The sequence below is a fragment of the Neophocaena asiaeorientalis genome, unplaced genomic scaffold (genome assembly GCF_003031525.2).
Source record: "Neophocaena asiaeorientalis asiaeorientalis breed wild unplaced genomic scaffold, Neophocaena_asiaeorientalis_V1.1 scaffold134, whole genome shotgun sequence".
Lineage (NCBI taxonomy): Eukaryota > Metazoa > Chordata > Mammalia > Artiodactyla > Phocoenidae > Neophocaena > Neophocaena asiaeorientalis.
The window spans coordinates 7,255,364-7,323,130 of record NW_020185339.1 but is presented as its reverse complement, the minus strand read 5'-3'; the positions used below and the strand labels follow the sequence as shown (position 1 = coordinate 7,323,130).

Sequence of the window (67,767 nt, the reverse complement as noted above, 5' to 3'; positions counted from 1 at the left end):
CTTGCAAAGTCTTTGCACATCCCTGGTTGAAATCACTGGTTTATCCCAAAAGCCAGTCTATGATGAAGCTTTCCATAAGTCTGATGCCAAATAGGACCGTGGTAGTAGGGGCAGAGGGGGGCATTGTTAAGTTTTCAAAGTGTTAAATTTGCTGACTTTAAATAACTCTTCCTTATTTTGCTGTAATGTCTTCTGCACTGAAAAAAAAAAAAAGAAATATGGTGCTAAGAGATGTCAGTATTGATTTTGAAAGCCCATGCCATGTTGGTGTCTCACTTACAGTGCTTTTTAAATTGTGCCAGTTAGAATAGCCTGAATAGGCTGAGGTAGTAAACAAGCCCAAATCTCAGTGATTTGAGAACAAGTTTTATTTCTGCTCACGCTCTATGTTCATTGCAGGTCGGCTTAAGACCATGACAGAGCAGCCCCTCTCTCGGACAGCTGGATCGTGGCACAGAAAATCATGAGCATTCTCTTAAAACTCCTGCTTCCAGGGACACGCATCACTTCCATCTACATTTCTGGAAAAAGTAAGTTCATGGGCTTCCTTGGTGGCGCAGTTGTTGGGAGTCCACCTGCCGATGCAAGGAACGCGGGTTCGTGCCCTGGTCCGGGAGGATCCCACATGCCGCGGAGCGGCTGGGCCCGTGAGCCATGGCCTCTGAGCCTGCGCGTCCAGAGCCTGTTCTCTGCAACGGGACAGGCCACAACAGTGAGAGGCCCGCGTACCGCAAAAAAAAAAAAGAAAAAAGAAAAGTAAGTTCATGGTCTCTGCTGAGTTCAACACGGTGAGGAAGTACAGACTTGGTCCAGGAAGAGGCAACAGATGTTCTGACAGATAGTACAAGCCCCCCACAGCCATAAAAACCCCAACTCTAGGAACCATTGATTTACAGTCAACAGATGGTAATCATTTTCTAAAATTATTAAATTAAAATAGCTATTTTAATTCTAGAATTATAAAATATTTCCAACATAAAGAAAAGTATAGAGATTAATATCACAAAGATGTGAGTACTTATATCCCCAAATTACCAGCTGTTAACGTTTGCCATATTCCCTCAGATCCCTTTGTCACAAAGAGAAATAAAACATTGTAGGTGCAGGTGAAGCACCTCCAGTAATCCCATCTCATTCCCCTTCTAAACCCCTAACTTTTTAGAATTAACCCTATTCTGATGTTAGTATATTTTCTTTGTGCCTATTCTTTTATATATTTGTTACAAAGTGCTTTAAAAATATACGTGATGTAAAATGTATATATCTTTCTACAACTTTTTCCACTCAACATTATGTTTTAGTTGTATCCGTGTTGATGCATATAGATCTGGTTGTTCATTTAAAGTATTCAGCAGTAGCATGAGATAATGTATAGATCACACTTTATCCATGCTGTTGGAACTTTAGTTCATTTATAGCTTTTTGCTGTTACAATGGAATGATAAACACCTATATATGTATCTCTGTGTATAAGACAAGATTTATGCCCTCTAATTGAAACACTTCACCAGAATGGCCTTGCAGGGTCGAAAAGCTAATTGCTTTTGCATACCAAGTTGAAGTTTCACAAATGGTGGCTCCAAAGGGGCAGACTCGACAAAAAGTGACACTGTGGCCCAGTCTTCCTGAAACTGTCTGGGCAGAGAGAATCAGAGACAGCTTCACAAGACATTCCTGGGCCTCTGAATTGTGCTCAAAGCAGATGAAAGATTATCATCCTAGAAAACTAGGTTTTCCTGGGGGCTGTGAGTGGTGTGGTGAACATGGGATTGAGAACCAGCCGATTTGGAGATGCCTTGGGGTTGGATGAAAATGGCCCAGTGGGGAATGCCGGGGCTGGGAGTGGACTTAGTATCAAAAGGGTAATAAGGACCAAAGATTGGAAGGAAAAATGTACAGCTGAGCTGATGTCAATTTGAACAGATAAGGACTGAGAACCCATATATCCTTCCTGGTGCCCTGATGCCATGGGCTGTAGTGAAATTGCAATTGCTACTTCCTGCTCTTCGCATTCTACTAGAACCCAATTTTGTTCAGGTGTCAACCCTTCCCCTACAGAGCCCATATGTTTCAGTTCCAAATATAGGTGTAAATGGAATAAAGATAATCCTACATCCCTTGCCAGTAATTGGTCTAAAAATGGACTTGTAATAAAATTTGAGCCAATAAGAACTGAGGAGAGATTTTTCTGGGGGAACTCTGAGAAAGTCTTTTCTTACTCCTTTGGAAGAACTTCCCACACGTTGTTTTTCTCTTCCTTTGAACTTGGCTTGAGTGGAAATGTAATTGCTGAAGCCTGTGGATAACACTGGCATGTGGAGTAAGGCAGAACCAAAGGAATTGAAGTGAAACTGAGCTTGAATCATGGTCCTACCTCTGTGCTTTTAATGATGTAAGCAAACCAGGCCCTTTATTGTTTAAGCCTGTTTGAATTATGTTTTTAAATACTTGTCACTACAAGTACTGCTTCTAGAGAGTGGCAGGAAGTGTAAGTTGAGGAATGGGGAGTGTGCTGAATTGAATGATATTATTCCAAATTGACTGAGATTAATTTCTGCCATAAGGTAGATAGAATGAGAGATTAAAATAGAAATTAATTTTTTATTGAAGTATAGTTGATTTACAATGTTGTGTTCATTTTTGCTGTACAACAAAGTGATTCAGTTATACGTGTATACACATTCTTTTTTATATTCTTTTCCATTGTGGTTTATCTCAGGATATTGAATATAGTTCCTTGTGCTATACAGTAGGACCTTGTTGTTTATCCATCCCATATATAATAGTTTGCATCTGCTAACCCCAAACTCCCAGTCCATCCCTGTCACACTCTCCCTCCCCCTTGGCAACCACAAGTCTACTCTATGTCTGTGAGTCTGTTTCTATTTCGTAGATAAGTTCATTTGTATCGTATTTTAGATTCCACATATAAGTGATATCATATGGTATTTGTCTTTCCTTTCTGACTTACTTCACTTAGTGTGATAATCTCTAGTTCCATCCATGTTGCTGCAAATGGCATTATTTCGGTTTATATTTTTAATGGCTGAGTGGTATTCCATTGTATATATATACACCATATCTTTATCCATTCATCTGTTGATGGACATTTAGGTTGTTTCCAGGTCTTGGCTATTGTGAATAGTGCTGCTATGAACATAGGGATGCATGTATCTTTTTGAATTATAGTTTTGTCTAGATATATGCCCAGGAGTGGGATTGCTGGATCATATGGTAATTCTATTTTTAGTTTTTCGAGGAACTGCCATACTGTTTTCCATAGTGGCTGCACCAACTTACATTCCCACCAACAGTGTAGGAGGGTTCCCTTTTCTCCACATCCTCTCCAGCATTTGCTATTTGTAGACTTTTTAATGATGGCCACTCTGACCATTGTGAAGTGATACGTCATTGTTTTGATTTGTGTTTCTCTAATAATTAGTGATGTTGAGCATCTTTTCATATGCCTGTTTGGCCTTCTGTATGTCTACTTTGGAGAAATGTCTGTTTAGGTCTTCTGCCCATTTTTTGATTGGGTTTTTGTTTTTTGTTGTTGCGTTGTATGAGCTGTTTGTGTATTTTGGAAATTAAGCCTTTGTCAGTTGCATCGTTTGCAAATATTTTCTCCCATTCCATAGGTTGTCTCTTTGTTTTGTTTATGGTTTCCTTTGCTGTGCAAAAGATTTTAAGTTTCATTAGGTCCCATTTGTTTATTTTTGTTTTTATGTCTATTGCCTTGGGAGACTGACCTAAGAAAACGTTGGTACAATTTATGTCAGAGAATGTTTTGTCTATGATCTCTTCTAGGAGTTTTATGCTGTGATGTCTTATGTTTAAGTCTTTAAACCTTCAAATAGATATTAATTTTAATCACAGAATATATACAAGCAGTCCTTGCTTTGCACAGTTCTGATATGCACGCATGTCAGTTACCATGGTTTAGTTACATAAACATGGTTCAAATTCCAGTTACTCTGATGTGATATATTAACTGTGTATAACTGGATAAAAATATCAACTTCACTGTTTCAGTCCACAAATCACTACATAAATAACAGATCCTGTTGTGACCAATGACCAATCATGTCAGTTCTTTCAAAGTCTGTTGTTCATGCACAAAGTCTGTTCATGCAGACAGAAAGGCATGTAGTCATGTTGCCTCTGGGTTTCCCAGTGATGCAAACACGTGATATTTTAATAAAATCAATACTGGAAAGAAAGAATTGGCCAAAAAAGATGAAAGTGAAGCAAAGAAAGAAAAAAAGTGATAATGCTGGAGGTGAAATTTGAACTGAATATAAGTGTAGTTAGAAAGAAAAAATTGATAGTGAGGATGTAGACTCTGCCACCATTTGAGAGACTATCGATATACAGTTAGAAGAACTTAATGAAGGTGAATTTATCAGTGTAAGCAAGGAAAGCGATTGGGATGAAAAGGATATAGATGCCCCCAGAGAGAGTGATGCCTGCAAAAACGCCACATTAAATGACCTCATAGAGATATTTCATCAAATTGAAAGTGCAAAGGATAAAATTTGGAAGCTGACTCAAACTTAGGAAGGAGTATAATAATCCGTCAAGACATAGAAAAGATGATCAGTACTCACTGTAATTTATAGGATGAGAAGTTAGGCGCTATTCAAGCTATTCTTTTTGTTTTAAATATAAATTTATTTATTTATTTTTGGCTGTGTTGGGTCTTCATTGCTGCGAGTGGGCTTTCTCTAGTTGCGGCCAGCGGGCGCTACTCTTAGTTGTGGTGCGCGGGCTTCTCATTGTGGTGGCTTCTCTTGTTGCAGAACACGGACTTGAGACACGTGGGCTCAGTAGTTGTGGCACACAGACTTAGTTGCTCCGTGGCATGTGGGATCTTCCCGGACCAGGGCTTGAACCCATGTCCCCTGCATTGGCAGGCGGATTCTTAACCACTGTGCCACCAGGGAAGTCCCCAAACTATTCTTGATAAGTTTTTTTTATAAAGAAATAAAACACTTTAATTCTCAATGTTTCTAATGTTTTAAATTACATACTAAATCAATATTAGTTTTATGACTTTTTCATTTCCCTAAATATTTATAGTCAACAGTAAGAAAGTTTTTAATGTTTTGATTAAAATGTTTAAAGATCACAGAACAATTGTAATTATGCATCCATGCCTTTGCACCAGCCATTCCTTCTGTCCCTCCTCCCACCTCTGTTTGTCTACCTGACAACCTCATATGCATTTCTCAAAACCCAGGTCAGGTGTTAAGGTTGCTTTGCACAGTTTCAGCTTGCTGTGTAAAGAGAGGACTGCCTGGGAAATAAAGTCACAGCTTTCTGCACACCCAAGTTTGTGAGTCTATAAAATTCATACATCTTGAAAATTTGATAGATTTGTATGGATGTCTCCTTCAACATCTTGTTAGAAGGTTTTGCTTTCGCCTGACAACTGGCATGGCATAGGACAAGGGTGCTGGACTAGGTTATTGGGAGGCTTGTGTTCTGGTCCAGCTTTGTGGTTAAGTAGCAGTGTAATCCAGGCCAAGTCACTTAAGCCCCTTCCATTTCCCCTCTGTAAAATACAGTGAATATGAATTTTCAAGGTAATTTTGAACTCTACATTTCTATAATTCTCTACCATTATCAAAGAGAGATAAAGGAAGGGAGAGAAAAATGCACCCCCCCAAAGACTATTGCCATTTTCATAGTAACAATAAATGTTTATGGAGTGAATAAATGATTAGCATGATTTTGGTGAGGTAGGTGGAGCTATGCAAATATTGATGCTGGTAAGAAGCTGCTGTTTACTAGCAGCTATAGCTGCTAGTAGCTATAGCCACCTTGATAACTTAGGGTACCCTATTATGTATTCTTCAGCTTGGTTGACCACTTATTCACATACTCATTGGGCACAGTGCTAGGCACTAGATGAGAAAAGCTCAAGTCCTGCTTTGGAGGATCTCCCACCGTGGTGGGGAAAACAATTCATGCTTCCCAAGGTAGGGGCATTTAAACTGGATTTTGGAAAATGCATATGAGATAGCCCAATAGAGAAAGAGAAATGGGGTTGGGAGGAGGGCATTTTAGGAAGAGAGGATGGCTTGTGCAAAGGCATGGATGCAGAAAATAATATGAAGAGCACTGAGAGTGGAGTGATCAACAGAGGATAGGTGGTGGGAGGATTTAGAAAACACTCTAGGTATTTCTAGTAGGAAGGTTTTAACGGAGAGAATTAGGTGCTTACAGAATTGCTGGAATGGATGGAAATGAAGTAGGGGGTTGTTGTGCAGTGTTTACATCATGTCACCACAGCTGCTACCCAGAGGTTGGGGGATGCTGTTTCCTCACAATGGCTGGGAACAGTGTGAAACCACTGCCAATATCACAGCTGGTACATAGTCTTTGACTGGACAGTAGAATAAAGTATGGCTGGTAAAATACTCAGCCTGATGCCATCTGTTACTATAGTATAAGAGGAAGAACAACTTCAGCTTCCTTTCTCTCCACCAAATCCTGCATGAGTGTATTTAACTGACAGGATCACATCTAGAACCTGGTAGCAAGGGGATCTGGGAAATGTAGTTCCCAGCCTCCCAGACCCTGTGATAAAGAACTCAGGAAGGGATTGGGAATGAATGCTGAGGGTCAATAGACAATATCTAGCATAGCTGGGAAGCCAAGTTGGGACCAGACTGTGAGGGGACTGGAAAGGCATGCTAAAAGTATCAGAAAATGCTGCATGGGATGCCACTGAAAGTTAAAAGCAGGATTTTCACAATTCAATCGGTTTTATAAGCATTGATGGCATAGTAGATGCCATTCTTCTAAACGAAGAAAACCCCAAGCTCTATACCACAATAATTTATTAAATAAATAATATATGTATAACCATGCAATGAAAAACTCCTCTAAAGGTTTTTTAAAAATTATGTACAGTCAACCCTTAACACAGGTTTGAACTGTGCAGATCCACTTTTACAATTTTTTTTTCAAAAATAAATACTAGAGGGCTTCCCTGGTGGCACAGTGGTTGAGAGTCAGCCTGACGATGCGGGGGACACGGGTTCGTGCCCCGGTCCGGGAAGATCCCACATGCCGCTGAGCGGCTGGGCCCGTGAGCCATGGCCACTGAGCCTGCGCGTCCAGAGCCTGTGCTCCGCAACGGGAGAGGCCACAACGGTGAGAGGCCCGCATACCGCAAAAATACATACATACATACATACATACATACTAGAGTACTACAACACAATCTGGGGTTGGTTGAATCTGTGGATGCAGAGCCAGGATGTGGAAGAGCATCAAATATGGAGGGTAAGGGGCAGACTGTAAGTTATACATGGGTTTTCAACTGCATGGAGTGTCAGCGTGCCTAATGCCCACGTCATTCAAGCGTTAACTGTATTTGTGCTAACTCATCACCCATTTATTTATTGGGCGCACATTTTGTGGCAGGCATTGTGAATACAGATATAAAGCACCCATGGTCTCTGACATTAAGAAGCTAATGTCCTTTTTATCTTCGGTTTTTAGAGGGTTATTTGGTAGGTTAATTCATTGATTCTCAAAGTAGCTTCTGCTGAACCTTGTAAGAGGAACATCTTGTAAGATGCTAAGAAAAAAAATGGTCCCGCTATCAAACCAGGTTTAAAGAATTTGTATTTTATTTCCTCTTGCAAATTTCAACCTCTAATAAATCCTGTAGTAAAACATTAACTATTTAATTTTGTTTTACCAAAATTACCCACTGTTGACTCCTAATATGTATCAGCAGTTGAGTTCTTCAGAGCACAGTTGGGGAAAGACCAGCTGCTTGTATAGAAGAGCCAATCAAACTGAAGGCTACCACTGTGCTATTTACAAAAAAAGGGTTTAGATATGAGAGAATGAAAAGAAGAAAACTATTGTAGCTTCAGGTATGATTTCATTTCAGAAGCATTTGCAGGACAGAAAGGACATTGAACTAATCAAACCAATCTTAATACTAAAAACATTAATAGCTATCAAAAATTAATTTCTTAAGGATGAGCTTATTAAGTGCCATAACAATCATCTAGGAAGATGCAAATCTTGGACAGTGGAAGGTTATAACTATTTTAACAGGATGTTAAATGGTGAGCTTGGCCGCAGCAGCAAATTATAGTTGCATTCCAAAAAATTGATCAAGAGGTTTTGCAAACCAGTTACACACTATGGAACCCCTTAACCTACAAGGCCTTGAAAGAGCCTTGAAAGGGTGGAGCAAATGGAAATAGAAGTGGATTTTGTGGAGAGTTATGCTGTGGTCCTTCACCTGTGGCTCTAGGGAGGCCTCCCTAGAGTCACTAAGGGGAGCTGTGGGGTGTTGCTTGCCTCACCTCTTGCCTGCAGTTGAGACACTTTCTCTTGTATGACTCTGGCCTGGGGGATCTGGGTGGGATCGCAGCTTTGGCAGAGAGCGGGGAGGCTGCGTGAGTTTGGCTGGGCCTTCTCTCCAAGAATCAGACAAAGAGCACTGGATGTGGGCTAAGACGGCAGATAGAGGCAGCCTGGGGCTGTTCTAAATCCTGCCCAGTAGGCTATCTGGAGTGGATGCAGGAAAATCAGAGACTGGGGGAGAATATCAGCTGGAGGAAAATGAATTGCCTGCAGCACAGAAAGTTCAGGCAAGTGTTCCCAAGCTGAGGCTTCTGAGGAACTGTCCACACAAAACAGCTCCAACCTCTGCCAGTCCCACCGTATGAGAAGCCTGCTTACGACAGTGCCTGTTAAACCGTTGATATGCTGCGGCCTTTACCTCTCCCACTGCCCCTGCTTTGACCTTGCTGGGCACAGAAATCTAGGCCAGCTCACTGGGAGAGGAGAGATGCCCAGCAGAGAAAAGACAAAGGACCATCATCGGTGACCAGGCTACAGCGAGCCCCAGTGGCAGAAGTTTTAAACGCTCATTCTGCATCGTGAACCGAGACTGTCTTAACTTAATATGACTATAGAACTTCTATTATTTACAGTAACAAGGAGGTCACAGCACCTGACCTCATGTTCCTACAAAGGTTAGTGCATTACCCCCACTGACCAGGCTTAAAGGGACACTGGGAGACAAAACTAACTTGCTTCCACGATTACCCCATGAGTTCTGCTTGTTCAATGTACCCTTTACACCGTTAAAGACAACCGACACAGGCATGTGTGAGAAGATATTGGTAGATGCCTGCAATACAGCAGGGCCTTGTTATAACGTAACATGCCACTAAATATAGGCTGGTAAAATCCTAATCCTGTCGTGTGTGTAGAAGCAAATCTATCCTGGGTTATTTTAGACACATCTGTAAGATGAAGGCTAAAGACTGGGACAAGACGTGATGTGTTGAATCTAACTGAAGGCTGGCAGAGGGGCGAGACCTGTTGCAGCAGGTCCTACGGTCCCTCCTTTCACCATTTTGGGGGTTTCCGGAGTCGCAAGTGCCAGGCTTGACGCTGGGGTTTCAAAGCTGTTTCCCCAGCACCTGACAATTTAGCAGGGGAGACTGACAACAACGCAACCACTAACGGACTCCGGAGATCCTACGAGCTAAGCAAAGTCAGAGTAGGTCAGCGTGGAGGTTCATTTACAAGTGAGGGTTAACAATAGAATTTGGCTTTGAACTACAGGTGGGCATTTGCTAGACTGAGAAGCATTTAACCTTGCAGGTAACATGAGAAATCAGGAGGTAGTCTCACCTGTGATTCTTACATTGGTGAAGCTTCAGAGTCATCTGGAAGCTCCAAACCCCCAGTGATTCTATCTCTGGTAGAAATCAAAAGCTCAACAGTATAGTCCCACAACCCTCCCAAGCTCCCACATGATTCTGATACAGTAAATTTTGGCATTTGGGAACCGCTGGAAGGGCTCAGCAAAAGGATCTGACTTGGGTTTATGAAGGTCTGGTTGGCTGTTCTGCAACGGTGAATGGTTTTACTGAAATCGGTACCCACAGAAAGCCCAACAAACACAACCAACAGCTCTTGTTAAAATGAATGAACTTTTATTGCTATTTTATAAAGCTTAATACTTTGCTAAAGGAAAAAAATTATATAGATAATATAGCCATTAGAAGAAAGAGCAGAGCTGAGTGATACAAAAAAAGCAGTAAGCAGCAATAAAATTAATACCTACACAAAACTAGCAGTGCAACAGATAAAGCAGAAAGCAGCTTTACAATGGGAAAAAAGGTATTTAAATACAGAAGTAGCACCTTACAAAAAGGAACTGAGAAATGTAAACTTGGTAGGTAGATTCAAGTATAAAAGTTATACCCCCAACTCTTGTACCAGAATGAAAGGGTTTCACAAACCCTGGACAGTGTAGGGCACACACACACCTCCCTCAGTGCTGACTCAAAGCTGCATTTCCTTAGCAGGATCACTGACAATCTTTTTTTTTTTTTTTTCTTCTTTTACGAAATTATACAATGATAGACTCAAGATTGCCACGGCTTCTTCACCACCCCTAATATCCAAGTCTAGCTCAGCTGCTCCACTACCATCAGTTGCTCTGTAACAAATTCATATTCCCGACGGAAACAACCACTGCATTATTATTTCTACACGTCACAAAGACACATGAAGAAGTGGGTACTGAAAACAAAAGGAACCTGCTCTTGGTTTTCTACTGCTAAGAATGGTCACAGAATCATAATCTCATTTATGGGTTTGTTTCTTAACACCCCTCAAGAACTGTGAATCCTCTGAGGTTTATGTGGTCATATCATGAACAGACTTACAAAAAAAAAAAAAAAAAAAGGATAGCAGAGAAAGTGGTGGGCATCCAAGAACAGTGAGGGGAAAATCGGTCTGTGTTTTCATCTAAATATAGACCTCTCAAGTGAAAATATTTTGTGGAAGGTCTGAAGCATTGATATATTTAAAATGCATGTATCCTGTGCAGATTTATATGCCACGTGTCTTATAATCTACTTGAAAAAGGCATATTTTTATTTCGATAGGGAACCCATCATATTAGTTCAGGGTAATCGTTACCATGCAATTAGATTAGCTGATGATGAGAATCACATTTTTTACCAGTTTAACTCTAGAGAATTAAACTCTAGAGCGTTCACAGTCTTGTGAACAAGGGGGAAAAAATATCATCTTGTAAACTTTAAAAGTTTAGTGTTGATAAAAATTTTATATAATAGCAAATTTATTTAATCTTGCTACCTACCTCAAGTTTTCAAAAATCTTGTGGGGGTGATAAGGCTAATATTATCCTGTAGTTAATATAAAGCTACTTTATTCAGACTCCCAGAGTCTCTTAAATTAATATCTTTATTCTTTCATATAACATTTTCTTGGGTCCAAAAAATAAAAATAAAATCCTACACCAAGATTCCACATCTAAGAAGTATAAAAAAGGAGAGAGGAATAAAGAAAGGAAGGAATGAAGGAATGGAGGGAAAAATGAAGGGAGGGAGAAGGGAGGGAGGGAGGGAAGGAGGAAGCCATTTACTCTGAAGAGACAATGAGGTAAATAATACATCTAGGCATACAAAGATCTAGTTTGGCTACTTAATGAAACCCTAAAGTAATATGGTTTAACAAAGGGATACTGGTAAGTTTCCAGAATTATATTTATGCTAGAACAACGATCCCCTGCACTCTCTGTTCTTATTTTGCATTTCTAGGAAAAATAACTCTGATTTGAATATTCTTGGATTCTGAACATCAATGTGTCCGTTTTCCCTCTTATTCTTCCCAACATGAAGAAAAAAAAGTAAAAGAAAATAAAATAAAGTATCACCTATTGTCCTACATCAATTTCTACGCTGTCACTCTTCAGAATTCTACTAAAAGGTCCCAACTAGGTTCCAATTTTCCATATAATTCCTTTCTACCATCCTGATTTATTCAATAAACAGCAATTGCTAGAAGACATCCCATACCTGACGTTCTACAGTTAACATTTAAATTAAAACACAAGGGCATGTAGTGAAGGAAACTGAACATAGTAGGATTTTTTTTTTTACAAACGAACAGTAAAACCTCACTGTTCACACAGTTATTGAGAAGCAGCTATCTGGCTGCTAGAGTTCATCCTAATTCTCAGGCCCAGCTCAGGTTAGCACAGTTCATTATAGCAAGGTGTGTCTTCACAGTTATTCTGGTCTTGACATTCCGTCATGTATATACACTTATCCACATTATTACTAGGTTGTAAAGTAAGTGCAGGGCAAATTATAGGAAAAAAGTACAAACATTCAAGTCGTCATACCCTGAAAAACATGTGTTTTGCTCTCGTTGTAAACTTTTTGCACTAAATCCCACTTCAGGAAAAAAATAAATAATACCATAGGATTCAAACTGAAGTTGGCTTCCTGATGAAGCCGAAGGAAGCAGTAGCTTTTTCAAACTGCAGAAAGGAAGTTTCTCTCACCACAGATCTACTCAGGGTGAGTGGGAATACACGTCAAGAACGCTCAACCCAGTTAAGTGCTAGACGGGCCTCCCCCACTTTAGAAAAACCACAAGGCTCCAGGAGGCTGTTCAGATCTCCTTCCAGCAACAAGATGATTCTTGAATGAAAACCACAACAGTCAGTTGGTGCTTCCACTGTGACACCACGAACAGAGTCTGGACTCTAACTGGTAAGAAATGCACAATTAGGAACAATTACTTTCAGGAAAATAGATGCTTCCTGAAGATGGATAGTTAACATTAGAACCAGGGGATGCAGGAGAGAGGAAGGATGCATGCTGAAGACCAGATGGTTTGCATTCTAGTTTCTGTTCACCATTAGGACATGACCTGTAACACAGGGAAATTCAGGCACCTCCATCCCACCCCTGCTGGGCAAAGCGTCAGGTTAGTCGGCCCCGCCGCTGGGGATTTCGAGCCTCCTCTGTGCTGAGCTGGTGTTTCGTGACTGATTCCTTTCTCTTCTCCTAAGGACAGGGTCCCCGAGGCTGCCAGGCGTCTTGAAAAACGTCTCTCGATGTGTGCGTCGGATGCTCTTGGGGGTCACTGGAACTGGTGACTAAAATAGAGAAGGAACAAAAAAGAGTACATAAAAACAGAAGTGAAGTCAAATTGTACCCAGTCTCTGAACTGGAAGCCCCCTCTTTTTTTAATTGAAGTAGAGTTGATTTACAATATTGTGCCAACCTCTGCTGTACAGCAAAGTGACTCAGTTATACACATAGGTGTTCGTTTTTTATATTGTCTTCCATTATGGTTTATCGCAGGATATTGAATATAATTCCCTGTGCTCTACAGTAGGACCTTGTTGTTTATCTATCCTACATATAACAGTTTACATCCGCTGATCCCACACTCCCAGTCCTGCCTCCCCCTTGGCAACCACCAGTCTGTTCTCTATGTCTGTGAGTCTGTTTCTATTTTGTAGATAGGTTCATTTGTGCCATATTTTAGATTCCACATATAAGTGATATCATATGGTATTTGTCTTTCTCTTTCTGACTTACTTCACTTAGTATGGTCATCTCTAGTTAAATCCACGTTGCTGTAAATGGCATTATTTCATTCTTTTTTATGGCTGAGTAGTATTCCACTGTATATATGTACCACATCTTCTTATCCATGGACATTTAGGTTGTTTCCAGGTCTTGGCTACTGTGAATAGTGCTGCTATGAACATAGGGGTGCACGTATCTTTCTGAATTATAGTTTTGTCTGGATATATGCCCAGGAGTGGGATTGCAGGATCCTATGGCAACTCTATTTTTAGTTTTCTGAGGAATCTCCACACTGTCTCCCATAGTGGCTACACCAACTTACATTCCCACTAACAGTGTAGGAGCCCCCTCTTGACCTGTGTCGCTGTGATCCCCACACAGGTGTTCCATCCTCTTTGCTTTTCTGTCACACTCCTCCAATGTATCTCCTTCACAACACTTACCACAGTTGGAAATTAGCTGATTTATTCTGTGTGCAGAAAGGCAGCCTAGCGAAGAGGTCACAAGTGTGGCACTGACACCTGCAGCCAGGGTTTGGGCTCTGCCATAACTAGCTGTGTGACCTCGGGCAAATTACTTAACCAGTCTGTCCCTCAGTTTCTTCATCCATAAATGGGGATGATAAAAGTACCAACTTAGCAGGGTTGCAACAATTAAAGGAGATGAGATTAATAAAGCACTTTAGATCATGCCAGGCAAGTAGTATGTGCATGTGTCTTTGCTCTTTTTGTTTACTTGCTAATATTTATCCTCTCACGTTACATATTTATCCCTTTAATGTGCCCTAAAAGGGCAGGGACCATTATCCTGTTTACTGTTACATCTTTACTGCCTAGGTCAGTGCCTGGCACGTAACTGGTGATCAAGAAGCATATGCTATATTATAATCGCCTTGTTTAAAAACTAACATGTATCTTTCAATGTCTAACAAACTTTTGAGCCCCTGAATTACTTATCTAAAATACTTTTGGTCACAACGTAACTCTTTCTCTGGGAGAGAAATAATTACTCTGAACGATGCCTAATGAATAACAGGAATTCAACAAATGCTCACTGACTGAACTACAGATGGAGTTGGGGGAGGCAAATAAAGTACTGATTAATTTATATCGATTACAGACATTTATCTATGTACATCTGTATCTATTTTGAATATGTATATATATACACATCAAGGAAACAATGGATATATTAACATATAGCCATTGCCTCCTAAACAATGCATTTTATGAAATGATGGATGCTAAAAATCTTTGAGCTAGTATCAAGACTTTCGTTTCCCTTGATTTTTTCTATAGCTGCACAATTAAAATTCAGGATGGTCTCCGTTATTAACCTAATGAAATGAGAGCTTGGAGAAATCATCTGAATATTCAGCATGCGTCACAAATCCCCATGAGCTATGCTTTAAATAAGTTCCTCCTGAGTCTAAGAAACAGATTGACACCTAAAACGAGTTTTGCCTCTAAAGCACAGGATCTCCCACCTTCTGTCTCCATGCTTTATGAAATAAGCAGATACCTCTGGGTCTACAATGGAAGCCAGGTAGAATCTGATGTAGCACCCCTGTCCTACGGTTGTTTGACTAAAATCTGATTAAACGCAGGCAAATGCTATCACGGAGTGATGCTCCTTCTTGTGCGGAGCTGAAATGAACCTTTGGGACTCACCTGTTGTAACTTTACCACAGAGGCTGGATGTCCTCCGTAAACGGGGGACTCGGGCTGGATGATGCTGTGTGATCTTGACATCACCGGACTCAGGTTAAGTGAGTGTGGACCCTGAAGCTGAGCATCTGTGGAGGGGAGTGTCGATGACTTTGGATTAACCAGGGCAGCAGGGCCGATGAGGAGGTGAGCTGTTGATCCAAGGCCAGGCAAGCCGAGATTCACAGGTCCCGTGCTTGGGAGAGCACTGGAAGCAGAGGACACCAGCCCGGGCATCGTGGGTGAATAGAGAACAGGAAAAGGGCCCAGCGTCGGCGATGGCAAGACCATGCATGGAACACTGAGCGGCGGCAGCTGACCTGAAGACGGTCCCACAGCACGGGGGGTCTGATTGCCAGATAAGAGCACACTGAAACCATTTAGTCCTGGAACAGAAGCAGAACAAGGTGAAAGTCAGGGCAATGTGAAGACACCATCTAAGCTCCCACCCCTCAGGGCCCTTTCAAACGGGAGCCCACTGTCAATCAACCCTCATGCCGCAGCCTGGCCACCCGCTCTGTGCTCTCCCAGCCCCGCACCGTCTCCTTGCCACAGTGGCCACCGCTGAATTCCCACAGTTACCTATGTGACAGTTTGGTGGATGCTTGAGTCTCCTGAGAGACTTGATTAACATGAGCTCCACTGAATCCAAACTGAGGAGGAAAGTGAACTTGGTTGGGAACAATGATAGCTTCCTTTTTACAAAACTTCTAACAGAAATTTATATTTCCCTCAATTAAGACCACGGGCAACAAATCACAACAGAATGAACGGTACCTTGAATTTATCACTAGTAAAAAGCACAGATGTATTCATGTAATGTTACCACGATGGCAGATGTCTTAAGAGTCTAACGGTCCCCACAACTGTGAGGTTATGAGAGGCTTGCACTTGCTGTCAGATCTTTTTATTACTATAATTAAAAAAAATTCCTTTTCTAACTGGATTTCAATATAATTGGCTTCCTCTGTAATCCTATGTATTTAATTCTCTGCATTTGTAAACATCCTGAGGAGGAATCCACGGCCTTCACCATAGAGTCCAAGGGCCCATGGCCCAGAAAAAGCTACTGATCCCTATGCTGTGCTGTCATTTTCATTCTGAAGAAGGCGGGTCTGTTTTTTTTATTTATTAAGGTATCAGCAACACTGAGTAGCGTGCTTAGACGAAGCCCTAACAAAATATTTGCTAAAGGAATAAAGAATGTTTTCTAGATAAATGAGAAATAACAAACACCTACCTAACCTGTGACGGGAACAAGGGATTGAAGAAAATCACTTTAAGTCTCTTTGCAAGAAAGCAGCCTCATGTACACAATGCATATTTAAAAAATTAGGTATCTGTTATATTTCAGCTTTATTTCAAGAGTAAGAGCATTTATTGAGTCTTACTAAGCGTCAGGCACTATTATTCTAAGTGCTTTAGATGTATTATCTTATTAAATTTAATCCAATTTTCACAGCACCCCCATGAAGCAGGTGCTCTTATTATTGCTGTTTTACCAATGAGGAGGGCTGAATACTTAAGTTCACGCAGATAGTAAGTGGTTTTAATGTCCAGCCCTCTCGCTCCTGCCCTGCACTCGACCACAAGGACATGTCAGCACTTCTGAATATTGAAGAGATCAGCATGTGAGCTGCACATGGTGGCCAGGACGTCCACATTGTTAAACTGAACCACTGCCAGATTCAGCTGAATTATAAAAACAGAATCACCTTTTGAATACGTTGTGCTTTTTACCAAGTAAAGTTGAATGCGTTAAAAATAAATTACCTGCCCTAACTGTTTTCTCCTTATCTGTGAGGTTGGTGAAAGTGAAAGCAGCCTCTGCCTTCATTTCGTCGATGGAGAAAGCAAGGGGCTAGGACTGAAACGACTCAGAGGCAGCTCATCAATGCACCAGCTTGGTCGGGTGACATGAACAAACATTCAAACATCAAATTTATTACCCGAGTACCCCAAGGGACTCGAAGACATGACACCCCTTACCTGCTGGCGACTGCACGTAAAGATACTGCAGCAAAGAGGGCTCTTTGGTGCTTTCATTTTCTTTCGAAGGCTTTTCTATCTCTGTATTCCTAGAAGGATTTCCCCACTCAGAAGAAATGAAGCAGTCTGCTGTAGCCTTCCCCGAAACCTCCTTTGCAGCAGAAAGTTGTCCATTCATGTGAATGTCTTCATGGGGTGCAGGTCCCCTTTTATCCACAGTCTTGGAAGAGGCAATGTCCGTGGAATCTGAGGGTTTCTAAGCACAACCCAACCAGGAACCAGAAAAGCAAGTCAAAATCCCAGCAGTAAATTATAATAACAGCTTTCTCCAAATAGCTAACATATAAACAAAAAGGTCAGACACAGCTGTGTGCCACCCTGATTTGTGTATGTCAGTTGTTTCTGTCATATTTATAGGAACGGCCTGAAGATCACTGTCACGTCATGCGCTTCTGTAGGCTTACGATTTCTTAAGCACAGAAACGATGGAGATTTTAATAATGGGAAACTGGGTATGGTGTTTAGACTGTGAAATAAATTTCTGAGCTGGAACACATAAAGGGTGTTGATGCTGCAGGCTTTTAGGGCTTGATAAGAATTGCAGGGCTGACCCAAAGCTGTCTTGGTTATCTAAGACACGTATATATAGATATACCAGTCAGTCTTTTCCTTCCGTTTTGCAACCCCAGGCTATATACAAAATTAGAAAAATTCATTCTGGCAGGAGGAAGGCATAGAGGAGGAAGGGTCTTAATTAATGGACTGATTTCCATGAGGTGTGCCTCCCTGACCCTCTACAAACAGCGGCAGGGAGAGTGCTTCTGCTTCCTGAGAGTCTGACCAGTCATATCTCATTAACCTCCGAAAGGCTACTGTGGACAGCTCAGAGTTTTGTTCTTTTCATTTTGTGGCTAGGGAAACGGGCCCTCTGAGCAGTGACCCGAGCACTGACATAGACACTGAGGGCCAAACGGCACCTACATTCTTGACTGTGGACCCCAGGTGCACCCTGGATTAAGATGATTATTTCATCAACATGTTAAAAAAAAAAAAAAGTATAGCAAAAAAGACTGGGAAAGAATATACAAACATGTTGACAGTGATTGCCTCTATGTGGTGGGATCATGGGTAGGTTTTTTTCCCTTTATACTTTTTAGCGTTTTATGCAAAGTGTGATTTTTATAAAAATCACTTTTGTTACAGCACTGCTTCATGGCAAGATTATTTGGGGCGGCCAGTCCTGGGCTTAATTATACAAGTGACACATGCACTGCTTCCTATTCCAGGCTCAGTAGCTTATCTGTGTGTCTCTATTGGGAAGGAACTACGGGTCGACAGGCCAATCAGCTAGCACGTCCACCGGAACCCCTTACCTTGGGCATGACGAGGGAGAGGGGGCCGTCTTCGTAGTCCCTGCTTTGTCTCTTCGTGGCCGGCTCTTCCTCCTCCTGGGGCTTCCTCTCCTCCCCTAGGCGCTTCTGAACTGAGGGCGTGGCTGAGCGCTCTGCTGTGCCTTCCGAGCCCCTGCTGTCCCTCTCTGACCCTGACCCCGGGGACGGCGGCTCTTGCAGGCTCCCACACAGCATGAACAGCGAGGTGGAGGGCACATACACCAGGGGCTGGCCGGCCAGCAGAGCTGGCTTCAGGCTCTCCGCGTCCAAGGCGGCAGAGGCGAGGGAGACACCTCCTTGTCCGTTCAGACCATTCTGGGCAGAGAAGGCCTGCAAGTCCGTTGGAGCCACGGAAAGTACTGGGTGGGCCAAGGCATTAACACAGTATTCTGAGTCAACAGAGAGGCCAGGGAAAGGAGCAGCGGCCTCCAGGCTGCTTGACGGAGGTATCGCTCTCTGATTGGCAAAAGCTTCTGCCCTGGAATAAAAGAAACAGAGTGGGACCCATCCAGTTACCACATTCTACCAACTCCTGACTCTTGCTTTCCTAAAGAGAGATGTACCAAAGCAGGAGTGAGAGAATACTCCTCAGGATGCCATTAAAGCGCACTCTCTGAGCCCGTGAGCTGACTCCAGAGGCAGATGACCATATCACCTGGATGGATGGTTAGGGGTGGGGTAGGGGGATCTCAGGTGAGGGTTAATAGAGGCTCCTCCCCTGCCTCTCCCACAGCCAGCAGCCATCAGCTACCCAGCACGTACCCCTTCCCAGGCACACAGATGCTACGATGACTAGCATAATAGGGTAATAATTTCACATAATTATTATAACACTAGCTACTCTCATCCATCCCCCCTGCCCCTGTTTACTAGGGAGGAAAACAAGCTCAGAGGCTAATCCACCCACTGAAGGTCACCCAGTGGGGCCTCACAGTCACTGTGAGAGCTCCTGGGTAGATAACAGAGTCTAGGCCAGACATTGATTTAAAGGACATACCTAGTTTGTCTCAAATCCTCTGTGAGATAAATGAAGTGGGCAGTGAGTGAGGAAATAAATTTATCTACAAAATTATTTTCTGTCATTCTTGTCCCATTCTGCTCCATATTACTACAGAATTTTTAGGCAGCACACATTCAAAATTAAGTCCCCTCAATCTAGATTATAAACGATGTCTGGGCCTTTTATAAAGAAAAATTTCCAAATACTAGAAAGCATGTTTATATTTTTAGTATTATTTTGCAAGTAGATGAGGAAGACTCTTTCGAGACTCCTTTAAGGACTAGTAAATAGAGAACAGGGATTTCCCTAAACCTCTCTGAGGGAATCACTGAGAGCAATTTTGCCCACGTTCTCGCCCCCTGTGGTGCTGGGAATAAGCGGAGTGCACGGGGCTGCAGAGGTGAGTAAAGCTCTCCAACCACAGCCTCCCGGAACAAGTGATGGCTATCACTCAGCTCCATGAAACAACGTGCCCACGCTGATGGTCGCACCCACTGCCCTACCTCTGGCCGTTCACCTTCAACCTCCCCATCTCCACCAGTAAGATCACCGTCACCTGAGACCCAGGTGTTCTTTGTGATGCCTCTTTTCTACTTCAGTGACTCTTGCCGACTCACTGTCTTATACTGATTTCCATTTCTTTCTATCCCCAGCTGACACGGCTCAGACCAGCACCACAGCAGACCAGAATGACTAGGAATGCTCTATTCTATGATCTCCTAATCTGAAGCCCTTCTCTATTCCAAGCCCACCCGCTTAAAGCAGCCAGAATGGTCTTCTCCAGTGAACCTACAATAACTCTTTACCATCCATCTAATAAATCCAAACTCTTCAATTTGGCTTTCAAAGCTTTCTGCCAACTTGACCTACTTACCTCCAATATCCCAAGCTCTTCTTATAAATACTTCCTTTCATGATCCTATTTGGACAGATCATTAAGGCCAGACTAACCAGTTTATTTCCCCTCCACTCCCTGATCCTGGCTCAACGATCTGTTTCTTCCCATGTCTGGCATTATAAACCCCTCCTGTCTTCGCTTTAGCATTTCCTCTGCTAATACATGATTTCCTTGAAAATCAGATCCCAAATCTGATTCAGCTCTGTCGCTTAATAGCATTGCAACCTTGGGCAAGTTACTTAACCTCTCTGGATTTCAGTTTCCTCTCTGTAAAATGAGGATAATAGTACCAACCTCAAAAGGTTGTTTTTGTGATATTAGATGAGATAATACACATAAAACTTCAGGAATAGTACCTGGTAGTTCATAAACAACGTTAGCTACGATGATGACAAAGTGATTCATGGGACTATGATGTGTCATTTCTCAGTGTCACATTAGCAGTGACTTGTCTTTTCTCATTGTATTTGTCTTTTTATTTATCTTTTTCCTTGTAAGCTTTCATGGCCTAGGGGAATAAATTTTTCATACTTTTGTGTCCCTGATGCCATATCCTGCACAGTGTTGGGCACAAGGGGGAAACTTACATAATTCTTAATAAACAAACGACTGACTTTTGAGCAGGACTGTTAAATTTTACCTTTTGATGGGTGGCATTTCAATTTAGTCAAAGTTAAGACTAGGAAATAGAAAAAAATACACTTGGAGTTTTTAAGACTACTTACTGTGAATTGTCTTCTAGTTTCTGTCTGTAGACAGCTGCCAGACTTCCGATTTCTAAGGAGTAGCCACCTGACCCTAAAAAGGAAAATGAAGGTCTAGTGAATATAGCAGGGGACTTATACACACCAATTATATACAGCAGGATTCATTATTCACAGCTCAGGGATTATAAGACTATCTCAAATGCATTCTGGTTTTGATTCAAATAGAGAAATGTCCAGAAGCTAGCTGTTAATGGTGAATGCAGGTCTCATCAAAGATTAGTAAGAAAACAAAACAAAGCAAGTATTGCTTTGTAAGTCTGATGAATTGCTGAGATGCATCAAACAGGCCAACCATGGCAAACCAAATGATCTTCAATCTTTTAAGGCCGGCTAGAATAATTTCAGGCATGGGGCTATGTTTATAACCTTGAAGTCACCAACTCTTTTACCCGCCCCCCACCCCCAAATCATTTCACTTGAGGTAAGTGAATAAAACAGGCACAGCCTAGAGTCAGCTCACTTTAAAATGACAGTGCATGGGTCGGGCTGCAATTACATGGTGACTGATGGATTCCATGGATTAAGTAAAGGCAGATACCTTGTTTTTCTCTGTAAGGGCTGCTGGGTTCTGAGTTCACTTTCCTCTGGATCCTCTCAGAAGCCTGATCTGAGTTAAAGGAGCCATGTCGAGCAAGCTTCTGTTTTGCACATAATTGAATGTGGCTGTATGTTTCTCTTTTCAATTCTGGTAGGACAGATGCAGAAACATCCACTATTTCTTCATCTAAATAAATAAGAGAATTGGTAGTGTTGTTATACAGCTATAATTCAGGATAATTTTAGCCTTTTTAAGATATGGCTTTGAGGACCTATCATTGTAATGGAGCTACCCTATAAATTAAAAACTAAGACAATCAAAGGAATTTTATAAGCCTTGTGTCAAACCCCAATTTCTTTCAATGTATTGTACTAGTCCTTTTTAAAAGTTAGTGGATGACTTTAAAGTAAGACTGAATCCATATATATTCTAAAATTATCTAAACTGCAACAAAAGTAGAACAGGATGTTCTATAACCCAAATTAGAATGGACCTGACATTTTAGATGCTTTCTTTGGGCAGAGATATCCAAGAAAAACCCAATCATACTCAGCCCAACGTGCAGATTTAGAGATTTTAACGTTAATTGAGATCAGCCTCTTACGCCACAGCCCTAGGGCAATGAGTATAAGAACCTCTGTTTTCTATTATTATGCTTTATTATTTCTTTCTTATGCGGTAGGAGGCTCAGTTACTAAGTGACCAAAGGAATAAGGTCAGCAGAAACTTCACGGCTGAAATGCTGCAGAACAGTGAGGATAATAGAAGGCTGGGCCTCGGAGGCACATTTTATGCTTAAATAAGCCTGTGTGAAATCAGGACAGAAATTTCTATACAGAACCAGGCCTATATTCTACAAAGAAACGACCCCTGTTGTTCAGATAGTCATTCCTACCCTGCTCATCTGTGCTATTTTTTTGTAAGTTCAAAGCATGTACATTCAAATTATAAGACTGATTTAATAAACTGAAAGGCCCAGCTAGACTTACATTTTCTAAAACACACAAATATTGAAAAAGAAAATCACCTTACAGTTTTCTTTTTCTTATAACAAAACCCCAACAGATGTTCTGTTTAGAAAATCCGAAGTTAAAAAAAAATCAGAAGTTATAGTATCAAAAAGAAGAAAATGGGTCAAGATAGTAATGGATCATATCTACACTCCTTCCTGCAACAAATAAAATATTGGACAAAATATATAAAACAATGGCTCTCAAGACATTGGACATCAGAACAGTGATCCCTTAGAGATCACTGGGAAGAACTTAACCCATATCCTCTCTGAATTCCTACCGAGCCACTACTGCCATGTGTAGTGCTTAAGAGTTATCTAATTTTCAAATGTGTGCTAATTATACACCTTCAGTAGAAGCTCATTAACCAACTGAAGTGCATAAAGCACTGATTTGGGTACCAGGGTGTAATCAAAGGTGAATAAAAACTGTGTCTGCCCTCAAAATTGTACAGCGGGGACAAAGCATAATATCACCAAGTACAATAGCATGATGCTAAACTGCAATCGTTTAGATGAGGCACTCTGCTCTGGGTGATCAGGGAAAAACTTCATGCAAGAGCTGATGTTTGAGTGACATCTTGAAGGTTGAGTAGAATATTTTTATGTTGAAAGGGGGAAGAGAGCTTCACAGGTGAAAAGACCAGGAGAAGCCAGAAGCAGAGGGGTAGAAAGTGGCAAAGCTGTACACTTCACGCTGGCAGGGGCTGTATCACATACGTCTTTGAATCTCTCACGGCATTAGAACAGGCAAACCTCGGAGATATTGCGGGTTTGGTTCTAGACCACTGCAATAAAGCGAGTCACATGAATTTTTTGGTTCCCCAGTACATATAAAAGTTAGGTTTACGGGGCTTCCCTGGTGGCGCAGTGGTTGAGAGTCCGCCTGCCGATGTAGGGGACACGGGTTTGGGCCCCGGTCCGGGAAGATCCCACATGCCGCCGAGCGGCTGGGCCCGTGAGCCATGGCCGCTGAGCCTGCGCGTCCGGAGCCTGTGCTCCGCAATGGGAGAGGCCACAACAGTGAGAGGCCCGCGTACAGCAAAAAAAAAAAAAAAGTTAGGTTTACGGGGCTTCCCTGGTGGCGCAGTGGTTGAGAGTCCGCCTGCCGATGTAGGGGACACGGGTTTGGGCCCCGGTCCGGGAAGATCCCACATGCCGCCGAGCGGCTGGGCCCGTGAGCCATGGCCGCTGAGCCTGCGCGTCCGGAGCCTGTGCTCCGCAATGGGAGAGGCCACAACAGTGAGAGGCCCGCGTACAGCAAAAAAAAAAAAAAAGTTAGGTTTACGGGGCTTCCCTGGTGGCGCAGTGGTTGAGAGTCCGCCTGCCGATGTAGGGGACACGGGTTTGGGCCCCGGTCCGGGAAGATCCCACATGCCGCCGAGCGGCTGGGCCCGTGAGCCATGGCCGCTGAGCCTGCGCGTCCGGAGCCTGTGCTCCGCAATGGGAGAGGCCACAACAGTGAGAGGCCCGCGTACAGCAAAAAAAAAAAAAAAAAAAAAAAAAAAAGTTAGGTTTACACTATATTGTAGTGTGCAATACCATCACATCTAAACAAACAATGTACATACCTTAGTTAAAAAAATACTTCATTGCTAAAAATGCTAAGCATCACCTGACAACGCAGGGTTGCCACAAACGTTCAATTTGTGAAAAACACAGTATCTGCACAGTGCGATAAAATGAAGTATGCCTGTATAGTCCACATGCAGTAAGTACTTGCTGGGTTGAATTAATTAGACTTGATTTTAAGTGGTTTCATCTAGTTCCTAAGTGAATAATGTGTTATAAATGAGGTAGAGAGCGATATCTGTTATAAGCCTGGGTTAAGTGCCGGAATTTATACTAAGACTAAAATTGGAAAGGTAACTTAAAAATAACTTTAATGGCTTTTTTCCAGGCAGCATAGCCATACATAAAGTAGCTGGTGCAGAAGGATCCAGTCCCCGGTTGTGCAAATATTACTTTTGAAGTAAGCAGAAGACAATACCCTCTTTTGCTCTAATTTAGTAAAATTATGACATTAGCAACTTTTAAAATAAATTACAAAAAAGGTGTTCATTACATCCATACTATATTTAGAAGCCATCTTACCACATATTAGTTTTGGGATAGTAATTGATATAATTTTTACATTATCTGGAATTTCAAAGAAAAACAATGTTTTATTCTGCTAATGCAGAAACAACCAGAGTTCAAAAGAAGTGTCATTTAAAAAAATTGAAAAAATTTTTATTTTATGAAGCCTCAGTCCCAAACTTCCAGGAACTTTGGAATAAAATAAAAAATGCAAAAGAGCTGTGATTTAATAGTTCCAGAAACTGCCAGGTTCTAAGTTATCTGTGTGTAAGCCAACCAGCACAACCATTTGTAGACTAAGGCTCATTGTTCCAAGACTGATGTCACTAGTCTAATTTTGAATGTGATGTGGGTGATGGGAAATGAAGGTGAAGATCAATCTCACTGTGTGGTGGGTGTATGATTTGGAAAAGAACTGGGGATTATACATAAAATGGTCCCTAGCAAAACCATGCCTTACCAGTGGAACTGAAATCCACAGGCCCAATCCACTTGAAGGCGGGTTTCCGGCCTCGCTCTTCTGTTACATGCACTTTCTTTATCAGTGCCAAGCTGGTCAGAACATTGGCTATGTCATAGAGGCGTCGTACCTTTGCTAGAAGATATAAAGACAGTTGCGGTCACACCATACATTGGTCAGCAACACCATTACGTTTTCGTTTATGTGACAGGTCACTTTCTAGCCACCATATATAAGCCTCTAGCAGAGAGCAGTGGGGTAGCGTGAAGAGACCAGTGGCTCCGGCGTGAAATCACCCAGGACTTATGTATCTGATGACACTACTAAGGGAAGGTCACTGTGTTCTCCCATTTCCACAACTTCACACCTCGTACAAGAGGAACCTGGTGACAGGCCAGGATCGCTGTGATTGCAAACGTACCAAGAGAGGGAAATGGGCTGTAATGAAAGGCTTAGGAAATGTAATTCTGATCTGTGGCTCGTCAAAAGCTTGCCTGGAGTTTCTTCCAGCAGGAGGTGGTGGCACCTGCTCCATCAGGCAGCTAGGCTGTGAAAATGACAGGGATTCCCCAGAGCTTCCTGAGAGGCTGCACTGCTGGGCACACAGACTGTCTAGGGCTCAAGGTTACGAGGTATGACTGTGCTGAAGACAGGCAGCGCCTCACCTTTAATCCCAGTGTTCTGGCCACCCAGCGGGGGAGGGGTGGGATGGGCATTCCCTGAGCCTGAAGAGGTTCTGTGAGAGACATTTGAAAGTACAGGGATTGGGGGAGAAATTCAGAGGGGTGGTAACACATTAAACAGGCAGGATGATGCCCACAAAGTAAGTTCTACTCAAGAAATCAACGTATAGGTCGGAAACCTACTTGAACTTAGGGCTAGGATCAAGCAAAGGGCTTTGATTACCGACCAGAAACATCAAGCATTCACCCCAGATGCCATAGTCTTCCCAATCCTGATAGAGCTGGATTTTATCTAGTCATTTCTCCCACAGGGTGGCTATACTTCTAGCTGGAAACAAACAAAAAAAAGCTAGAGAATGTTCAGCTCATGGTTTCTCAGGGCTTGAATGAGCTACCAGGAGCCAGGGGCCTTTGGCTCAGGACCCAGGTTTGATGCAAAAGGAAGATGCACGGGGTGTGAAACTTGGAAACACTTTCCTCGTCCAGCAGCCATGTCCCACCACCCCTATACCCTACCCTGCTCATTCCTCTGGTTCTTACCTGTAGACAACTTTCATGTCCACCCATCAGAAGAGTATGCAGGGGGCAAGGAAAGAAGGGAAAGAAAACTCAGACATTCCGTCTTGGATGCAGCGATACTAAAGAGAAATGCAAAGCCTCTTACATCCTCCCTGACCTGCATTTGTGGGATGCCATTCTGCTTCTACCATCCACTCTGCCGGGGAAAAGGCATATCGGACAGAACTTTCACAGGAATTCTGGTATGTGACCAGCTTACCTCTCACAGCACCAAGAACCTTTATGAAGGCAGGAAGGAGTGCACGTCTCAAAAAAAAAAATAAGTTTTTAAATCTCTGAGGCAGCAAACATCAGCATATGACATCCCACTCTTTCTGTGCTAATAAGTGGATTTAGGTGAAGATGCTTACTTTTAAATTTACTGTGATCCGGCGTATCTTGGCTTTCTTCTATCAGTATTTTGGCAGCCACGTCAAGAGTAACAATCTTGGTTTTGGAGACCAGGAACAGCATGACAAACTTCTGGCTCATAATTCTCAGGGACTTATCTTTTCTACTGTTTGCAGATGCTACAAAGGGAATAAAACAAAAGCGTCAAAACGTAATTTACCACAAGAGAGACTGTACTTCTAGTTTGCCAGACCTATCTAACTGTATCAGCAGATGGAAACATCACTCTTGTTACAGTGATCAGCGGAAGCCTGTTGGACACACATCATAAAAAGATGGTTCACAAAGAAATAAGACAGATTTTCTTGTGGGTCATAAAATTACAGTAGGTATAAATTCTGAAATGCTTTATATTCATACTTCATTGAATAGAAGCCATGAAGTAGTTTTCCTGAAGCAGTTTTGGAAAAGATCAAAGTAGAGGGATAAAAGGATAGAGTTAGGGACCAGGAACTATTTTCAGAACATCAACTCTTCCCTCAATGGCAAGGTCTCCACTTTTATGTCTCTGAGCCCACAATAGCTAGACTGTACCCTCCACATAGTAGGCACCCACCTCTTCCATTGCTTTTCAGAAATAAGTGAAGAAATAATAAGTAAATAGGAGACACTGATTAGATGTGTGTTGCCATTGATGGCAGGCAAACCATCGCCGACAGATGGCTGTCTCCTCTGGTTATGAGGATAAGAACTGGCTCATAGGGTGGAATTAAAAGGCATGAGGTAGTAAATGGAACGAAAGCCAGGCCCACCCTTCCATTCCTATTGCTTATAAAAGCAAGTGAAACGTTAGGGATACCTGCACTTTATTATCTTAGCAAGGAGCAGCAGGGTGAGAATGCAGATCAATGGTTAAAGGAGGGACAGCATAAATATGAGCTGGGAGGGGAAGAACAATGTAATATAAGTAAAAAAAAAAAAAAAAAACTGCATCAAATAAAGGTTGTTCATCTTTCTAATCAGTATTTTCTGCTAATGGGGTTCTTTTCTAAGTCATCTACTCCAGTATATAATTAAACAAATAGGATCCTTTGGAGAGAGAAATTCTTTCCAAGTAAATTTTCCTTAAAGGCTCACAAGCAGGAATCAGCATGGGGCTGTCAATCTGAAACGGGAGCGCTGTTCGAGATCTACGGTCCAAACACACCAAATACCAAGTGAAACTGCTACTAGACAGTTTTTCAGTGAGGTTGAGTGGGCAGCCCAGTCGGGAAGCCATCTGTCTCCCTGTCTTCAGGAGAGAGAATAAGAGGACATCTCCCTCCAGGGTGGTCCATTTGGTTCCTCCCATCTTAGCAGTGACTCTCTTCAGAAGACACCATCGCCCTCTCCCTGCCATTACTCGTGTGGGTACCGTGGACTCACAAGAGGGATAGTCCGGTTCAGAGAAATCCAGTAACTGTGGATCCTGGGAATCTGGACAGCCATCTCTTTTGCGTTCCCCAAATTTATAATCCATCAGGTCGAGCTCTTTCTGTTGGAGGTGGGCCATCTGCTCTTCGTATTTCTGCTCCTCTCCTAGCCTCTGGAGGTTCCTCAGGGTTTTGGGCAGGCTGTGCCGTCCGTGCCAGCCGTACTGATTCTTGGCCACCCGGCTGACCAGATGCAGCGACTCCAGCACATTCACAATGTCGTAGATGCGTCTCCTTTCAACGCCTGTTTGAAAAAGAGAAGCCAGCCATCATCATGCCGACCAACATTTTTGAGTATAAAGTCCTTGAAGGCTTGGACCTTGTCTGTGGACTATTTTGTGTGATACTCTGCCCAGCAAATATAATTGCTCAACAAATTCATACTATATGAATGCAAGCAAAAGAAATTTTTTTCTTCTTGGGATCCAACTCTCGATAAGATCTAGGATAAACATCCACCTTGAGATGGATGACAGTTCCATCTGTATTACATAAATAGTAGAGCAACTTTCTTTGGACCTGTTAGGCAAACCACATGAACATTTCAGTGCGTTAAAACTGGTGGGCTTCAGCAACACACGTCACAGTAATAAATGCTTGATGAATGTTGGATGGTTGATTTTGACTTGTAATCCTAGTTATACAGACTGTAGAACTGTGTCCAGTAACTGTTAACTCATTATTGGACCATATTCTCCTTTCCTGGAGTTTGAATGATGTGAAAAAATTACTTGTTAATTCTCTTAATGGCCAGTAAGGAAAACAGATGGTAAATATTTTGTTTCCCATTTTGCACTGGCAACTCAGGAGTCAAGGGCTTGGGCACCCTTCTCAAGTTGCTGGAGGAAGCTAGTGCCAGGGCTGGAACAACGTACAGGCCGCCCTCTGCTCATCACACCTGTGGACAACTCTCCCTGGGCTCCCATTCACTGTATCCTGCCAAACAGCCCATTAATAAAGCACAGAAACTCTAGCAGAGGCTGACCATCCAGTTCATCAATTCCCTACCCACTTTCCCAACACTCCCTAAATAGCCAGGATTACGAGCAGTCTATTGAATTTACTAAAAATATTTACGCTGGTTAAGTGCGGGGGCTTCAGGGTCAGACTGCATGAATTGGAATCCCTGCGTTATCCCTTACTAGTCGGGTGAGCCTGGGAAGTTACTTAATCTCTCTGTGCCTTAGTATTTATCTCATAAAATGATGAGCATTAAATGTGATCATAAACTTAAAGGGTTTCTGATAGGTGTTAATTTATCTACTCTTTGTATGTTATTTGGTAAATATCAGAACTTCCTGCGTGGCACTGGAGATACCTAAAATTCCTGCTAGCATAAGAGGTGACAGTAGAAACAGATTTTTAAATCTTCCATCTTGACTCATCCTGTTATGCAATAGGCCCTTAGGCTTTGGGGACTCAACTGGCCCCTTGTGCTCTCACCTAAGTATCCGTAACAAAAGCCTCCAGGCATCTCTCAGAAGACTGGCCCAGCTACAAAAATGCCTTCTTTCTCTTCACTTGCCAAGAGCTGTTCTATAATCAGCGCAGACTTGGTGCACATAGCTCTTGGCCTTTCAAAGATTTAACACAAGAAATAAATCAGGTTACAATGAAAACTGTGGAGCTGAGAGGAAATTCTACCCCATGCATGAAAAGGCATTTTGCAGTCAGAACATTTCGGCTCATGACCTGGAAAGGCTCTTCACTCTCAAAAGCCCAGGCTTTGGTGCCAGATGCCTGCTGGAAGGTGTTGGCCAGAGCAGTCAGCAGCCCCTTGTCCGGATCTGCCTGGCTCCTTATTCCAGTCTGTTTTCATATATTAACACATCTTGTTGAGAGTGGAACGTTACAAACCTTCCCATTAGAAATGTCATGTGAATGCAACTGAGACAGCCCAGGGCCAGCCATATGTCTGGCTGTTTTGTTATTCTGTATTAGACACAAGCTGCTAAGTCTCCATCTAGTGGCTAGACATCTCAAGAAATAAAGGAAGATTTGGACAACTAAGAGAGGAAGATGATGCTTGCTATGCACCATAAGTGTTCAGAAGGTGGTGCTGGCAAAAGCCCATAGGCAGCTACTTGTCTGAATAATCACTCACCTTCGCAATCTGGACTAACTGTCCACTGGCTGGGTGCACCTAAACTTCCCACGTCACAGGTCTCAAGTCCTGCAGGTAACTCTGGGGCTTGCTCTGCCAGGAAAGTCTTCCCTGGCATTGAGCCTTCTTTTTCTTTTGTATTCAAGGCAATCCGATTAATCGTAGGCATGGCATTAGTTATGCCCTTGGAGATTTACCAATTGTTACCATGCTTCCCTTATGCCCCACAGAGCTTATCAAGAGCATCTCAGCCCAATAAATAGTTTCCCAGGCTGTGTAACTTTCCATTTACTAAAGTCACTCCCAGTTCTTTAACCTCTTATCTATAATATCAGTATCGAATCTACATGAGACCAGAAACTGGGAATGAATGCAATTTGAATGCTTTGCACATCGTTGGTTAAAATATGGTCTTAAAGCTTGTGACCTGGGATAGAGCAGGAGTTTAGACTCAATGCCAGGAGATGGTTACCCCTGAAACAGCTTCTAGGAAGGGACTCCATTTTTACGATCTCACGTGAAGAGAGATGGCAGGTTCATCTGGCAGGTCTTGGAAATTGTGAGACAGCAGGAAGCTGTTGCAAAAATCTTTGGCATTCTGTTCCAGGCGGTTATAACATGGGGATTTACAGCCCATATGAGAGTAGGATCCCACTCTTCTGTCCTCCCTGGGACCTGTAATGTAGCTTTCCAACATCTAATCTTTTGTCTTCTGCACTGATATCAGTGCAAGGACTCTTGATGTGGCCTGGGTATATGGAGGAAGGTGGCTTCGTGAACCCCAATGAGAAAGACATCGTATGATCTGTTGTTTTACCCTCATCTTCTTTTTTTTAATTTATTTTTGGCCGTGTTGGGTCTTTGTTGCTGAGCGCAGGCTTTCTCTAGTTGCGCGGCGAGCGGGGGCTACTCTTCGTTGCAGTGCATGGGCTTCTCACTGCAGTGGCTTCTCTTGTTGGGGAGCACGGGCTCTAGGCGCGCGGGCTGCAGGAGTCGTGGCACGAGGGCTCATAGTTGTGGCTCGCGGCTCTAGAGCGCAGGCTCAGTAGTTGCGGCCGCACGGGCTTAGTTGCTCCACGGCATGTAGGATCTTCCCGGACCAGGGCTCAAACCCGTGTCCCCTGCATTGGCAGGCGGATTCTTAACCACTGCGCCACCAGGGAAGTCCCAACCCTCATCTTCTTAAGACTAGTTTCCGGACCCGGTTCCTCAGCTATGTCTACACCAAGCCTCTGTCCAGCTGGCTCACCTTCCCCTTCTTGGTTCATTGCTACCAATGCCAGAATACTGTATTCTACTTCCGGGTTCTAAAATGGCTCCCCGTCAAAGCCCTCTGCTTCCTGTAGAGGATCACAGGATGGCTTGAAGATGGTGGAGGGGGTGGGGGGAGTACCTCTAATGAGAGCTGAGTAGAAACTGTTCCATGTAGCAATAAGAGTAAGCCAGGCTCTGAGTTGGGCATGTTACTGACATTATCCCCAACTTTTCTAAGTTTCTGCAAGGTAGGTGCTATGGTCCCTAGGCTGTAGTTGAGAAAAGAATAATTAACTTTTTAAAGCTCTCACAGTCTATAAATTAGAGAGCTGGGCTTGAAATCCAGCTCTGTCTTACTCAAAGTACAGCCCATGGTCTTCCCATCACAACACACTGGTTCCTCATTACCTCAATTTCCAGCAAATAAAATCTTTTTAGCCATCAGTTTGAATCATTCAGAGTGATCATCATCTACTGGGTCACATTCTTTGAGCTACAGGAAGATATAGAACTAATAAACAAACTAAAAATATACTCTATCATAAAGCCTACTGGGCTGATTTCTTCGAGCCTTTTTCTCCCCTGTATGCAAACCCTCCTAATCTTTTAAGGGGACACTCTGACATCTTCAAATCATGTGATTTCTACTTATTTGTCAACAGTATGTTCATTCTGAAACCAACTGCAATCCACGTCCACTAGGAGGCTCTATTCTGAATCGGCAGTCTGCATATTTATAGTCCAGACACCACTGCACATTACACACACCCACGCCATGTGAATGGCTGTATTCCTCTTTGTTATAAGGCTTAGCTCTTTGAGTTATATCCAGATGTGCTTTTACTAGTTCGGCAGACTTGCTGTGAAGGTCACAGTATAGGGCTTCAAACATAATGCTCTTGCTTTCAAATCGTGCTTTATAACAAAAATAACACCAGTTCTGAACTCTTTGAAGCATTTTAAAAAATAAACAGAAGGGTATTTCTAAATATCTTTTGAGTCTGTCTGAAATAACATGGGATTAAGATATTAGATATTAATTTGTAATGTGAGTCTTCTGTAAACATATTTTTTAAGCTTAAAAAAACCAAATATTTGTTTGACCCTCAGGCCTAAAAGGCTTCCTGGAATTCTATGCATAATGATGATGACAGAAGAAAAGCTCTACCTGCTCCTCTGTCCTCACTCTTTTTTTTTTTTTTTTTTTTTTGCGGTACGCGGGCCTCTCCCGTTGCGGAGCACAGGCTCCGGACGCGCAGGCTCAGCGGCCATGGCTCACGGGCCCAGCCGCTCCGCGGCATGTGGGATCTTCCCGGACCGGGGCACGAACCCGTGTCCCCTGCATCGGCAGGCGGACTCTCAACCACTGCGCCACCAGGGAAGCCCCTGTCCTCACTCTTTTGAGGGTCAGCTCTTTACTTAGTAAAGGAGGTGATCTGAAGCCTTTGGCTTGCCCGAGGAATCAACTTCTCACCGTAACTGGAGACAGGCCTCCAGGTGATCCCACGATACATACCGAGACTGACAGCAACTTCATCTAGGGAGATGGTAGTTTTCTCAGTTGACAGTGGATAACTTGGATAGCGAGCTAGAAACTTCTGGCACAGGAGTCCTAAACTTTTCTGTTTTCTGCTTGGCCTTTGCTTTTCAAATTCGTCCACAGCACTGTCCCCAACAACATCAAGCTACAGAGGGCAGACAGAGGGAGGGGGGAAATGTCACAGTTAACATCTTAACAGAGAAATTGCAATGGGTGGTATTGGCGAGTGGAGGGGAACATCTAAATCCATACCATCCTAGATTCTGGTTAAAATGCATTTCCTAATCTAATTTTCTTAACATTTTACCTATTGCTTTCTCTGAACTGAACTTTTCCTCCTTTGTGATTTGAGGCTGAGTCTACTGTTTAAAATAAAAAATGAACAATGCAGTCATTTATAGGTTGCTACAGCCTTGATTTATAGGTTGCTACACCCTTGCTACTAGCGTGCTTGTTAGACTGAGATCAGCACCACCAGGAGCATGTTAAGAAGTATAAAACCTCAGGCCTCACCTCAGACCTGATGTATCAGAATCTGTCTCTTCCTAAGATCCTGTGTAATTCCTATTAACGTGAAAATTTGAGATGTACTTGCCTGCAGTGTGTCACCAAACTCTTTATTGTTCACAATTTACCAAGGGTTGATGGAACTGAACAGGGGAGCTAAATCTTATTCTTCGTTATTCTTTCTTATTGTAAGTACATTAAACTAGTGTCCTTGTCTTATCAACTCACATTTGAAAAAGGCTCAGTTCAAGCCCCAGGAAAAAGTTTTTTTTAAAAGTATAGATATGCTGCTTGTTCAGTAGCTCTGGTTCCCTACAGGACAGGTAATTTAAAGATGATTTAACTTTAAAGCCCCAAACCAACGAACTGAACATACGTGAGAATGATAAAATTCCCCAAGTCAAAAACATTTAGATTAATATTACCCTTAAAATCAAAGCAAAAATTATAATTCATGGCAGCATTAAAAAAAATCCAAATTTCTTCATTAAATCAAAATTATTAAATATCATTGCTTAAAAAAATTATCATTTAAACATGTGTACTGGTGAAGACAGTATCATACAGAAGAAAAGAAAGCATTCATTATGAAAAATGAGATATAGAATAAGAGTTCCACTTCAGCTGTAAATAAATAAAAAGATTAAGTGGAGTACTGCTTTTGACTCAATAGTAACCGAAAAACTGAGAATTCTGTGACTTTTTAATAATCAGGTAAACATTTTAAAATTCTATGAAAGGTCTTAGAAGCACAGCCTGTTTACCTGCAGACAGTCTGTAAATGCATCATCCTTGTTCTCAATGGGTCTGAACAGTCCTTTTTTCTTCTCTCGGTCTCTTATGTCTGGGCTGGCAGCACTAATGAGCATCTTCAGGTTAGCGGTGGGTGTCCATGGTTCTGCTTGCTGTCTGTCGACAAGCTTAACAGGAGTGATGGGATTTCTTTCTGGAGTGAAGATTTTTTGTTTCGATAAGTCAATTGGTTCATTTTTTATTGGCGTCTTTGGGGCCATCCTTGAGCGATCAACAAATATATTTTCCTATTTTAAAAAAGAGACCTTTTAGCGAAAATGAGAAAGGGCAGGTATCAGCTAACAGTACACTTTATTCCCATTATTCACTAAGTCATGAAAATACAAACAGACCTATGTGTTCAGGGCTGAAAAGTATCAGGATAGGTAGGACTAATGAAAATAAACAGAAGGATCCATGGGAACCGAAGAGTGGCTGCTACTCCCTTTAAGCATGTTTTTCACAGCACCTCTGTGAAAGAAGTCATGAGTGTTATGCGTCGCTGGTGGATGCTTGTAATAGGCGGGGATGATAATAAGAGCAAATGTGGGTTGAGCCCATATTGCTTCTAAGTGACATATTTTTTTAAACACTACTTATGAGTTTGCACTAGTGAAGAGCAATTATGCTTTTGTTCAGTGTTCACCAGGGCTAATAGAGCAATTACCAGGACAGAATAATGGAAGGGCATCCAACAAAATGCCACGTTTCAAACCACCCAGCTATCTAATGTCACTCCCCCAGAGCAGTGCTTCTCAAACTACCCCTGGTTAAGGACCAGGGTTTTTCACAGACTGAAAACTCCCAGAGACTGATACATGGTCTTACTTCATAGGACTCATATGCAACTCCCATCACATGTGACTCTCTTGAGTTTGCCACTCAACTTGACCTACAGCTTGTTCGACAAGAAGAGACCACTGAGCACAGGTTTAGATGTCACGGGCCAGATCGACTGAATGACTGTAGAGGTTTCTAAGTGCTGAACTCTCAAGTTCTGTTCGTAATGTGTTGCAGCTTGGTAATAGTTTGTGGCCTAGCACCTTCCCCCAGACTCTTTGAATAGACTATCTTAGATAATTAAAAGAAAAGATTAATGATGGGTTCATTAATCCATTAAGAAAAAGGACTAAGTACACACAACTCGCGTTTGGAATTACTAAATTACCGAAACAAATTTCTTTCCCCTAAAATAAGTTTTTGCCATTCAAACCCAGAAAGATTCTGCTCTTCCCATAGTTGAACTCACCTCCAGGTAGTAGTGCCTTTACGTAATTAGGAAGGTGGATGAATTACATATTTGTCACTCCCTTTCCTGCACACAATATCACTCTATAGATTATTGCATGCTTGGATTTTGGCTGAACAGTGGTTTAAAAAAAAGTGTTTTCCTATAAACGAGCAACATATGAAGAAGGAAAAAGAATTGTTTGGGATGGTCGTCCCTGGTGGCGGTGTGGTTAAGAATCTGCCTGCCAATGCAGGGGACACAGGTTCGAGCCCTGGTCCGGGAAGATCCCACATGCTGCGGAGCAACTAAGCCCGTGCACCACAATTACTGAGCCTTCGCTCTAGAGCCTGCGAGCCACAACTACTGAAGCCTGCGCGCCTAGAGCCTGTGCTCCACAACAAGAGAAGCCACTGAAATGGGAAGCCCGCACACCACAACGAAGAGTAGCCCCCGCTCGCCGCAACTAGAGAAAGCCCGCGCGCAGCAATGAAGACCCAACGCAGCCAAAAATAAATAAATTAAATAAATAAATTAAAAAAAATTGTTTGGGAGAAACTGGAGTTTGCGGTAGCAGGCCAACTCTTGTTTTCTGGATCAGCAGAAGCTGCAGCTAGCCATGGTGAGGTTCTGTCCTAGGGTAGCAGGAAAGGGGTGGAGATGGGGGTGATGATTTCTCACGCCACTGGCGCAGTAAGCATCCGGCCTGAGGCAGTGCATCTATTCACATCTCTTAACAAATCCCTACTAGTATACAATTCTGACGAAGTCTTCTACAAGGGAACTCTCAAGGGAAAGTCCTGAGTGCATATTATGTGCTACACATGATACCTGGTTCATGCACTTTACACCTATTAACTCCTCATCCAATCCTGTAACCGAGGTAGTAGTATTTTTCTAGCCTGCAGATGAAGAAACTGAGGCACACAGAGGGTGCCTTGCCCAAGGTCACATACAACCTCATTCAGTATAAAAGTCATTGGTAAGGCAAGAAATAGCTGACAGCAGAAGTTTCCAAAATTCTGCATCTAGAAGTAAGCTTGTCCTGGGTGTGAATTGGGAGGAAGTTATCTTTTTCGCAGCTCCAACAAAAGGTATCCAGCAGGCCACAGGTCCCCACTAGCCTCTATGGAGAGGCAGCACGGGAAGCAGTTCTGCACGTGGGCTGGTAGGGCCAGCTTACCGGCCTCTGCTACTTATCAGCAGGGTGAAAGCAGGCAATTCCCTTCTCACTTTAATTCTCTCAACTGAAAATGAAGTTCATAAAAACACTGATCTCCAGAGTTATGAGAATAGTTCCTGGCATATAGTGAACACTCAATAAAACTTAGCTATTCTCTCTCCCCCCGCTCCACTTCCTGTTCTTTATTACCATCCATCCTGGCCCTCAGAGCTAATATAACATAGCACACTGTACTGCTATTTAACTCCCTGGGCATGTGTCTTGTCTCATTGACGAGACTGTGCACTTCTGGAGGTCAGGGAGCTAGTTCCACACGTCCCATTCCTCACAGTTTTTGGCACAATGCCTTCCCCTTTGCATGTGCTCAAGGAACACAGGACCTTGATTACCTAGTTATTTCAAAAGGTATCCCAATGGTGGAGGGCGTGTCCCAGGCTTGTTGAGGTGCAGAGATTCATCCTTCTTCTCCACGGCCCTCATGGTACCTGTCCTCCCAGGAACACTGAGCTCCTACTTTTTCCCTACCAAGGAGCAATTCAGATGAATTATTTCCTCTAGCACTTTGACATATTTTCACTACAGTTTAAGTAATACTTAAAGTAGGAGGGGAGTTATGTCACATGGTAGGTTACGATCGTTATCACACCTCTACTCAACAGAAAAAAATGCCAAGCAAATTGTTTTCTGAGGTTTCAGGTGGGCAGAAAGTCAGCTGCAATCTAATCACATCCTGATCCATCCGTCTGTCTATCCTGCAATCCTGACACTGTAGAAGGCAAAGGAAAGGGGATTGGAATGAGAATTCAGAAATAGAGCGGTTTTGACTCCACTCTATATCTTTCTGATACTGCACAAATTGTTCATTTTGTCTGGGCCCAAGTTTCCGATCTTTGAAATAAGGGGTTCAGACCAAATTATATATCTCCAAGGCTTTCCAGCAAGGCTACCCAGCCATGTGGTGGACACTGGGATGCACCTGGCTCACTTCTGGAATGAATGACTCATTTCCCCAGCTGCTGGAGTAATGCCAATAGTAAGCTTCTTCACGCTTTGGCTGAAGAGGGCTGACTCATCCGGGATCACACGCCTTCCCGAGAGGCCGGTACTGTCCTCAGTGGCTGGGAGAGGCAGCATTGACCTGTAACAGCTTGGTCCCCTTACCCCAACTCAGGACTCCTCCGAGGGGTCGTCCCAGAACTCCCTATGGGGTAAACCCAACTTCCACTGAGACTGTTCTGCAGCTCTGCTTCTCCCTCTGTCTAATTCTGCTGCCTTCCCTTCCCTTAAATGGGCTCCCATCCCCAGGGCGCTCCCTAATAAACCACCTGCATACTAATCTCCACGTCAGATCTGCTTGCCAGGAAGTCAAGCTGCAACACCCTGGAAACCACCTCTTCAATTAGAGGGGGCCTGGAGAGAGTCCCCAGGAAACGGGTTCTCCAGTTCTCATGTGCAAATGGAGGTGATGCACCTTGGCTTACCTGCCATGCAGTTGCTGTGAGGATTAGATCAGATAATGAGAGTGAAAGCAGTTTGTAGTCTGTGAAGTGCTGTGCAAATGTTCATCACCATCATCATCATTATTATTTATTATACCAGCATTATGACTGAGCTGTAAGCTGACATGGAAAGGACCTGGTAATTAGAAGATCTTGGTTCTAGTCTTGCTTCTGTCTCAGATACAGCTTTAATCATGTTACCTCAAATAGTACACAGACGTCAGCCTGTTCAAGGCCCTTGGTGACATTTTGCCAACCTCTTTTCCGGTCCCATCTCACGCACGTCCCACATTTTGTCCAAACAGTCCATCGTTCTTCTTCAAACCTGCCCCAAATTTTATCACACCTGAGCCGTTGCTCACACCATCACGTTGACTCTAAAGCCATGGGCTAAGCTTTGCCCACTGAAACCCGACCTGCTGTTTAAGACTCATTGCAAATATGACAGGCACGTCAGGAGGCGTCTCTTTCTAGCTATTGAGTAATAACTCTCCTTCCCTTCAGAGCACACTTTCCAGAATTAGTCATCCACACGGAGGGCTTTCCCCTGCCTGTCTCCCAGGGGTTTCCTCAAACCACCAGTCTGCTCTGATCCACTGCTCTCACTTCGGTCATCTGTCAGTCGACAAGTCAATGGCAAAATATTGCACTTGACCTCACTGCAACGGTTAAGACTGTTGACTATTTGCTTTATAAAACTCTCAGTCCTTCTGAGCTACCACTTTTTGCTCTCTTGGTTCTCTTCTGACTGTTCCTTCTCAGCCTCCTTCACGGGCTCCTCTTTTTCTACTCTTAGAAACTCAGCCCTCCACACCTCCCTGTTTGCTCTCTCCAGGGCAGCTCACCCACTCATGTACAAGGCTTTAAAACCAACCTGTATGTTGTTAATTCCCAACTTTGTATCTGGCTAGGACTTTCCGTGAATTCCCAGATCAGGCAACCAACTGCCTCTTGTACATATTTATTTACCTGTAATCACACGGGTACAAATATATGCTTCAAGTTGAACTCACCTTCTTTTTTAACCACTCCCAAAAGATGAATGACCTTCAAAGAAAACCCATGCCCGCTAAGTCTAGGCGTGTCCCCAAATTTACCATGCTGATTTACTTCTTTACTAGTTTCCTTCCTCTCTACTTGTCTAAGTCTTAGCACTCATCCCTTCAAGCCCTAGCTCAAGTGTTATCTCCTTCACAAAGCCCTCCCAATAGCTCAATCCTTCTTGTCCACCGCTTCATCCCAAACCATCCTTTTTCTACTTTTGTCATTCCTAAATGCACTGTAGACAACTGAAGAGGAGAGTCTTGCTTATAATCTCACAACTTGGGCACAGTAAGATTGGGTAATGGCATTGAAAACTCCCCTATGTTTTAAAGAAAAGTTTCTCCGTGAGTGGTAAGAAGATGTAGACCTTGAGCAATGAAGATCAGACAGTCAAGAAAGATAAGTCCTCTAAATGCCGACTGACCCATAGGATACTGTTCCAGGCACCCACCAGAGGCTTTCAAGAAGTACCACTAGCTTCTTGCCACTCTGGAAACTTTGAACATTTCTTGAATGTCCACGGCACATATACTCATATAGATTCTGCCTATAATGACCGTCTTACTCCTTCTTGTTTCTTTATAGTTGAAGTCCTCAGCCCAGATATTACCTCTGTGAAGCTTTCCAACTTTCCCTAGACTCCCCATGAATTTTTTTCTTAATCTTCTGTTCTGCTGGGGCACTTGGTTCCCACTCCTATAGCTCTTACCAAATCACAGTCTAGTTGGTTAGTTTTACATCTCAGTCCCTGAAAGTGTCTCAGGTAACCGAGGGCCAGGCCTGCATCATATTCATCTTTGGGCTGTCAGTTCAAATGAGTAAGGTGTGGGGCTTCCCTGGTGGCACAGTGGTTGAGAGTCCACCTGCCGATGCAGGGGAAACGGGTTCGTGCCCCGGTCCGGGAAGATAAAAAAAAAAAAAAAAAAAAAAAAAAAAAAATGAGTAAGGTGTGAACAGTATGGGTTGCTGGGTGCTTTACAGACACCCAAAGAGGAGAGGCTACTTATTAATTTCAATTTATGGAAGAAAAAATAGGCTTAGGGAAGCTAGGAGACTTATTAAACCGCTGTACCCCCAGCCCCTGAAACATAAATATTTGTTGAAACACTGAATAAATATATTTATTTGAGGTTATGAAGCTAACAAATGGTAAAGCAGGAAATCAAACCCAGATCTCTCTGACTCCAAATCCCACGTTCTCGGCAGCCCTAGAAATCCTCCTTCTTTTACTTCACAGCAATGTGAAAAGAGAGACAAAAGCCCAGCCTAGCATTTCGCAGGAGCGCTCTGTTCTCTTCCTTTGCCATCTCTTTGACAGGTGAAATAAGCCCTGCTCGTGTATTCTATTTCAAACATTTTAACCACTTTCCCAAACCTCTATGGCGTCATTTGAGGTTTTCTCTACACCCACTAAAATATGAAAGCTCAGCTGGGCACAGCACTTTACTGGGCTAACTAGAGTAGGAGAAGTAACCTTGTTGAAGGCACGATAAAAAGTCATTGACCCAGAAGGAAAGAGGTGGACACTTTGACTTTATATAAAAGTATACACATTCTTTCAAGGCTGTCCCATCCAAATTACAAAGGAAAACAAAAAGTTTTGCTCTGAAACTCCCAAAGCCAAAACTCTGAATATATACTTTAAAGTCTGGGCATTGCCACTCTCAGATGGCATAGCGAGTTCTTTAAAAATGCTCTTTAAAAGAATAATGTTTTGGTATACTTCTTTTCCTAACAAAAATAAATCAAATGGTGGAGGGAAAAAAACCCCTACATGAAAAAGCATACAGTTTCACACCTACCCAAAATTAACGGTTGTCAAGTATTCTTCAAAGGCCCATGTAACAGGTGCTTTGCAACCAGGCAATTTCATTGTGGGTGCTAAGCCTAAAATTAAGCCCAGGAACCAGAGAAGTTCAATGCCTATGGAAGTTGCTATGCTCAGATTGATATTTAAACTTTGTAAACCCGGGTTTGTCATATCTACTTGCCTCTGCCCAAAAATGCTTAGATGTTCGCTACTAACAAGCTATTACACCTTTTCGGTAGGGCACCGGCTGGTGAGGGCATTGTGCTGACATGGGTCCTGTTTAGACATTGCTATGGCCGGTTCACTTTGTAATGTTTATTGAAGACGCTACTATTGTCTTACAAATCACAGGGCATGCAAAAACCACAAGGGAAAGCTCAGTGCAAAACCAGAAGTAACACTGTAAAATATTCAAAGAGTCCTTGGTGAGCTCAGTCACTTTTTCTCCCTATATGGGAGACACTGGTCATGTTCTTGGGAGAATGGAACCACCTCTAGGAGCTGGTCCATCAGGATGAAGAACATTTCACTGCACTTTTATAATCTAGCATTTAGAGTGAAAAAGTCTATTTTCCTGGGAACTGAGGCTTAATATTCCTGCCCAGCATTAGCTAATTCTACTCTTGATAACTACAGTTATTACAAACCTTTGATTGCAGTGTCTAGCATATCTTTGATTCATATAAGTCAGTTTCAACATTACATCTAACCACTGCACAATGACTGAGAAATTCAACAATAATGGTTGGATGCCTCCTCCATTAAAAAAAAAAAAAAAGAAAAGCATAGTCCTAAAATGTTCATCAAGATTATTATGTTTTTAAGACAAATATAAGTGGCATTTTGGAATCCTGAATTGCATTAGACATCACCATCGTAAATATGATAGAACTTAAGGTATTTAAGTTCACTTACCTTTTGGGCATTTTCCCCATCTTCAATTGCAAAATCTAGTCTGGGGTTGATCAGGTCTTTTAGTGTTAAACAATTTACCTCCATCTGTAATGCACAGTTACATTAGAAAATGACTTTAAATTGGATATTCTTTCCTTCAACAAAAATACCTATTACTTGCTCATGAACATGAACTTCCGCTCCCTAAACTCATCCTGGGAATTTTCAGGATTGTGGCCACTCCAACTCTCCGAAACGCACACGAACGAGCACAAACACTTAAGTGTGCTTAGTAATTACTGAAGTTGGGAAGAAAAATCCCCAGATAAAAATAATACTTTTTAATGAAAAGCAACAGGACAAAATTAAGTTTCAAGTCAGGAGAGTGTAGGGCAAATCTGTCAGAAAGCACAGGGTCTCCTAGGTCAGTTAATTTTGGCGCAAAGAACGGGGAGGAATTCGGCTTTGAGGGGTTTTGAATCAGGGGGGAAGGAAACCTGATCGCTAGACCAAACCCACTCAGCGCTCAGCGCAGCCCTTTCCCAGGCCTCCGAGCAGACCCCAAATATAAACTTTTCCAATGAAACCCCCAGATCGTGAGGAAGGGCAAGTTCCCTACTGCCCGGCCGGAGGGAGAGCTGGAGCCCAGACACCCCTCGCACGCCTGGTCCTGCGGCAGCCGGGGAGGGGAAGGGTGGCAGGCTGGCAGCCGGGGCGGGAGGGTCCCCTTTCGCCCCAATTCCCGCCTCCCCGCCAGCGCCGGGGCCGCACGCTACTTACTCCCCCTTTGCGAAGGAGCCTTCCTGCCTCTACCGGGACCTCCACGACCCCACAGCAGCGCGGGATCAGCTGGGCGAGTCGATCAGCAGCCGGGCGGCGACATCGGGCGGGGAAAGCGAGGCGCGCAGTTCCCCGCTCCGAGTGCCCTGCGCTAGCGGGGACCCCGCGGCGTCCGGGCAGCGCCAGCGCTCCGACACGCCGAGCGCGACTCCAGCTTCGGATCGCAGTCCCCGCTAAAACACCTCCTCTGGCGCCTTGAGACCGAATTTGAGAATCCACCAATCAGCGGCGGCCGGCGAGGCTGCGCCGGCCAATCGCGCGGCGGCACGGCCCGGGCTCGCCGCCCCTCGGAGTCTTGGCGCTCCTGGGCGCGCGTTTCGACCTCACCCGCCCAATTGTTGCCGCCTCGCCCCCTCCCCCTTCCGGGTACCTGGAAACATCGGGCCCGGGAGCCAATTCTTGCCGGGCACGCGGGCCCGGGCGGCCGCGGGAAGCCAAGGCGGGGGCGGCGCGGGGCGGCGGTAGGAGGAGGTGGAGGACTCTTTTGTTATGCGTAAAAGACCCGCCCGTCCAGCGGCTTGCGGCGCGGGGAGACCGCGGGCACAGCCTGAGGAGGGAGAGCAGATGGAGTTTGGAAAAACGATATACACGCTCTGGATGCTGCCGCCGCCACCCCTCCCCCCAGCAACCTGCGCGGAAGCGAAGTTGTCCAGGCTTGTTGGGGCAAACTTCTTAACACGAACGCTGGTGTGACACTTGAACCATGGTTACCACTCTATGCTGCGAGCAGATGGCACGCCAGTTAGCTGTGGAAACTCGACTGCCAGCAGAACCAGCTGTTTTTTCTTTGCAAGTCCAGAAAAGTTTATTGGTGTTGTTACCTTTTCAGAATATCGCCAATAATTAGCCTTATTAAATAACTCTCTGCAGTCTGGACTAGCATTCTGGGAAAGTCGAGAAAATTTCCTCAACATTGCTGATTTGTATGAAATGTTTCACTTCCCTCAACCTTAGTTTCTTACTTAAAATAGGAATGTTGATAGAGACAGCCGTGTGTGTGTGTGTGTGTGTGTGTGTGTGTGTGTGTGTGTGTGTGTGTTTAATAGACGTTAAGAACAGCTTTAAATTTACAGAAAAATTGAGACGATAGCACAGGGAGTCCCCGCATATCTGGCACCTGGTTTCACCTATTCATGAACATCTTTACTGTGTAGTGCGTTTGTTAAATGAACCGATATGGCTATATTATTCTTAACGAAAGTCATTATTCAGATTTCCGTAATTTTTATCCAATGTCCTTTTTTCTGTTCCAGGATACAGCATTACATTTAGTCTTCATGTCTCCATAGGCTCCTCTTGGCTGTGACAATTTCTCATACTTTCCTCATTTTTGATGACCTCGACAATGTTGAGGAGTACTGACTGGTAAGTTCTTTTGTAGGATGTTCCACTATTGGAATTTGCCAGCCTTCTTTAAAGCATGTCTGCAGACATTTCCCTACAAACTGTATCCTTTCTAGCAAGGATATCATTCTCCTTATTATCCTTTCTGTACCAAGTGCTTCACTTTCCACCCCTCACCTCCCGAATTTATATATTAAACATATAAACGTACTTAAACAAACTTTCTGCAGAATTCAGAATGTTCAGTCAAGTGCTTCACTTTGTACTCTATTTAGGTTGCTGATAAATACAGCCTAAAAATCACTGCTAGATCATACATTAAAAAGCCCCCCCAAAAAAGCATGGGAAATATTAAACTTAAAGAAAAATAACAATAGTTATAAAAATGTGACACTTTTATAATAGAAATGATATTTTAAGTTGAAATCTGTCTTGTAAGTAGAAGCATAAGGAGACAACTATAAAGAATAAAATTGCAATTTATTAAATTTTGCACTTGTGTAGAAGCAGAAAATTAGATGAAGATTTTTTTTTTTCCCAACTGTATTGATTTCCTGTGGCTATTGTAACTAATTACCACAGACTGGTTGGTAAGCCAGAAATTTATTCTCTCACAATTATGGAGGCCAGAAGTCTGAAATCAAGATATTGGCAGGGCCACACTCCCTCTGGTGCGCTGGAAGAGAATCTTTTCCTCGTCTCTTCCAGCTTCTGGTGGCTGTAAGCAGTCCTGACGAATGTATGGCTGTCTCACTCAGATCTCTGCCTTGGTGGTCACATTGCCTCCTCTTGGTGGGTCTTAAAGCTCTCCTCTGTGCCACTTGAAAGGATACCTGTCATTGGATCTAGGTCCCATCTGTACAACCTAGAATGATCTCATCTCAAGAGCCTTAATTACATCTGTAAAGACCTTTCCAAATAAGGTAGCATTCACCGGTTCCAGGGATTAGGACATGGATGTGCCTTTTTTGGGGACCCCCATTCAACCTTCTAGATCACCATTTCAATGATTAAAGTCCATTCATTTCTCTAATATTTCAAAATAATATTGGTTGTTTCTTTGAAGTTAGGCAGTTTTATGTTACAGACCTTTCCCTAGCATATTCAGAGTATTTTTTCATCTATTTCAATTAAAATGTAGCCTCTATCTATTCAAAACACGAAAAACAATATGGAGCCTCAAACACTTGTAATTTCATTGATTGCTTAAAGCAAGAGTGATCTTAGATTTGGAGGAAAACTAGAAAATGTGGGCTTCCCTGGTGGCGCAGTGGTTGAGAGTCTGCCTGCCGATGCAGGGGACACGGGTTCGTGCCCCGGTCCGGGAGGATCCTGCATGCTGTGGAGCGGCTAGGCCCGTGAGCCATGGCCGCTGAGCCTGCGCGTCCGGAGCCTGTGCTCCGCAATGGGAGAGGCCACAACAGTGAGAGGCCTGCGTACCGCAAAAAAAAAAAAGAAAACAAAAAGTAGAAAATGCATGTTTGTTGGGCAAATTCAGAGACAGTACTCCATTTATATTGTACCACTTATTTATACTGATGTTTTCAAGTCCCAGAATTTGTAAATAATCTGTCAGTTTCTCAGTTGAAGCTGATGGTGGCTGGGAGCTCAGCTCGGACATCGAGAAAATGTGCCTTCTCCATGCAACTTGATTTTCCTCACAGCGTGGTGATTCAAGTTGGTTGGACATACATGGTGGCTCAGGGCTCCAAAAAGAGTCTCCTAGCCCACAAAGTGGAAATTTTACTTTGTGCACTTTTGTGATGTATCCTCAGAACTAAGATAGCATCAATTCCGCTGTACTTTTTAAAACAAAGCAGTCAAAGATCCATTCATATTTAAGAGGTGAGGACACATACTCTACTTCTCAATGGGAGAAGTGACAAAGAATTTGGGGCCATATTTTAAAATTGCCACACCACGTTTCATGCTATTTGAAGTATTTTACAGTTCTACCTCGATAATCTTTGCCTGAACGATCATTGACTTTGGAACAGTATAATATTACCTACGTGGCCACAGTCCCCAGGGTTCTGTATTGTGCTAAGCCCGTGGTCCTCAATCCTGTCTGTGCTTTAAAATCACCTGGAGAGATTTTTTAAAAATTCCTATACCGGAACTGCACACTCAGAGATTTCTAATGGACTTGATCTGGAATTGGACTTGGGTATTGAGTTTTTTTCAATTCCTAGTGTCTTGTTCCTTTGCACATGCTAATTGAATGGTTATTCATCGACTCCTTTGGATGCCTCTGACTCAGTGGTTTCAGAAATGGATCCTCAGGTCCCATCAGTGAGGACAGGAAGAGTTGGGCAGGTGTATTGCTCTCTGGAATAGGTGCAGAGGTTTCAAAGGGCTGGGTCTTCCTGGTTTATGGCCATGTCATCACTGGTTTTCGGAAGGAGATGAGGTTGTAAATGAGAAATCTGATGGGCAGGTGGAGGTTAACAGAAGAATGAACAGCAAGGGCTGTGATCAGAATATACACAGATGATGACTGACATTCCTCTGTATACAAGACGTACTGCATGCCTTCTCAAACTTGGACATAGTCTTTTGCCCTTTTGGGGTTCTGCATCTCAAGATTTATCACACTTTACAGAAAGAATAAATGTAGTGAAATACGATCCATGTCATTTAGCCTGAGTTGTCCAGTTAATGTATCAGCTTCCTCTGATATTTTCCTTTCTTTCTACACTGCAAGCACAGTCATCTTGGTGTAACATCTGTTCGCAAGAGTTCAGTCACAGAAGGGAATTAGAAACTGATTTTTCACCACATGAGTAACAGAAGGACCTTGACTTCACATCCTGGCAGTTCTGAGGTCTCTGAGTGGATCGGTTTAACAGTTCTTCTTAAACTGAGGGCTGCCATTTAAAATGGCCTTTGTCTTCAGCTATTCCTGGGTCTGAGAATGTGATATATTTGCTTCTCTAACTGTTTGCAGGGTCAGAGAAGGCAGAAAATTTATTCTTGGCTGACCATAAGCAATGTCAGAAGGAGAATGAGTTCATGATTGGTTCCTCCTCACGGCATTAGCAACAATTAAAAAAAAAGATATTAATACCAAAGGGCAGTTATGGCTCCCATCTCAAATGACATCCAGATGTCCAGCTGTTCAAAGAGAGCTGCTTAAGCTGTGGTTATGTGTCCCATAGGGAACAGAGGGAATTCATTCTTTATCTTTACAGACTCCTTGTCATCCTGGGCACTATTGAGCAAGGTCAGTTTCCTTAATGATTGTGTGATTTGCGTCCTCACTTAATGAAAAGATAGCATGTTTTGTGTGCATGTTTGCATGTGTGTACTTATGTGTGCATGTTATAGGCAAGGATGCAGGGAGTGGGTTGTGCTGTAACATTTCAGACCACAACAGATAGGATGGATTTTGAACTGGGTTAGGTGTTTCCGGGAATAATGTGATAAGGGAGAGTGTATAGTGGGACACCCCTTTACATGATGCTACATTTATGCTGCAGGTTTGGGTGTGGTTGTTTGGAGAGACCACAATGTTTGGAGGGTAAAAATGGAGATTGACCACTGCCCTGGAACCGAGATTCTGGATAAAATGGGGGACAGGCGTCCCGTTAATCTCCAGAGCCTTATCTAGAAGGGAAGGAATTCACTTTGAGTAGTGGAGAGACATAGGTTCTAGATCAAGGTTGGCCGTGGAACAAAAGGTATTGCCTACCTAGGCCTCAGTTTTTTTCTTTAAAATGGTTTGTGTGATTTGGAGGACCTTTGAAGAACCTTCCATTTCTGTCATTCTAAGTGTTTATTGGACACTTAGGATATCCTCTTAAAACTATTTGCTGCTGGCGCCTAATCACGTAGTGTGGATGTGTAAGATGTTTGCTGAAGTCACTTTTTAATTTCCATATTTGGTGAAACTGGACACATCTCTACTAATCATATTACATTATGTACATACATACATTAATAATGAGAATGTTAAAAAACGTCAGGCCGAAGACTGACATTTATCATCTCTATCTTTCTAAGGTTAGAATTAAATGGCTGCAGGTAACTTTTTATACCTTCCTAATAGCATTATTTTAATAGCATTTTTTCATTATAATGCTTTGTAGGACCAAATGAAAATGTTTTCATTGTGAAATGGAAAGAAGAGTTTGGGGTTAGGGGCTCAGGGACTGGAAACTTAACTTTAAATACTTCACATATTATCTTTTCCTAACCTAGAGCCATCTCATCATATGCAGGGGCCTTCAGCCTTGGAAAAACTGGACAAGTAGAGTATTGAGCCCAAATGGAGATACATTAGCCCACAACTTCACTAAACAGTTGGGGGAAGTGTTGATATACAAAGGTTAAGGTATTGTCTCCAAGAAGTCCCTCTTAAAATGCAAACTGTTCCTGGAAAGAGTAATCACTTAACCAACATCATCCATGTAGCATGTTAAGACATTTATCCTCAGACCACACCTGGGGGTAAAAATTGGGTTAACCTTAAAGTACAAAACATTGTTTCTCTGTAATACCTCCTATAAAGCACTGGACCTTCTAGCCTTGTTCAGAGACTCACTCCTGCCTCTCCCGTGAATTCTGGGCGCCCCCAGTCACACATACTCTGAAACAAGTCCCTTCAACCTCCCTGATACCCAAGGCCTCCACTGCAATATGTTGGTTTCTTTCTACCCCTACTGGGGATGCATGACATCAGATATCTCCACGTAGCCTGGCTACTCCTGCCGATGAAGCTGTTGTCACTCCGAAAGTCAGGGATGTTCTGTGATGCCACTGTGTCCTCTGTCAAGGGCACCAGCTGCTGCTGCTGCCGCCATCAAGTGAAGCCAGATCTGGATCTTCACTGGTGCTGCTGCTGGAGAGTATGGGAGATGGCCTTGGCCCCCATCTGCACCCTCCTCTCAGCCCCCAGCAAAGTCTTATCAGGTCAGTTCCTTTCTGTGCTGAAATAGGCAGGCAGAGAACAATCCCTCCTGGTGGTTGTTTTTCACTTATCCTTATTCCTAAGCATTCAGGTTGGGGACCACATCTGGGTAGTAGGCACTGTGTTATACTCATAATTCCTCCCCACCCCCCATGGTTGAGACATTGTAATTGGACCAAATTTTGGTCTCTTTGGTTGAATTATTTCCCCAAATGCTCCTCTCTCCTCCTCTAGTTGCAAACTAAGAGGGCCAATTCTTGGATGTGTATTAATGTCCTCGTTATACTTAGATAAGTTTATCAACGTGTCTGTAGACAATAGGACCTACAAGGAGAGAGAGCTCAGGGCAGGCATAGTTGAGTGGGCCAGATGGAAAGATTGGGGGCAGGAGGAAAGCTTGAATGGAGGTGACTATGTTCCTAGTGGGGTAGGACGAGAAAGAATCTCCTGAGAAAAGGAGAAAGATTCAGAAAGGAGTGTGAGAAAATGGAGGCTTGCTTGACCAACTTAATGGAGTTGTTTGGGATCCCTGGATTATTATTCTTGTCAAAGATTTAAGATATGAATAAAATCTGCAGTGGATAAAATCTCTAGATACAGCATGCCTGTCCAATAAACTGCCATGTCCATGTTGGTACAACAGAGACTTTTGTTCTTATAGTTGGCTGCACTTATAAAGAATGATACCATCTAGCATCGGGACCTGTAAGCCCTTGCAAATTAGGACATAGTCTTTTGGTCTACATTTTAATGATGCCATAATTACTTTAATTAAGTTCTCTTTCTCTCCTCTCCACATGTTGTCTGTTATAAAAGCCCCATCAAAAGTGATTGTGTTTTGTGCAAAAGAGTGCCGAAACATTATTTCTTTTGTTTAATGTTACTTTTTAAAGTTGTAAGTCCTTATTTGTAAGACAGCATAGTTTATTTTATCTTACGCTTTATGTAGGTTAAGTAAAGTGAGAATATTTTCTTTTAAGTTTTTTTGGTTTTGTTTTTGATTTTTGATGTGGACCATTTTTAAAGTCTTTATTGAATTTGTTACAATACTGCTTCTGTTTTATTTTTTGGTCCCAAGGCATGTGGGATCTTAGCTTCCTGACCAGGGGTGGAACCCACACCCCAGGCATTGGAAGGTGAAGTCTTAACCACTGGACTGCCAGTGAAGTCCCGAGAATATTTTCTGATTCCTTATGTGTTTTGCTTTTTGCAAATAATGTCTAATATTTGTTGCATTTATTTCTCCCCTCTGAGGCCTTACACCTCTTTAGTAAACTGGTCTAATATCCTTTGTGAGTGTGTATGTGTCTAATTCCTCTTTGTTTCAGTTTTCAACATGCTTTTAGCTGATGATGTTAAATTCTGCCTATCCTTTTGACTCAAGGAAGACTTCTTCCTGTTTCCAGCACCCAGTTTACTGGATTTCTTATTGTTTAATTATGTTCCCATGTGGCCACTTTTATTATTTTCTTAAGCTTGCTGAAATTTACTCTGGAATTGGTTTTTCCATTTTACTGATTTCTTGTCTCATGGTTAAATATTTTATTGATGTTTGCAATTGCAGTGACATGATGCTAGAGTATCCTCAGGGTACTTTGTGTTTGCTCTTTTCCTAAACCTTTTGTAATCTTGTGATTTTTAAAAAACAATTACAGATTTCAAGAAGTTTCCACCTTAGTCAGTGTCAGCCTAAACCAGGCAAAGTTGCTAGTTGGAGAACAATACAGTTATGTAAATGGATTCCTTTTTTTTCAGTGACTCTTCTAAACTAGTTAAAAATTACAAACTCAGCTGAGGCATAGCTGAGAACATATTATAAAGAGAGGAAAGCAGACAATATTGCCAGAGAGGAATACCACATGTTGTAATGATAGGACTAAAATTTTAAAAGGAAAAGCAAGAGATGGATTAAAATTTGTACAATAGAAAGAGATTAATTTTGCTCTCACCATTATCTAATAATTCTCTTGTTAAATATGCAATTAGAAGTAAGAGAGGCAACCCTCCATGCAGTCTGTGAGTCAAGCTTCTCTGACTTTCGTGGCTATAAAACTGACATCTTGATCGTTTTCCTGTTTAAAGTGGTAGCCTGCCATTTTTGTTTGTTTTAGAACAATCACAGTTGACTGTTTGAAAGAACCCAAAGCAATCTTGTCTCTCAGGCTAATGGCAGTTTCATGGTTAATATTAATGACAGCACTGAGGATGAATATATTTAATAGTATTAAACCTCAGTGAAAACTTGTTATGGGCTGGGTAGCTCAGAAAGCATTCATAAGACCTTCAGTTAGTTTTGTTTACTTTTTACACATCAATTATTTATTTATTTATTTAAGATGTTGGAGGTAGGAGTTTAGTAATTTATTTATTTATTTTTGCTGAGTTGGCTCTTCTTTTCTGTGCAAGGGCTTTCTCTAGTTGTGGCAAGCGGGGGCCACTCTTCATCACGTTGCACCGGCCTCTCACTATCGCGGCCTCTCTTGTTGCGGAGCACAGGCTCCAGACGCGCAGGCTCAGTAGTTGTGGCTCATGGGCCCAGTTGCTCCGCGGCATGTGGGATCCTCCCAGACCAGGGCTCGAACCCATGTCCCCTACATTAGCAGGCAGATTCTCAACCACCGCGCCACCAGGGAAGCCCAATTATTTATTTTTTTAATAAATTAATTTTTAAATTTTATTTATTTTTGGCTGCGTTGGGTCTTCGTTGCTGTGCGCGGGCTTTCTCTAGTTGTGGTGAGCGGGGGCTACCCTTTGTTGTGGTGCGCGGGCTTCTCATTGTGGTGGCTTCTATTGTTGCAGAGCACAGGCTCTAGGCATGCGGGCTTCAGTAGTTGTAGCTCACAGGCTCAATAGTTGTGGCACGCAGGCTTTAGAGCACAGGCTCAGTAGTTGTGGCTCATGGGCTTAGTGGCTCTGTGGCATGTGGGATCTTCCTGGACCAGGGCTCAAACCCGTGTCCCCTGCATTGGCAGGCGGATTCTTAACCACTGAGCCATCAGGGAAGTCCCTACACATCAATTATTTATACCTGTAATGAAACAATAATGCTGTTATGCATTGGCAGAGCCCTTTTCACTATTGAGGACACCAAGTACTTTATGAGCTGCTGGGAGCCAATTTCTGCTCTTGATGCATATATAGTTGTCTGTCGTGAGCCAACCAGAAGCATAGATAGCATTTATGCCTGAATTTCCGACAAGAAGCCTTTGGCACTACCTTAAAGACATACCCAGAATCCAAACACAGCTCCCTGCCTCCACCATCACCTCCTGATTCCAAGCCACCTTCACCTCCTTCTTGGATTGTTTTAACAGATCTCTCTATTTGTTGTCCCTCTGTAATTTATCCCTAAGCACCGGCTACAGTGGTCCAACTTAAAAGGTCATGTTCTCATTCTCCAGACACTTCAGTGGCTCCCCAACTAATTCAAAGTAAAAGCCAAAGTCCTTACAATGGCCAGCAAGGTCTTAAGGATTTGACCTCTTTTTACACCTCTGATCTTATCATCTTCAGCTTTTCCCCTTGTTTGCTTGGCTTTGGCCACACTCTGCTCCTTGCTGACCCCTGGGCACACTTACTCTGTTGCCTGAGGGCTGTGTATTGACTGTTCCCTCCACCTGGAATGCGCTTTGTCCAGAGAGCTGCTTACCTCTCTCCTTCACTTCTTTCAGGAGCATTAATTCAGGTGCTGTTCGCTTCTGTAACAAAGAAACCTTAAATTTGTGCGTTTGTGCGTTGAACAAAGCAGAAGTGTACCTCTCACTCCTATAACAGCTGATAATGGTGTATCTGGATGGCAGGTGGCTTTCCTGTAAGTGGCAACTCTTTGGCAACCCAGGCTCCTTCTCTTTGTGACTCTGCAGTCTCTTTGGCCAGGCCCCCAGGGCCTCTGTTTCTTGTTAGTGGAAGGGAAATCAGACAGTGGACATGGCATACGTCACTTGTACTCACATCCTCTTGAGAGAACAATTAGTCACAGGGCCACGCTGGATTCAAGGGGGAGCTGTGATCGTAGTCACTGGCTCTGTAGCATGTCCTAGCAGAACTTTAACACTATGAACAGGGAGTAAGGACTCCTGGGGCAGCTAGTCATTTCTGTCACAGACTGCCTCCTGGCCACCCAATATCTATGTGACCTCCTCCCTAAAGGAAACAACCCAAAGTACCACCCAGGTTCCTCATCCATGACAAAGTCCAGGCACTCTGGGTAATGTGTTCCTTTGGTCCAGAGACCTATGAATTCAAAAACAAAGTTTGGGCTTCCCTGGTGGCGCAGTGGTTGAGAGTCCGCCTGCCGATGCAGGGGACGTGGGTTCGTGCCCCGGTCCGGGTAGATCCCACATGCCGCGGAGCGGCTGGGCCTGTGAGCCATAGCCGCTGAGCCTGCGCGTCTGGAGCCTGTGCTCTGCAAAGGGAGAGGCCACAACAGTGAGAGGCCTGCGTATCGGAAAAAAAAAAAAAATATATATATATGTATATATATATATATATATGTGGATGAGGAACAGGATAACCACAACAGAAACTTGTGTTTGTGAAAGGGCAGACTGGGAGATCCTTGGCGGTAACTGGTCCATAACTATGAGGAATCCGACTGGGCAGGTGCTGTGAAGGCTCCCTGCCCGGGACGTGGTGCAGATTCTTCCTTAGACCATGCTCCTGCTCAGTGGGTGGAACTTGCTTGTTCACTCTTCTCTGTGGTCCTTGGCTCTGGCCTCTGGGATGTTCTTCTTGTCCACTATCCTTTCTGGGATACCTAAGATGAGCATTAAGGAATATGACCTCCTTGGAGCTCGCACAGTTTTTACAGCCTGCTTCCTGCTGGTAGATATTGAGGTCCTTGGGGGGATGTTTTACAGCCACAGGCTTTGTAAGGCCCAGACCACTATTCTTCAGAAACATTATTCCCTTGATTTCTAGTTAGTTCCATGTGCAGTAATCATATCCCAAGTTCTTTCCTAGAAGTGATTCTTACACCTGCTCTCTTTCTTTCCTTTCTTGCCCCTATACTTCCCTTAATTTAATGGGGCTTACTGGAGGCCCCTTGAAGCAATAGGCTTGATGAGAAGAGAATAAGTTCCCATGATCTGTGTTTCAGCTTTGCACACCTCTGCTTAATGAAAGCAACTTAATGGGTGCTTCTGCTCAAAACACTTCAGGTCTTATCTCCTACTGCTTGGTGTCTAGAAGCAGTCAACTTTCTAAGCCTGCAAGGCCTCAAACCCACCTTAATTCCTAGATTTTCTTTATTCTGTTCCATTTCTGTTTGCAAGCTAGCCAGTTCTTTCCTGAGCACATTTCTTTCTTGTACTCTTTGTTCAGTGCAGAGGGGAGCATTCAGCATCTTTTTTGGACAGAATTTTGCCCCCTCAAATTCATATGTTGAAGCCCTAACCCTCAATGTGACTGTTTTTGAAGATAGGGCCTTTACAGAGGTAATTAAGGTTAAACAATGTAATAATGGTGGGACGCTAATCCAATAGGACTCGTGTCCTTATAAGAAGAGGAACACACACCAGGAGTACATATGCACAGAAAAAAGGCCATGTGAAGACACAGCAAGAAGGCAGCCATCTGAAAGCCCAGGAGGGAGGGCTAACCAGAAACCAACCCTGCTGGTACCTTGATCTTGGACTTCCAGCCTCCAGAACTGTGAGAAAATAAACTGCTGTGTAAGCCGCCCAGTCTGTGGTATTTTATTATGGCAACCCTAGTAGACTAATACAGCGTCTTTTGGCATTCTGGATCTTTCAAACTACTTATTCTAATGCTACAGGATCACTAAGTACTTGTTTTATCTTACAAGTGTGCACACATAATAGTTTTAACATTACATGGGTTTCTGATTTCCAGCTTCTAATGTCTATTTTGTGCCATCTCCTACCTGATTGCTAAGTCAGTGCTCTATATTTTAGTTTTTTGGGTTTTTTTTTAAGACACCACTTCAAGGAATCAGTTTCTGTAACAAATGGACCTCAAAACTTTAGAAGATTAACATAAAAGAAGTTTATTTTTCTCTCATATAACACTAAAAATTATTATATCCTGTTGGTGGGTGGCTGTCTTCCACATGGAGATTCAGGGACCCACCTCCCTGGGTGGCTTGGCTCCCTTGGCTCCAGCATATTCTGAACCTGCAGTGTCCAATGTGGTGCCACCTGTGGCTACTGAGTACTTGAAAAGTGGCCATCAGTACTGGAAATATGCTGTAAGTGCAAAACACATAAGTAGATTTTGAAAAAAAGAATATAAAGTGTTCATGAATATTTTATATTGAATGTATACTGGAATATATTTTGGAGATATTGGGCTCAAAAATGCATTATTGAAATGAATTTAACCCATTTCTGCTAGCAATAATCACATCTTGGATGAACTCCCTTGGCTACAGTACTGCCACTACACAAAGCTATAATATATATATATATATATATATATATATATATATGTATTTTACACAAAGTAATAAAACATATGTTAGTGTGGCTACTAGAAAACTTAAAATTACATATATGGCTCACATTGTATTTCTCTTGGACAGCCCTGTTCTAAAGCCTCAGAGTCTTCTGCTTCAGTTGGCAGAAAGGGAAAGAGACAGTGGAGGAGCCACTTCATATTCATAAAAACCCCAGCTTAGAGGTAAGAGAAAGCTCATCTGCTCAAATTCCATTGTGAGAATTAGTTACATGGCTATGTCCAGATGTGAGGGGGCTTGGGAAATGTCATCCTGGCTCAGAGGCCACCTCGTAGCGACAGTTCTAATCTAAGAAGGGGAGTGCAAATGTTTGTGGACAGCTAGCCCTCTCCAACACAAGGTCTGTGCTCAAGCATCATCTCCTTGAAGTCTTCCCTGACTACTGCAGCCACCTGCAGGCCACCCCTAGCATTCCCTGTCTTCCTTCCTTGTTTTATTTTTCTTTAGAACATTCCACGATTTGACACATCACATGTTTTGTGTATTTGTTCATTTTCTTTCTTTCTCACTATATGTAAACTCCTTGAAATAATTTTTAAAAAATTTCTTTATTGTGGTAAAATATACACAACATAAAATTTACTATCTTAACCATTTTTATGTATGACATTCAGTGGTATTAAAAACATTCATATTTTTATGCAGCCATCAGCACCATCCATATCCAGAACTCTTTTCATCTTGCAAAACTGAAACTCTATACCCATTAGACAATAGCTTCCCATTTCCCTCTTCCTTCATCTAGGAACCACCATTCTACTTTCTGTCCCTGTGATTTTGACTACTGTAAGTATCTCATATAACTAGAATGAAACAGTATTTGTCTTTTTGTGACTGGCATATTTCACTTAGCATAATGTCCTCAAGATTAATCCATGTTGTGGCCTATGTCAAAATTTCCTTCTTTTTTAAGACTGAATAATATTCCATTATATGTATATATCACCTTTTGCTTATTCAGTCATCTGTCTATGGACACTTGGATGACTTCTGCATTTTAGCTATTGTGAATAATGCTTCTATGAATATGGGTATACATATATCCCTGATATCCCAAATATCCCACAGAGACCCTGATTTCAATTCAATTGAATATGTACCCAAAATTGGAATTGCTGGATCACATGGTAGTTCTATTTTGAACTTTTTGGGAAATGTCCATACTGTTTTTCACAGTGACTACAGCATTTTACATTCCAAACAATGCACGGGATTCCAATTTCCCAACATCCTTGCCAACATTTGTTATCTTCTGTTTTGTTTTGCTTTATAGTAGCCATCGTAATGGGTGTGAGGAAGTATCTCATTGTGGTTTTGATTTGCATTTGCCTCATGATTAGTGATATCGAGCATTTTTTCATGTGCTTATTGGCTATTTGTATGTCTTTGGAGGAATGTTTAATAATATCTGAAGGCATTCGTTTTCATCTGTGGATTCAGTGCTGTGTTACTCATGCCTGGAACTGTGCTGCCATGTACCAGACACTCAAGGATTATATGCTGACCAAATAAACAATTGAACCTTACTGGCCTGCTAAGGCACAGATAAAGCATTGAGGAAGGAAATTAGGTACTTAGTTCAGAACTCATTAGTACAGTCAAGATAAATGATATATTCTATCAGTTTGTAAATATGAGCAAACCAGAGTTAGACATAGTGGTGATGTCAACTTAACATCACAGATTTTTAAACTTGAGCAGAAATTTGCTACCCTGGTGTTTTGTTTGCTCTGCACAGTATTGATTTTTTTTGAGAATTTTAATTTTTTAATTTATTTTTTATTACTGGCTAAAAATATCTGGATACTTTTACAGTTTTTTTTTAAATCGAGATTTTTTGTCTTCTGTTTATTTTTTAAGTCTTACTCTACTTATACTCTTTCAGTGGTATTATTTAACTTGTATCATATCAGCATACCAGTAATAATAATTATAATGATGATAATAAATAATTTATGAGGTTAAAAAGAAGACAAACCTAATTCTAGACAACAAATATATGTAGGCCAAGAGGGAGGATATCAGAGTTAAGTTTCTAAACTCCTTGTATTGTATGGAGGGGGTTAAAATATTAACTATAGACTGTTAGTTATTATGAATGCAAGATATTGGGTTGGCCAAAAAGATCGTTTGGGTTTTTTCGTAATGTCTTATGGAAAAACCCGAACGAACTTTTTGGCCAACCCAATATTATTTAAAAGATAATCAGTAAAGAGTAGACACAGAGTCTGTAATCTTCAGCCAGTAGAAGGAAAAAAATCAAACAAGAAAGCAAACCACAATTCCACTCCTAGGTATATACCCCAAATAGTTGAAAGCAGGGACTTGAGCAGATATTTGCATATCCATTTTTACCACACAGTTATTCAGAATATAGAAAAGATGGAAACAAGTCAAATGTTCATCAGCAGGTGAATGGATAAGCAAATTATGGTATGTACATACAATAGAATATTATTCAGACATAAAAAGGAATGAAGTTACAATACATACTACAACAAGGATGAATTCTGACAATTTTATGCTACGTGAAATAAGCCAGACACAAAAGAACAAAGACTGCATGAGTGTACTTATGTGAAATATCAAGAATAGGCAAATTGGGGCTTCCCTGGTGGCGCAGTGGTTGAGAGTCCGCCTGCCGATGCAGGGGACACGGGTTTGTGCCCCAGTCTGGGAAGATCCCACATGCCGCGGAGCGACTAGGCCTGTGAGCCATGGCCGCTGAGCCTGCGCATCCAGAGCCTGTGCTCCGCAACGGGAGAGGCCACAACAGTGAGAGGCCCGCGTACCACAAAAAAAAAAAAAAAAAAAAAAAAAAAAAAAGAATAGGTAAATTCATAGAGACAGCAGTAGATTAAAGGTACCAGGGACTGGGGGATGGGAAGAATAAGGGAATTATTGTTTAATTGTTACAGAGTTTGTTTGGGGTGATGAAGAACTTTTGGAAATAGTGGTGATGGTTGCACAACATTGTGAATGTAACTAATGCCACTAAATTGTACACTTAAAAATGATTAAAATGGCCAATTTATGTTTTTTGTATTTCACCATAAAAATTATTTTTTAAATGAGAGCAAACCAACAATTTGCTCAAAGAAAGAATAAAAAAAAATTTAAAAGTACAGTAAAGAGAAAGAGCAAGATGATAGGAACAAGTCCAGCTAACAGTATCTGTAAATCATCTGAACTTATCAGCTGAAAGACAGAGGTTGTTAGATATAAAAATGCAAAATCCATTTGCATGTTAATAAGAAACACACCTGAAACATAGGGACTAAGAAAGGTTGAAAGTGAAGGAAAAGTAAAAGAATTAAAAGAATTTTAAAAAGACATACCAGGAGAATACTAACCAAAAGAAAGTTCAAGTTTCTGTAGTTATATTAAAGTAGACTTTAAGACAAAACATATTGTTATGGATAAGAGAGTCATAAAAATGATAAAAGGTTTATTTCAACAGGAAGTTCTAGTAATTCTAAATTTACAGAGCTCAATAAAATATCTAAAATACAATGTAAAATTTATAAACCCTCAAAATATATAGAACAAAATTGATAAAACTATATGAGAAGTGGACAAATGAAATACTCGAATGGAATATTTCAACACATGACTGTCAATTATTGATGGTCATGTAGACCAAATATATAATGAATATATGGAAGATGAATCACACATTTAACAGCTGTGAGTTAATAGATATGTATAGAACCATGTTTCTAGAACCACTGATTAAAGAATGCATATTATACTGGAGAATATGAGGAACATTAAAACAAACAAGCAAACAAACAAACAAATCTGACCACGTGCTAGGCCATAAAACAAGCCTTAACCGATTTCAAAGATTAGGTATCATGTAATTCATATTTTCTGTCAGTAATGCAATCTGGTATACAATCAAAATAACAAAGATATTAAAAAAATGCAAAACCCCACAATTTTGAACCTTTAAAAATGTATTTTTAAATGACTTTAAGTCAAAAAGGAATAATATTGAAGATTAAAATATACTTAGAGCTCAATGATAATGAAAGTACTAAGGATAAAACTTGAGGGATGGGCAACAGAGGTATTTAGAGGGAAATTTATAGTAATAAATGCTTTTTAAAGAAAATGTAGGTTGAAAATCAAGGAGGAAGACATGCAGTTAGAAAAAAATGGAATAAAGAAAAAGAAAGTCAAAGAAAACAAATTATAAAAATAAAAGCAGAGATTAATGTAAACGAAAATAAAGATACAATGGAGAGGATAAACAAAGCACTAAACTTTGCATCTAAGTATATATTCTACAGAAATTCTTACACGTTTGTATCAGACAAAAAAGATATAAAGGACAGAAGTACATTACTAAAATTGAGATAAATGAAAATGGACATAAGTGAAAGTCACAAATAATCAAAATGGATACAAAAAGAAACAAAATCTGAATAGCATTATATCTTTTGAATAATTTGAATTTATAATTAAAAGCCTTCCCACAAGGAAAATCTAGTCTCAGATGGACTTACTAGTGAATTCTACCAAAAATGTAAGAAAGAATAATACCAGTCATACATAAAAGCTTGAAGAAATAAAAGAGAAAGGAACCCTTCCTAAGTCATTTTATGAGAACAGAAATTCTCTGATAACGAAGATATTAAAAGATAAGACCATTATTCCTTAGGAACACAGAAAAGTTCTTAACAAAATATTAGCAAATCAAATTCATCATCTATAAATAGGATAACACACATGACCAAATTAGATTTATCCCAGATATGCAAGATTGGTTTAGTATTCAACAATTAATGTAATTCAAATGTAATTAAAGAATAATAAAAGGGAAAAAACATTATTATCTTCATCGGTACAGTAAAAGTACTTTTAAAAATTCAACACTAATTAATGATTTAGAAGATCCTTGGGAGACTAGATATAGGACGCTTCTTCAACCTGATAAAAGGAGTTTGAAGACCCTGCAACTAATACCATGTTTAATAGTGAAATACTGGATACTTTTCCTGTAAGACTGGGAAAATGCAAGAGTATGTACTTTCACTACTTTTATTCAAGATTTTTCCTGGAGATTATAGCTGTTGCAACAGGCAAGAAACCAAATAATAGGTGTATAGATTGGAAAGAAAGAAGTAAAACTTTCTATTTGTAGAAGATGATAGTATATGTAAAAAACCCCAATGAAGCTGCAAAAAAACTACTAGAACTAGTAGTAGCCAGATGACGTAAGTTCAATATACAAAATTTTATTGAATTTTTTTAATACTAGCAACAAATAATTGGGAAATCAAATTAAAAGAAACACGTACTATTTTATAGCATAAAAATAAAATACCTAAAAATAAATATAACAAAATATATTGAATATGTGCATATAGAACATTACCATACATTGCTGAGGAAAACTAAAGATCTAAACAAATGGGGATGCACATAATTAGATTCATGGATTGGAGGAATCAATGCTATTAAAATTTCAAAATTCACCCAGTTGTTTTCTTGATTCAACGTAGTCCCAGTCAAAATTCCTGTAGCCTTTCTTTTATAGATATTGGCAAATTTATATGGAAATACAGAAGATCTAGACTAGCCAATGTAATCTGAAAAATAAGAATCAAGTTAGAAGTTATGCTATCTAATTTCAAGATGTCATAAAGTTATAGGACTTAAGATAATGAATTTTAGCTTAAGAGTAGACATACAGATGAATGGAATAGAATAGTGAGTCCAGAAAAAAAAAATATATATATACACACATTAATTGATTTTTGATAGGATTTCAGGGTCATTCAGTGGATTAAATGGTAATGTTTTCAACAAAGGATGTTGAGATAATTGGATATCCACATGGAATAAAATGACTCTCAGCACATACTTCACACTTTACACAAAGACTATCTTGAAATGGATCATAGACCTAAATGTAAAAGCCAAAACTATAAAACTTAAGAGGAAAGTATGAGACAATCTCTGTGACTTTGGAGTAGGCAATAGTTTTTGAGATAGTACAAACTGTAAAATCTTTAAAAAGGATAAATTAGATTTCATTGAGCTTAAAACCTTTTATTCTTGGAATAAGGAAGTGAAAGCATGACATAGACTGGGAGAAATTATTCTCAATACATATATACGAAAAAGGTACTTTTATCCTTGTTCTGGATTTTTTTTTTGGCATCCAGAATGCATAAAGCTCTGCAACAACTCAAAAATAGGAAGACAAACAGCCCAATAATAAATGAGCAAAAGATTTGAACAGATACATGGCAAAAAAGATATATAAATGGTCAATAAACACATAAAAAGATGCTCAGCATTATTGTTTATCAGAATAATGCAAACAAAAACTATAGTGATATACCGCTACTGACCCCATAGCATGCTTAAAAAATGAAAAAGGTTAACAATATCAAGTGTTGGCAAAGGTGTGGAGCATCTGTAACTTGTACATTGCTGGAAGGAGTATAAAATGTTACACACACTTTGGAAAACAGTTATATAGTTTAAGTTAAACATGCAGTTATATTATCTAGCAATTCTATGCGTGGGTATTTACCTAAGATAAGTGAAATTATGTGTCAGCACAAAGCCTTAATCATGAACTCATAGCAACTTTATTCATAATAGCACCAAACTGGAAACAACTCAAAGGTCCATCAAGAAGTGAGTGAATAAACAAACTGTAGTATAGCCATATGACAGAATATTGCTCCGTGATAAAGAGAAAGGAACACAACAACATGGAAGAATCTCAAAACACATTATTATGCAGCAAAGAAGCCAAAGAATAGTACATTTTGTGTGATTCTGTTTACTTGATATTCTAGAAAATGCAAAATGTAACCTACTGGGATAGAAAGCACGTAAGCGGTTCCCTAGGGCTGGGAGTGAGATGGAGTCGACCACAAAGAGCCACAGTAACATTTTTGGGTGAGGAAATGTTCTGTATCTGGATTATGGTGGTAGTTACACATTGTGGTAGTTATAAATTGTCAAAATTCTTCTAACGGCATACTTAAATAAATGTAGTTTATCATATGTAAGTTATACTTCAATAAAACTGATTGAAAAGATGGATGGCAAAGATATCAATGTCTGATCACCTCAGCTTAGTTTAACATGGCTGTTCTTCATGGCCAGTGAAGTGGGAACATGGCATGTAATTTGGGTGCTACAGTCAGGAAGGCTTTGAAATTACTGGTGGAGCTGCTCCATTCCAGAAATTTCTCTGATTTCTTTGATTGCTCTTTTTGTTGACATCTGTTCTTTTTTTTTTTAACGTCTTTATTGGAGTATAATTGCTTTACAATGGTGTGTTAGTTTCTGCTTTACAACAAAGTGAATCAGTTATACATATATCCCCATATCTCTTCCCTCTTGTGTCTCTCCCTCCCAACCCCCCATCCCACCCCTCTAGGTGGTCACAAAATTATTTTATTCTTTTTGTTGCAATGGTAAATGGGAGTGTTTTCTTAATTTCACTTTCAGATTTTTCATCATTATAGGAATAGGAATGCAGGAGATTTCTGTGCATTAATTTTGTATCCTGCTACTTTACCAAATTCATTGATTAGCTCTAGTAGTTTTCTGGTAGCATCTTTAGGATTCTCTATGTATAGTATCATGTCATCTGCAAACAGTGACAGCTTTACTTCTTCTTTTCTGATTTGGATTCCTTTTATTTCTTTTTCTTCTGTGACTGCTGTGGCTAAAACTTCCAAAACTATGTTGAATAATAGTGGTGAGAGTGGGCAACCTTGTCTTGTTCCTTATCTTAGTGGAAATGGTTTCAGTTTTTCACCGTTGAGGGCAATGTTGGCTGTGGGTTTGCCATATATGGCCTTTATTATGTTGAGGTAGCTTCCCTCTATGCCTACTTTCTGGAGGGTTTTTATCATAAATGGGTGTCGAATTTTGTCAAAAGCTTTTTCTGCATCTGCTGAGATGATCGTATGATTTTTCTCCTTCAATTTGTTAATATGGTGTATCACATTGATTGATTTGTGTATATTGAAGAATCCTTGCATTCCTGGGATAAACCCCACTTGATCATGGTGTATGATCCTTTTAATGTGCTGTTGGATTCTGTTTGCTAGGATTTTGTTGAGGATTTTTGCATCTATGTTCATCAGTGATATTGGCCTGTAGTTTTCTTTCTTTGTAACATCCTTGTCTGGTTTTGGTATCAGGGTGATGGTGGCCTCGTAGAATGAGTTTGGGAGTGTTCCTCCCTCTGCTATATTTTGGAAGCGTTTGAGAAGGATAGGTGTTAGCTGTTCTCTAAATGTTTGATAGAATTCGCCTGTGAAGCCATCTGGTCCTGGCCTTTTGTTTGTTGGAAGATTTTTATTTTTTATTTTTTTTGAGGTACACGGGCCTCTCACCATTGTGGCCTCTCCTGTTGTGGAGCACAGGCTCTGGATGCGCAGGCTCAGCGGCCATGGGTCATGGGCCCAGCCGCTGCACGGCATGTGGGATTCTCCCGGACCGGGGCACAAACCCGTATCCCCTGCATCGTCAGGCGGACTCTTAACCACTGCACCACTGGGGAAGTCTGTTGGAAGATTTTTAATCACAGTTTCAATTTCAGTGCTTGTGATTGGTCTGTTCATATTTTCTGTTTCTTCCTAGTTCAGTCTTGGAAGGTTGTGCATTTCTAATAGTTTGTGTTGACATCTGTTCTTATTTCAGTGGATGTAGTAGCTCCCACATTATCTGATGATATTATTTGGAATGTTATAATAGTTCCCTCCAGCCTCTGATTTACCTCTATTTCCTCTGTGCCCATAAAGATAAGTAAAAGAATTAAAGTCCTAAATGTCAGCATTTTTGTTTCCCCTTTTCTCCATTCTCCTGCTATTTCAGTGCATGCCTTGAGATTAATGATGAAGGATCTCCTAGATAATATACTGACTTGGAATATAGTAATTGTTTCTAGGGTCAAATTATAAGCCAGATATAAAGTTCTAGACGGAATAGAGGATACTAGAAGGCTAAAAAAGCAATTGTGCTATCACTGCATTATTAATTATTTTTTAGAATTAATCACGATTTTTACATGTTTATTTGAGCTGTTCTGGTTCTGATTTTTTCTTTTATTCTCCATCATTTCACAAATTATTTCTTTCTAAAAAGGTCCGGCCAAAATTAATCGAGACTGTTTTCTTCCATTTAAGTTTATTTACATTCTGTTAAACAGTTAACATTTTTAGTTTTCACACTTCATTTTAATTCTGCCGAGAATTACCAAGTGCCTGCTCTTTGCTGTGCACTGATCCTGGAACTGGAAAAGTAAAAGTGATAACTGGACCTGTCCTCACAGTGCGAGACACATACAGAAGTAGTTTAATAACACGCAGTTCCCTGTCATAGAAGTACATTTAAAAGGCTGGGAGAAGCAGTTGAAAGAACAATTGATTTCTGCTTTTTGAGAGAGTATTAGAGACAGCAAGTGGCTATCAAAGGTTGAGTTATCTAGGGGTGAAAGAGAAGGAAGGGCCGCCTTCATAGAGGGGAATGATGTAAGCAAAGAATCAGGGTGTTTTTTTCTCCCATTGTCGAGGAAAGTTGAATCAAGGAACAAGTTATTCCAACAGACTTTCCATGATTTTTTCAAATTGCTTTCTAAATTTTCCCAAATATTTCATAAATATTTCACAAAATTAACCCCTCCAAACTGGCTGCACTACAGAACGAAGGCAAGAGGATTATATAGTCAGTGGGGTGGGCTTTCAGAGCCTCTGCAATAAACCCACGTGAATATGTCACTCGTGTCAGTGTCAGTCATCATGTACATCTTCATGGGAAAAAGATAGAACCTTGGATTTTGAACATCTAGACAGTAATCCAAAGCATTGTTCAAATCGTAATAAAAGGAAACATTTTATCATGTGGGGAAAAGGAAAGCCACACAAGGTGAATGTTAATAGACACAGTATAAGTAACAAACCTGGTGTTGAATTTACTTTTTTTCTTCAGTATCCATGGACCTCTGTAATCCTCCTTCTCATTAGAAGAAATTCAGGATCCTTTGTGAAGGAGGGTTTAGATTCAGAATGCAAATATATATTACTGTAAGGGTAGTATACTACACTACTTAGTATAAGGGTAGCACAAGACTGGGCAGGCAGTTCAGACCTGACCGTATACCTAATAGGGCAAGCCACATCCTAATGTAGTGGCTTAAAACCACGACAGTTTATTATTTCTCAGCGTTGGTTTGAATTCAGGCGGGGCTCAGCTGCACTTTTCCTCTGCTTTTTGTGATCATCTTTAGCGTCATTCATGTGGCCGCTTTCCACATCATTCGGCCTGGACCTCCTTACCTCACAGCGGCTGGACAATAGTTTGGTTTATCTTTTCATCCGACCTTTGTTTTATCCCTTCAGGCATTCCCTAAACTGTAAAGGCATATATTTCACAAGACATGCTCATTCATTAAGTTCTCTCTTGCCCCTCTGCTTCCCTTCTGCCCTTTGAAGTCCCTCCCATCCTATAATGCCCATCTCTACTGCCACTTTTGTGATGAAACCTGTATGTCATTTTTCTCTTCCACCTGCTTTATCCATGCCCTCTGATGGCAGTGCACTGGCTCTTTCCGAGCTCTCACAGAATGCTGTCTGTCATTCTGTCTTGTGTTTCGTTCAGCTGTTTAGTTGATCCAAGAAAAGATTGGCCCTGTCCATGAGTACTTATTCCATGGACCTACCTTTGTAAGGTATTGAGGACTCTTCTCTTCAGACATGTGTCCTATTTTAGATGTCTCAGCTTTCATAAGAGAATGTCAACTCTCCCCATTTTGACTGACCTATGAAACATGAAATTGAGGCTCTGTAAAATAATTTGTACTCCAGGTTCTTGACAGAGGTTATAACCTAGAAATCTCGGCTGCCCAGTACCTATCAAAAGCTCAGCTGTGAAAAGTAATATATATGGAGAACTGCCTGAAGGATATGCAGTCCATCTGTTCTTTAGACACACTCAATTTTGTTCCTGGATTAACCAAACCAAGAGAGAGCTGCAGCCTGAAATACTTTTGGTTTAGTTCCCCAGAGAATTGCTTGCATGGAATTGCCCATGGCATTATGCCATTGGCTTTCATTTTGATGGACATCATGAGGAAAAGCCTGTTCAATTTTTGCCAATACATTGGAAAATCTGGATGAAATAAGTGATTTTCTAATAAAAATATAAATTACCAAAATTGACTCAAGTGGAGTTAGGAAAACCCAAATAGACCAATGACCACAGAGGGAGTTGAAAAAGGTTGCCAAAGATTTATTCCCCTCCAGAGCTGAGCCCAGTTTTTTGGGGGTGCGGTGTATATCTACTGTGTTTATTTGCCTAAGTATTATGTTTCTCCCTACATTTATATCTCTCTTCTTTTTCTTTTATCAGTCAGTACCACTTCTTCCTTTGGGCGGTGGCTCTTCCCCCACCTCAGTTATATGATATTATGACAGTGGGATATTGCACTGATTCCTGGCCACAGAAGTAAACCAATCATGCTGAACCATATTAGTATATATCCTTGTATATAAGGATCCAAGGTGGGCACGTGACCCCAGCAGAGTTAATCGAAGTCTTTTCTGGTAATATTGTGTTCACATCCGTGGGAAAAGTTCTCTTCGTCTTGGTTGCTAAATGGGAATGATGTAAGCCTATAACTACATGTGGTCACAACAACTCCCTCCCATATAAATTGAGCCCATCTGCAATGGAAGACAAGAAAGAGAGGGAGAGAAAGGGATCAGAAGCAGGGGCGTGGTGACACAGGACAGACAGACACACAATAAGAAACTCTTTGACTGAGAGATGGAGTCTGAGAGAGACAGGCACACATGCAGACATAGAACTCAGACATGGAAATAAAGTAAAAGACAAAGATTCCAGCATTGTTTGAGTCCTTGGTGCTACTCCTGTCCTTCCTATGTGTGAAGCAATACATCTTCCTTCTTTCATTCCTTCCCTTCCTCCTTCCCTCCTCCCTCCCTCCCTCCCTCCCTTCCTTCCTTCCTTCCCTCCCTCCTTCCCTCCT

The 67,767-nt window shown here is 41.6% G+C and overlaps 1 protein-coding gene across 1 annotated transcript; it reads right to left on the bottom strand.

Annotated features, from left to right (window-relative positions):
• Window positions 1–12,409: 12,409 nt before the first annotated feature.
• On the bottom strand, window positions 12,410–42,273 carry E2F7 (E2F transcription factor 7). The gene is made up of 12 exons (XM_024737004.1): window positions 42,190–42,273; window positions 34,483–34,758; window positions 33,188–33,356; window positions 28,267–28,557; window positions 26,862–27,020; window positions 25,250–25,384; window positions 21,699–21,884; window positions 21,119–21,191; window positions 18,478–18,973; window positions 17,105–17,360; window positions 15,080–15,501; window positions 12,410–12,970 (listed from the first exon to the last, which is right to left on the bottom strand). Exons 1-12 carry the CDS (start codon window positions 42,271–42,273, stop codon window positions 12,800–12,802), a joined length of 2,718 nt encoding a protein of 905 aa, XP_024592772.1. The 3' UTR covers window positions 12,410–12,799.
• Between the last annotated feature and the right edge of the window lie 25,494 nt (window positions 42,274–67,767).

Coding starts and splice junctions, on each gene's coding strand:
- E2F7 (XM_024737004.1), bottom strand. CDS start 42,273: ATGGAGGTAAATTGTTTAACACTAAAAGACCTGATCAACCCCAGACTA. Junction 25,385..26,861: donor GGATCACAGTAAATTTAAAA/GTAAGCATCTTC, acceptor TATATCTTCTAG/CAAAGGTACGACGCCTCTAT. Junction 12,971..15,079: donor CTGTGGTAAAGTTACAACAG/GTGAGTCCCAAA, acceptor TCTCTATTTTAG/TCACCAGTTCCAGTGACCCC.